Below are 67,573 nucleotides of genomic sequence, written 5' to 3' on the forward strand. Positions count from 1 at the left end.
CTTACGCAAAAGTTCAGGAGGTTCTTTAAAACTTCTCTCTAAAAAAATACAAAAAGAAAGAGTTATCTATCTAATTTTTACAAGAAATATTTTAGAACTTTCAATTAAACAACTCAAACTTCATATTAATAATTAATGTTTAGCAATAACATCCAAATTAATATATTGCAAATAATTGACCAACATCTTATTTAACTCGAATGACTCTTTATTAATAATCATACTATATATGAAGTTAAAGGTCATATGTCTTTTAAAAATATTACAACAAAAATAATCAATATACAACAATAAAAAAATAACTATAAATTATTATAATGTTATTTTGTGTGTATATTTATATATTTAAAGCTTCTTGTTTAAGTTTCGCTTTAGACCATTAATTTTATTGAGACGACCCTGATTATCGTATAATAGGAAGCAAAAAAAGGGTTCATCACTTAGTGTGACAAGACGATTCCTGTTAGTTTATCGTTGATCAAGACGAAGAAGAAGACGATGATGAATAGTGCGGAAGAAAATTGTTGTGGAATTTGTTTGAGGGATCTTTTTTTTTTTGTGAAATTTGTTGACTGATTAAACTGCAAGTAACTGACTGACTGTCTAACTGATTGTCTGATTTGTCTGAAATTGTTGTGGAATAGGGCGGAAGAAAATCAGTTGTGGAATTTGTTGTGGAATGAAACAAAGGGTATTTTATATACATCTCTTTGTCAAATACGTAGAATCAAATATGACGACATATCGACATCACCAAAGTTCTTATAAGCTATCGTAGACCTAGCATCAACTCAAAAACAATTAGCTAAGTGTACTTTTACATTCATCTGTATTGCATAAAAGAAGTTCGAACTTTCAGATTGAAGCTTTTGAAAGTACTTTAACATCAATTAAACATCCCCTTTCTCAAGGTTCTTTTGCCTTTTAGTACTCAGATAGTTTTAAATGTCTCGTCCAGTTAAATTGAGATTCTCTACACCTCAACTAATGCAACATCCCCTTTCTCAAGGTTCTTTTGTCTTTTAGTACTCAGATAATTTTAAATGTCTCGTCCAGTTAAATTGAGATTCTCTACACCTCAACTAATGCCGATGCAATTTTCCTAGGACGAACACCTGACTTATCTAATAGATCAATAAGATTCTTTTGAGCCTCCAACTTTTCCTTTTTGAATGCAAGAACTTTTGATTATGTGGAGAAGCAAGTCCATAATTATGGTTTGAGATCATTCTAGCAATGACCCACATTTCTTCTTCTTTTTTCAATAAATAAATCATCACTTTGCACCCTTCTCTAGTTCCATCTCACTGCATATTATTCTCTAGACTTCTTTTCGAGCGAAATCCTTCTTTTGAACAAACAAATTCTTGACCTATTATTGATTTATCTTTTCCTGATCTATTGATTCGATTTTTGATCACACTAAAGCCACTATGATGAGCATAATCAAGATAAAACTTAAATGCAATATCAAGTGATTGAAACTTCATACCAACGTATGACACTTGTATTACTTTCTATTTCCTCTAGTGAAGGTCCAACCCTTTTTGCATGAGTTCAAGAATCCTAATTTGTCCTGCAATGTATAATTAATGGACGCTATTACAAAAATAAATTTAGCATAATAAAATTCAAATTATATTATTCAAGAGGAGAAACTTTTTTATAAAAGAATTTGTATATCAAGTATATATAATGAAAGATAATGAACTATACCACCTGTATTCGTCTTTTTAAAAGCTGAAAGATAAAAAAGTGGTAAATTAAGATATTACAATCCTAAGCTAATTCGGTTAAGCAGATTTAGAGTTCTCATTGTCCTATATTACTACTATATTTAATATTTACATTTTATAAAATAAAATAACTGAAAATAATTTAAAAACTTATCTTTTGTGTGATTAGAGTTAAATGTCAGTGTAAAAAAATTTCCACCGGCTGCGGACACAAGTTAATCTTATGATATAAATCAAAGAATGTGTCAATTTTTCTAATTATCGAATATTCCTCATCAATTACATCTCAATTATAGTAAAAATTAATTTTGCTTCATGGATAACGATTTAAATTTGTTAAATTTAATTCTCACGAGTTATGTCCTCAGATTATTTTATATATCATAGTTTTTATAACATGGTCAACGCGATATTAAGGTTTACCACGTAATAAAGTCAACACGTATGACCCCACACCTACCAATACTTTTTTTTTGTTTCTCAATCCAGTGTCCGATATCTACAATAAAGCCCGACTAATCGGTAGGGCCCCATTCGGGGGGTAGCGCTCCCAGCAGAGTTTTCTTCATGCACAGGATCGAACCCTCGACCTCTGGTTAAGGGTGAAGCAGCCTCATCCGGTGCACCACACCAACCAATACCGTGCAAACAATCATTAAATTCTTTTTTCTATATTGCTTTTTGAGCTAAAAGAAACCTAGTATAAATAAATATATATAGTTCGTGCATGTATCTAGTTTATATTTTATCATTCTTCCAAGTTTGAGGGAGATGAATCTGTAGATATATGTTCTTCAGCCAAACACGACATTTAGGTGATATGTAAGTATTTTTTTAACTTGTACTTTATTCATAAATGAAACATGACCAACCCAATAATAATTATTGGCCAATCATATAGAAATTAAATCATATAGGGTCTCGTCCCATCACAATGTACGGACAGTATCTAGAACTCCATCTACACCATCAATATTCGCGTAACAAATCTCATCTGTTATCTATGCAAGGCTATACCAAGTCCCATATAATTAGAACAAGTACATGCAAAAATACAGGGCGTTACACTAGTCTTTAGTTTCGAGACAAGATTGTATTGACTATTTTAGAACTTGGGTTGTATTTACAGTACATCTTGTACCGACTCTACCAGGTTGTGGGATGATTTTCTATGTTATAGCTATCTTTCAAACTATCTTGCTATTTATGAATTATATTGCCAAATTCACCTTTATGAGACATTTTCCACCAAGCTATCCCATTGCTAATAGCTCCGAGCTACGGTTCCTACTGGTGGCAGGATTTAGTATGTTTCATCATGACTCGTAAATCGGATTAAAATTCTTCTCCAATTGTTGGTTCAGATTTTGATTTGAATTTAATTTTTATGAAATTTGGAATTCAAATATGGATTTCTTCGAATTAATTTGAGACTTGGAATTATAAATCCGAAAACGTGATATGTTTTTATAGCTTATGTCAGTTTATGTCTATTCATTAGACTCTAGCTCAATGCTAATCAAGTCAAATGTCAATACTGATGCTCACATTTTATTTTGATCAATTTTCTTTTTTATATGTGACATATAGAGAGTTGAAAATATAATACATAACAAAAAGAATCTTCTTAGTTCCCCAAATGTGAATGGTTTGAAAATATTTACTTACGAATATATGTGCTGATGTGTCTTGTAGCTCATCATGATGAGGTGATATACTTTCTAGTTTCTAGACAGCATACATTTTCTTGTTTTAACATATACTCCATAAAATAAATAGTGGCTCTCGACTTGAGCTCATTTTTTTACTATATCTGTTTCAAAATACAATATCAACAACTTGTTAGTGTTAGGGGTGTTGGATTCGCTTTTATATATTATCCGCTTTTGGTTTTTAAATTTGTTAAATCAATAATCAAATTAATAAAATATTTTTTATCGATTTTTAGTCCTTAACGGTTCGGTTTTCGGTTTAACCGATAAGAAAATACTCATAAAATAAAAATAGTAACTAACATGAATAAAAACGAATCTTAGTTGCAACCAAAAATCCTACATGATTTGTTTTAACTTACAAGAATCTTCAAGTTTGGACTAAATGTTGTTAGGAGAAATTAAGAGTTTTTATAATTGAAATGATAGGTTTAAATTGTAGAAATTAAAAAGAAATAGTAGATAATAAGTCATATATATATATATATATTCTTATTGGGTTATCGGTTTACCCAATAACCCAATAAGAAAAAATCGAACCGAACCAATAACCCACTAAATCTTTTTTATAAAACCATTAGAAAATCGTTAACCCAATAACAACAAATCAATAACATTTTAATTGGTTCGATTTATTGGTCAGTTTGATTTTTGCATACCCCTAATTAGTGTAGTCCCACAAAGTGCATCTCATCTGAGGAGGTAGAATTTATGCAGACTTTACCTCCACCTTTTCTGAGAGACCTCAGCTCAAGATTCTTAATAAAAATGTAGAAAAAGCTCAGTCCTAAATCAAACACTAGGCTTCTGAAAAGAACATTTTAACTAGAATAAATTAAAAATCAATGTCTGATCAAGACAATTAAATAATTAAACTCTAGGCTTGATCTCTATGGTTTTTGAAACTTGAAAATGACAAAAGTTGGTAGAAAATCCGACTTAAGTGAAGCATATTTGTACTTGGCCGTGTAACACGATTTAGAAAAAAATATAATAAAATAATGATTATGGGGACATTCCAATTGAAATTATTGATATACGTTGATGTGGAACTTCCAACTAAACAGTTGATTATATTGTGAAGATAAAACCAATATTAAGTGTGTAATAATTGGAACTATATATTATGTGTAAATATTAAGGGCCACGCATTCCAATATCACAGAATTAGATTGTATTACATGCATGCATGCAATTGCAGGCTTCATCTACACTTTGAAGTGATTCAAATCCTTCGAAGCTCATTTTCACCTTAATATACAGGGCAAAAAAACATAAATCCCGACAGTTTGAAGCTTAATGATCGATAGAAAAATCCGACATTTTGCATAATTATTAAATATTCTGATTTTGGGTAATCAATCTAGCTACATATATAATTAACTTCTGATACATCCAAGAAGATACATTTTTTCCTTTGTAAAGATACATAATTAGCTCCTGATACATTTTTTTCGATTTTGTGTCTGTTGAGATACATAATACATCCAACGAAGACACATTTTTTCCTTTATAAAAATACATAATTAGCTCCTGATGTTTTTTTTTTCCATTTGGGGGTCTGTCGAAATATATAATTAGCCCCCGATACATCCAACGAAGATACATAATTATTTAAAAATTTTGTAATTACTTTGTAATTATGGTGAGAATTTACGTAATATGATAAGTTAAGGTGTATGCTTATGTCATTTTCCTAATATACAGTAGGTGACTTTTTCTTATTTACCTAAGTCAGTTGAAAGATAAAATTACTCGATATTTATATCGATGGAAATTAGCTCCCAAATACTAGATAATTAATCGTGGTGTGAATCATTAAAGTATAGAGCTTAATTAATGGCTATTATATTTATATTCTAGTTAACAAATCAAAGGGTTCCTCATATATCATACATCATAAACACACTTGTCTATCTCTGGTAAATATGGTCAGTTTGCTCTTGCTGCCATCACAATAGTGACATACGATTTTTTTTGGTTTTTCATCCGATGTCTGATATCCGCATTGGAGCCCGACTAATTCAAATTCGTGCTAGGTAGGGCCCTATTCAAGGGGTGAATAGGATCCCTTTATTATTTTCAATCAAAAGTTTCAGTTTGAATTTTGTGTATGAAAAAAATTACACGTTACAAAATGCTTCCCCCTTAAAACGGGCCTTACATGGCACAAATTAGGACTAGTGCGTCGAAGTCTGAATGCGAGTATCAGACATCGATGAGGGAGAAAAAAAAAAGCAGCACAAACAGCTAGACAAAGCAACAACTGGGAGTAGAGACAAAATCTAAGATTTGAGTAAAAGTTACTTTAGCAATTAATGATTAAACAACACAATTATTGAATGAATTGGCCTGGTCCTAATATATATAATATAATGTCCATCGATTTTGTTGAAATTAAAATGAAAAGGAAAGATAACTACTTCGATGTGATTGTCCCTCAAATTTAATTTCTCTTCTTTATTTCCTTCTTCGATTTGAACATAAACATAGATTGATTGCTAGTGTAATAGCATATATTACCTTTTTTCATATATATATATGGACAGTACTGCCTACAAAAAAGTAAACATGACTATATAATTAATAAAGAACAGGATTGGAGGAAGTAGTAATTAAACAAATCATGAGTTTGTTGTATAGTTTAATAGCAAAAAACACCACAAATCCAACTTAATCATCGTAACAAGATTAATTTTCGCCTAAATATATGTTGCCAATAAGAAAATGAAGATGAGAATCTCTCTCTATATATATATTGAGTTAATGATGTTCCAAGTCCTCAATTAGTGTGTTTAAGTATAATTAGCAATTACATCAAAAGAAAAAAAGACTACTTAGTAAACTAACATATTTTTTCTTAGGGCTGCAACACTTGTTCATTCTTGTCAACTTCTTACGTGTTACAATTTGAACACTAACCAACATTTTTTTTTGTTTTTGTTTTTGATTATTGTCTAGTCCAAAAGAAACATAAAAATGTATTTTGATTACGTGTATGCATTCTTTTTCATTCTTTTGTAGGGAGAAAATTCAACAAAGGGGTCCCATCCCATGTAACATAATTTGGAAATACAAAAAGCCTATAGTCTATGATATACTATAGTAAACCTAGTCATATGTGAACATCACATTGTATATAATTAACTAATTTTGAACATTCACATATACACATATATATCTTTGGATGAAACTGTTAATTTCTTTTGACTTGATCAAAAGTTAATTAGTTCATTCACCTTTGATCCCATTAAAGAAAATACACGGAGAATGAAAGGACATTAGAATAAAATGTATGTTATAATTGGAAAAGAACTACTATTAGTATCAATTATTGCATTTGAAAATAGCAAAACAAGATTTTATGTTGAAAAAAAAATCTATAGTAACATAATATTTGGAAACTATATGGTAAAGATATTTATATTTTGATGGTCTTTGTGAAAGTACAAGGTCGGTACCTAAAAATTGATGAGCCAACAATATAATTATTGGCATGGATTTAAAAGCTTAGTAACAAACTATTGAACCTACGGCTATACCAAATGGCAACTATGTAACGAAAATCCATAGCATATGAAATATCAAAATAATTCTTAGTTCCTATTTCAGGATAAGTATAAAGTAAGTAAAATAAAAAAAAAATGCAAACAAAACCGATAGTACATATTCCGAAAATCCTTGATTTAATCGATCGACGCAAACCATGAAATTTTAGGTCACAACTCACACAAAATAATGTTGATACCACACTATCCTAGAGACTAGAGTTGAGTGGAAGACCACAATATTGGAATTTGGAAGCTAACATCCATGCTCAACAAAGGTTGGCCACAGTTGATAGGTTTCAAAAATTTGGCATTCAAGTGCTTATGGTGAAATTTCAAGTATTGTTTTTCTAATGATTATAACACTCATTTAGTGAGGACTAAATAAAATGAGGTTTTAATTAACAAGGTAGCTTTGATGAGAATCACATGATATGATATGTACATATATATTCGATCAGGCAATATTAATTGCTCTAGGATCATCTTATAGCAGGAGTTATGCTCTTCTTGCTGCAACTTAAACAGCATTGATTCTTGATTTTCTTAGTTGATATTCCTTTGTAGTGGAGTGGATAGCCAACGTCTCCCCTCTCTCTCTCTCTCACACACACATATAAAATTCATGTTTCATGACACATATGGAGTAAAACAAGTTGTGGGGGCCATAGGTTGATTTTCGACCCAAAACACGCCCGGACCCCGGACCCACCTCGAGAATCATGGGCCAAAACCCACCGATTTGGCCCGAAAATGATCTGTTCGCGCCTTTTTTTCCCGTTTGACCATCCAACCGGCTCCGCCGACCCCACTGGCCCACACTTGACAATTCCACAACCCACATTGGGGCCGTCGATCAATTTTCGGCCTACCATTAGCCTATCCACATCCCACCTAGGGGTTGCCGGTCGATTTTTAGCCCAAAACATACTCAAACACTGGGCCCAATCAGAGAGTCGTGGGTTAACACTCAACGATTTGGCCCGAAAATGGACCGTTCAGTCGTTTCACTCATTTGACCATCCAAATAGCCCTCTTGGACGCCGTCGATAGATTTTTGGCCCAAATACGCTCAGGCCCTAGCCCACTATAAGAACCGTGGGCCAACACCCACCGATTTGGCCCGAAAATGACCTGTTCGAGCCATTTTGCCCGTTTGACCACCCAAACAGCTCTATCGACCCCCCTGCCGCGACCCACCCTTGGTCGATCCACAGCTCGCCTTGGGCCGCCGGTCAATTTCCAACCCAAAACACTCTCGGGCCCCGAGCTCATCTTGAGAATCGCAAGTTAACACCTACCAATTTTGCTCGAAAATGGCCCGTTCACGCCTTTCACTTGTTTGACCACTCAAATGGCCCCGTCGACCAACCCTTAGTCAATCCACAGCCCAGTTGGGGTCCACCGGTCGATTTTCATCCCAAAACACGCTCGGGCCCTGGGCCCATCCCGAGAACCGTGGGCTAACACCCACCGATTTGGTTTGAAAATAGCATGTTCATGCCGTTTCCCCTGTTTTACCACCCAAACGGCCCCATCGACCTCGTCGACCCACCTTTGGCCGATCCACAGCCTGTTAGGGGGCCGCTGATTGATTTTTAACCTAAAACACGCTCCGACCTCGAGCCCACCTCAAGAACTGTGAGCTAACACCCATCAATTTGGCTCGAAAATGGCCCATTCAAGTTGTTTCACTCGTTTGACCACCCAAACAGCCCCGCCGACCCACCCTTAGCCGTCCACAACCCGCCTGGGGCCGCCGCTAATTTTTTTTAAAATACTTTTAGTGACAACCTCGTCGCCATAAAATGTCGTCGCTAATAGTATTTTAAATTATTTTTAGTGACAATCGCCACAAAAGATGGCTACTACAACTGTTAGTGACAACCTATTCGCCAAAATATTGTTTCTAAAAGTTTTACTTATTAATTTTAGCTATTTTCAATGACAACGTTCATGTGAATTTTTTTAAAATCAAATTACATTCTCAAAAATAAGCTCTGGGGGATTTATTTATTTTATACAATGATACAAAACATAAATTGTTGGTAAAATTTATTCGTTGATATATTGTTTATAGTGAGAAGACTTTTTAAAGTTCTTTCGTCATCTCCAAACAAACATTGGATATCTTTCCATTCCTAGTACAATGAACTTTGGACACTAAAGAAAAACTTAAGACTTCACTGAATGATGATTTTTTCTCAAAACAAGTTACAAATGATATTTGTTTTTTCTATATACACTACTATAAGCGTCTCAAATGTGGAAGCTTTCAATGTCCGAACCCTCAAAGCTTATTCGTCCGTCCAAAGTTAAAAAGAAAAGAGATGAAAAGATCGGTCACTTTCAATTGAACCCTCACAGTGCTTATACAATTAAAATACATAAAATGATTCAGCTCCTAAGACAAATCGACGACTTATGCAACGATAGTATACAAAACATCTGACTTTGAGGAAAATATATGTGGAGTCTTGTCAAGCATGCTCCGGTTGATCTGGTTTCATCCTTGGAAGTAAATGCCTGTTCATTTAATACAATGGTGGTTCTTAAGAACCAAGTGGAGCAAATTGGCGGTCTCTTTGAGAAAGAGAACGTAAAATGTTGCAATCAAAATACAGTAGTAGTAAAGAAGAAGGATAAACCATTGAAAAGAACACGTCAAGGACTACAAATTTGAGGACGTGGCAACTGACCTTACTGTCAGCAATCACACAATTTCAGATGCATCCTCCGGAGTCTTAAGTTGTCCGGTCTTCAGTATATTTTCCAGTGCATTCTGACATCTGAAGAAGTACATCTTAGTATGTCTATGGAAAATCTATTTTGGAAAACGAATGCTAATTTAAATACCTCCAAGGTAGATGGTCCAGGAACATGTGTGGTGATACTATTATCTCTTTGAATGCTTCTCTTTTCGCTACATAGGCCCTAAACCTGCTTCTTCTTTCCCAAGTTCTCCAGAGTCTCCACAATGGTTTATGAAGGCCACCATTCTGTGGCACAATATGGATAACAAGACCCGGTAAATACAACTCTGGGATACTCAAGGATGACTTATTTTCGGAAGATGGAACAGCCTCCAAAAATTCATTTAAAGGATCATCAAATGGACTTGAATCGGAAGTAGAGCAATCACAAAGACTGCTGAAATGGTTTGACGATTCAGGTGAACCAATTTTATCATCAGAGCTAACTATGTCATGCAAAACAGATGATCCTGGTTCACGCTTAGTCAATCCTGCAGAAATAGAAGCATTTTTGCATGAAAAAGTGAAATAGTTACAAATAGAAGAAACTGCAGACAAATACAGTTAACTAGACAGAATATGATTAAATGAGGCATGTCTTCACACGGGCAAATTCAGAAAGTCCAGTAGTACCATTTTCAAGCTGGCTATGGTTGATTTGGTTTGTACAACTTGACATTGCTGTAAAAGAATTCACTGACGATTCTCCCTCGCTCATACTTTTCTGACAGACAGACAGTGAAGTAAAGTGATGAGCAAGTTTAAGAATTGTTGTAATATCAATAGTGCCATCTTCCGATAATGCCTTAAGTGCAGCTGCTTGAAGTCTCATAATTGATGCTACTGAAAGGCGTGCTGAAAATTCATCATTGTTTACAATGCTGAAAAGATGTTAATAAAAAGAATTAACACACTACCACCAGACTGAGTTGTGGCAAAGATAATAACATGCTGGCAATACCTGGTAATGAATTCGGAACAAGCATCTGCCACCACCAGACCCACACATGGGAGAGCACCATATGTGTAGACGTGTAAATCTGGGTACTGTTTGCGTAGCTGATCAACAAAATGTATTAATTTGATTCATAAATCACTAGATGTACTTAACTCCAGAAATTTATATTATTTAGAAAAGAACTGATTGATAGTACATGGGTATATACATGCACCTTGAGAGATCAAAATGACCATTAGAAGATTCAATATATTCATTACGGTTTGAATCCAGATATAATAACAATAAAATTCCTTTTTCTGTGCTTGAACCTATCTGCCACTGCCCGCGGGGAGGGTGGGGGGCAACGGCAATGCATGTTCTGAACAAAGAGCATCATCAGAAAAATGAATACCTTCATTCCTAGTAATGCAGCAATTGCTCCTCCAAGGGAATGCCCCACTATTCGCACACCATATCCTTCACACTCACATCCTACTCCCAGCAATGAGGAGAGAAATCCACCTGAAACAGACGAAGCACACATATTTTTACAAAACATTATAGCAAAGCAGAGGTAATTCAAAGGGGAAATTATTAATTAACAATTGGAGAAAACCCTGTATACAAGTCATATACCAAAATAAGAGAACATAAACCAAAATATGGTTCTCAACAAATAAGATCAAATCCTCTATACAAATAGGAACCGCATAAGTTCATCAAAAAGAAACTAGAGATAGAACACTACTTTGCATTTTTACAAAATCTAGTTCAACCCCTTCAAATGCCGTCCTATTCCTCTTTACAATGACCCACATGATTGCTAAAAGGGTGACGCACTATGCCCTCGACCTTCTCTTCCCCCTTCAATGAGTCCAACTTTCCAAAGCCTCCTAATTGTACCCGACATCACCTATTGCATCCCAAACAAATTGAAGGCCACCTTCCATAACTGACTAGCCACCTTACAATGCAAAAGCAGATGATGATCTACATTTTCCCCTGCACTCGTGCACATAAAGCACCAGCTAACATAGTTAATCTTCCACTTTCTCAGATTCTCCGTTGTTAAGATCGCATCCCTAGCCGTTAACCATACAACAAAACAAACTTTCCTCGGAGCTCGAGGGATCGAAATGGAGTCATGGAGGAAAGTACATTCCTCTCCCATTAGTAACCTCTTTTTTTTTTTATAAGGTCTCACTAGTAGCCTCTTATAAAAAGAGCTAACAGTGAATAAAATTTCCTCGTGTTTGAGTTTATCTCATAACCAAATATAACAACAGCTACATGCAGGGACTCTCATGGATTTTAAATGGTATTTCTTTTCGGTGCAGAAAGGACGGAAATAAAAGGTAGGGATGCGTGAGTCTGGATCAGAGCTAGATAGTTATAAGCTTCTAAACATCTTCTTGAATTTATCAGCATATGAAGCAAGAAAATAAACTGATAATACGTGAAACAACTCAACAACAGCTGTCTTTTAAGGAGCAAAAGAAAAAAGCAACTTGAGACACTGCCACAGTCAATGGCACAGAAAGATTGTACGGCAGAACTAATTAATAGGAATAATCTTAAGATGCACTGACATGATTAATGACGTGGGGTGCCTGTCAAGCAAAACATAGTCCTATATACTACGTGGCTCATCGGTAATAGCACACCTTGAGCTTTATAAACTAAACTAGATTTGTGACAAAAGGTATAACACTTCATAGGTGGAAAACCTCAATAAGAGTGAGTAAGAACTGAAAAAACATACAGAGTGATGCAGAGAACAAAAATAGATGCCATTGCTGACAGCGTAAGAATATACAGAGTGATGCAGAGAACAAAAATAGATGCCATTGCTGACAGCGTAAGAATATATTCGTTACCTTTAAAGCTGGAGTTATAGGAAAGGAAAGGTTAAAACCAAATTTCCATCAGCCCTTTCTAAATGAATCTTCTGTATTGAAATACTGAAGCAAGTTGAAAGAGGATCACCAGCATCATTATAGAGGGTGTACTTTCGGGCATTAACTTTACTTTTACTCAGAAGAACAGATTTTTAGAGCCAAAATTACTCGCTGATATGATCCAAATTCAGAAAAACATTATAGAAAAGAACAAAAACACCATATTAATCTGGAATAAAATAGAATTTCCAACATCCTTGGGAAATTACTACAGGGCAAATTGTTTTCTCTGTACTCATCTTTCCACACAGTCTAGGCCAACCTAATAAAGATTCACCTTCTTGGGCTTAAGCAACTGATTGTAAGTGTTTCGACGTGGTCCCCGCTTCTATTGGCATTCCACCAGTCCCTGCAATGTTGCAGTCTGGCCCATTATGAGCCATTCCTCTATTTTGCAGACAAAAAAAATGCATGTGATTGCTCATTAATCCATTATAACATCTTTTTTCCAGCCCAATGGTTTTGGCCAAAGGAAAACCCAACTTGAACTTTGTTCCCGCTTTCATCTTTTCCAATCCTCCTACTGTCCTACATACTGTAAATCTCTGCAAAACCCAGAGATAGTCATCACTAATAGCCATCTACTCTGGAAGGACCCCTCGTCCTTTCTGGCGTTTTCTATGTACACTCGCTGACTAACTCATATCCAACACCTCAATCACACCCATCTCCTCACTGGTACCACTAGCGATCCTAGTGATTTTGGTGCTCAAATGAGCACATCCAAGTTCTACAGAAATTGTATCTGTCTTCAGTTAGTATAAAACAAGAATTTTACACACCTTTACTTAATATATTGACTCTGGATTTATGTTACATGAAATTGTCTACGAATACGAACTCAATACAGGTGTATGCAAATATCAAGTATGGGAACAGTGCAACTTGTTTTCTAATTTTCAATGCATTTAGAATCTGCACATGGTACCTACATCTGTGCACATTTGACACTGAGTACATCAAGACAGATAAAAGAATGCCAATATTAGCTCATGACGGAGGTTAATGTCCACTTCAAAGAAACCATTGCATAAATCTCCAACTCCCCAAAAGAAGTTCAGACGCAATAAGTGAATGGGTAATCAACTAAGCTTATCACCACAAGACACTTATTTTTCCAAGCCTAAACAAACAGTTTTAAAAGACCAACCTAATGAACAAATCAATCATCCACCTCTGCCCATTCCGTATCACTCTATTAGCTTTAGCTTCCAAAGGAATCAAAACAAAGACACCTTCAAGCCATAAGGTTCCATACAGGCATACACCAGAAAATCCAGTCCACAACAGCTTCTGGGGCCCTGTTCGACTAACAAACCGCCCAAAAAGGCATGACTATAGGAAATATTCCTGTGCAGAACTTCATTGATGGATGATCTCAATAGGCAAATACCATTGTGATAGTCTCCTTCAGGAGAAATTGCGGTCAGCCACGACATCCTAACACAATTTCATCCATCATATTCAGAAGTTTAGGACTTTGAGGGAAGACCCGTCTGCTACAAGTGCCTCTAGCTCTTGGTCAGTTTGATTAAACATAATGATAGCCGAAGAGGTAAAGCCAAGCTAGGGAAAACTTATATAAATGCCTTTTTCCACATACACTCCTTCATATCAAACATATGAACCTGCATTTCTAGCATTAGTATTTAATCTCAGCATTTAACATGATGCCACGATTGATATCAGGTCACAAATAAATAAACATAAGCATTAGTCAGTTCTTCCACCAAAGCGCTGCAAGAGAGTGCTTGTATACAAAATTGGATCTTTTAAATTGTTCCAGAGAAAAACAGGAAATCAATAAATTATCAGAAAACAATGGACAATACCATCTCCGCCATTTCCATCTACTTGCATGTAAAGATCACGTGCAGCCTCAACTACTCCGGAGTGTGCATAGTGTGGTGAGGATGAAACCACTCTTTGACGAATGCATGGGTCAAAATAGTCGCCACTGAAAGAGAATGTATGGAAAAAGAAAAAAACAAATGGAGAATAGTCAAATTAGTGGTGCGTATAAGTTATGCAGAAACCAAGTACAGCAAATTTAGGCAGCAAAGGAAGGAAAGATAATCACATAATATTTGCTACAACGAACGTTCAATCACTTCCCGATTCCTTAATCTAACCCTGTAAATCTCTTTTTTATATAAGGAAAATGTATTCATTCATAAACAAGGCCGAGTTGGCTGTGTACAAAGGATAGAACCAAAAGGTAAAATTTTTCCTTATTTTTCACGGTTACAAGTCTAAGTATCCATGATCTGCAAAAACCTAAAAACAGACATGAGAAAAAGGGCAACTGTTGAGAGGTGGTAATCCAAAAACATTTATGCAGGAGTCAAAGCAATTGGGAACTTGCAAGGTATTTTTAATGGCCACAAGTTCCTAATCAATAGTATTTACAAAACACAGCTGGAATTCCAAAGAGAAATGCAGAGATTTAACGTCAAAAAAGAAGGCAGTCAATGGATGTTGAGAGTGACGCAAGAAGCAGATTTATGTGCAAGTGCATATGTAACAAGGACAAAATGAGTGTAGAGGAGACAGAAAGATAAAATAGAAAGAGAGCGAGAGAGAGAGAGAGAGATTACCTTAGTAGGCTATCTAATTCTTCTTCAGTAAGGCAGCATTCCCTGCCTAAACCATCAGTTATGAGATCTTCGGGGGTCTCAGTTCCCCTCACAGCAATTACAACAGATTTCACATTATGCAAAACCACAATGAAGTATGCTGCTTTACACTTCCCCTGAAAAAGAGAGATGGAAGTAGTTATTTTTTAAACAAAAGACTATTTATTTTTTGGATCAGAAAAACTAAAGACAATAAGTACAAGGGTTTGATACAAATCCAAAATAAGACATATAAAGTACTCATGTTTCACTTGATTCAAAATATAACTTTATTTTTATTTTTTTGTAAGAAAAAAGACATTGTAAGCTTTTGAGGAATGACGACTTGTTGCCTGGAATTCAGTAACATAAAAGAGCTAGGATGGAAACTAAAAGACAATAAGCACAAGCATTCAAACCTATTTCTTCCCAAAAAGAAAAACAAATCCAAAATAAGACCTGTAAACCTATTTGAGCACCTAATCCCAGCAGAGACAACACACTAGGTGATTTCTTCCCATATTCTAGCCTTGGTGGATAGAGTTACAAGATACTTGTTGTTAGTGGGAAGTGATAGGTATCACCGTGGAATTAGTCAAGATGCGCGCAAGATGGCCTAGACACCACAGTTACTAAAAGAAATGTACTCATGGTTTCACATGCTTCGAAATATATATACTCCCTCTGTTCAGTTTGATTGTCTGGTTTTGACATGGCACGAAGTTTTCAAGAAAATAAAGAAGACTTGAATCTTGTGGTATTAAAATAAAGATATGTAGAATGTATTAAAATGCCTTTTAATTTTGTGGTCTTAAACATGGCATGAAGAACGTTAGAATTAAAGAGTTGCCAAAAAAGAAAAGAGGCATTTTATAAACTGACTAAAAAGGGAAGTGAGACAAATAAATTGAAATGGAGGGAGTATAAAAAAAGGACATAGCAAACTTTTGAGGGATGTAGAGAACTTGTTGCCTGGAATTCAATAACACAGAGGAGCTAAGATGGAAACTAAAAGAAAGAAATCTAGTCGGAGGGCAAGAAGAAGAAGAAAAGTATCAAAGACTGGAGAAAAGTTGCATAGGAGTATCTACAATAAACTGGAATGGAGCTGCAGTGTCACATGCCATTTCAAAGTCATAATTTCTCTAATTATCAGTATTTATAATCTGATGGTCTTGCTGCCAAAACGTCTCTCCCTGTTTTTTATTATGATAGGGCTTACTGAAGACAAAAAAAATGTTTTACCATCTTCAAGCTTTAAACTTCTCCTGTATAAGCATGCAATTCAGTGAAGTTGCACTGTTAACCCAGCACGATCACCCTCACCTTGCATCGCCTTAGGCGACAAAGAGGTTGCTTTTCAAAACTAGAATCGAAGTCTCAAACCAATTCAAACTTAAGAAATTACAAACCTTAATTGACAATCTGACAATTCAAACTTCACATCACTCATGAATAACTTAAGACATCAATAATGTAGTTCATAGGATAGGTAATTGCATGGTTCCAGTATGTCCTTGGAAACATAGAATCAAATAAATAACCTGATAGAAGGTCATGATTTACTGTTTCTTATCAGAAATTGGTGGTGATATTACATAGGTAACATGTACAATCAGAAAATAATATTACACTCAAGTCTATTAGCATCACAACTGGATGGTTAGGTGATCACTGATCAGAACTTAGGAATGTCATCACAAAACATCTGCAGCCTAAAATAGCTTACAGATCTAAAGCTAGACTTACTTGATTAACACGCCCTTTTCTGAGCATATGTGCTGACAAATGAACATGTTTCAAGAAGGCTGCTGCATGACCTCGCCACCAGTTGTCACCTTCTAGTAAAGGTCGCCTACGTCAATAGAAGAAGAATCAAGCCACTATGCGAACAATCAAACAACAGTTTGAAAATTACTAAGTGCCATAAAAACAAGGATTCGGGATTTCTCTAAGGAAGCAGATTTAAAGAAGTCAATAATCCTTAGTCGGGACCTTCTTTTGACAGTGTTGGGTCTTATATAATCAGGTATATGAATATAAATCATGAACGGAGGTAATTCCACTTCATCCTTTTATATGAATCAGTTGGTGCCCCCAGGACTAGGCTAGACATGCATTTGAAGTCACCAAGTGAAGCAGGCATTTATTATGCACCACAGGCTGTACCGAGTATGTATGTATGATACTCAAACCTGCCTTTAGGATACTTAAGAGTGATGAGCATCGTAATTTTTCTCAAGATCTTTCAGATTTAAGAAGGCTAAGTAGAGAGTTCCTTTAAGCCAAAGTTCTTAGAGGTGATCTGAAGAAGATTACTTCATTTACTAGCAAGAATTGGAGCCTGTATATGGTCTATTTAAGGGAATAACCATTTGTTTGTTTCATCCACATACTACAAAGCTCGACTCTCCTCCCATAAAAGGACAGCCCGGTGCACTAAGCTCCCGCTATGTGTGGGGTCGGAGAAGGGTCGGACCATGCGGGTCTATTGTACGCAGTTTTACCCTGCATTTCTGCAAGAAACTGTTTCCACAGATCGAACCAGTGGAAACAGTTCTGCAACTTGACTGATCTTTTTGCTCAAAAAGTTAGAGAATCTTCTATGCCATATTCCAGTTCTTACATCCTGTCAACTCACATGTATTTCATCCATATCCTAACTTATGACTTGCAGCGAGATACACTTCTATGTTTTTCCACTGAAACCATTTCTTTTCAACTTCAAAAAGAAACTGTAGTTACATGCTATAACAATCCAAGTAGCCGATCTACAACCAAGATATATCAGTGAGTGTCTGACCTGTTCCAAAGCCAGGGAGCAAGAATGCCTTGCCTATAGAGCCATGAACAAGAAAAAAGTACAGGATTTCTTCCTATATCAAGTAATAGACCCTGCAATCGAGCATTCCACATCAAAATAAGCAGAACAAAAATCAAATCAAATTGAAATGCCTTGTTCTCATACCGTGTAGGCTGCTTCAGCAAATGGATGATAGAAAGCAGCCTCGCGAATCCTTTCCATGGGAACAACCACCGACTCTTCATATGATTTAGAGAAGGAACAAGGATTCTGCAATAAAGCTAGTCCTGAATATCAAGAAGAGATCATTTTCTTTTACCGTACTGATAGAAAGAAGTAAGCTTGTTTTCAAAGTGAATTTACAATTCGAGGAAGTAGAAAACAAATCCAATACTTGAAGCATTTCTATCACTCATCACTATAATTATGACTATACTATTGGATGGGAACTATACCGAACAAAATGATATCAGAACAATACAGAAAACCTTGATCAAGTGAATTGGAGAAGAATTCTCCTCTTACTTCCCCTTGCGATAAAATCTCTAAGTTTTTCATTCCATTTTAGTTTCAACATGAAAATTTGTTACTTATTATATAATTATTTCTAAATAAATACCACTTTTTCCATGTAGAAATCACTCTGAATATCTGAATTGCTACTTCTAGAAAGAAGTGCATCATCCAAACATTCTAAACTTGTTGTGGTAAGTGTAAGATAATACTAAGTCCTTTCAGCTGTTTTGGGGTAACAAAATGTTTGGGGGCAAGGTAAAGCCCATGATTATTTTATTTCTTTTTCTATATCATCCTACTGACAGAGATGCTTGTGACCAGGAGTAACTGGTAAAGTTGTTGCCATGTGATCAGGAGGTCACGGGTTCAAGCCTTGGAAACAGCCTCTGGCAGAAATGCAAGGTAAGGTTGCGTACGATACACCCTTGTGGTGGGGCCCTTCCCCGGACACCGCGCATAGCGGTAGCTTTAGTGCACCGGGTTGCCCTACTGACAGAGATGCTTGCACAAGAATGCACCAAACAAATTAAGGAGGTATCCTCATGAGTTTAGAAATTGGGGATCTTCTCCAGATACATGTCCAACTAGCATGATTTCAGTAGAGATGTTAGACTACATAATACAATACTAAAACAATTTAGTTTCTTAAGAACCTTTCATGTCCCGCATCAAGTATCAAAAGGAATCCAAAAGAATTTTAAGGTCTTGCATCACTCTATTGTCTTAAGATTTTAGGTTGAACACTCAGATTCTTTAACACTTCCTAGAATGATGAATTGTATTACATGCATCAAATAAAGAACACGTAAAAGTACACAGACACCCACCCCCCCCCCCCCCCCCCCCCCCCCACATATCAGCACGAACCTGCCAAGAGCTCCAAATGACCTGTTCCAGATGCACGGTAAGTGACAAGGTCACCAAGTAACTGTGCCACAGAACAAACTTCATCTTCCTCTAGCACGGTCCTATGCAGCAAAGAGAGTATAACAATGAAAGAGGGTTAAACAATCTCAATGACAATTCAAATCCTGCGGTCAACATATGCAGAGAGGCCTACAAGTATTTGACCCGTCCCAGACAGCACAAAGCTTCACGAATGCCATGATCAAATACCTCCCTATAATGTGCCCTCCAAGCATTATCTTCTGTTGCATAGAAAGACCTCCATCTCAAAACATCGGCTCCAGCAAAACATTGTACTGGACCCACATAAGATATAATAACCATAAAAAGAATAAGCATGGTGCGTTGCCACTTTGAACCATTTGAGAGAATCCCTGCGTGATATAGTTCATCAGTACTTTCAGTTTGATGTCTGAAACAAAAAATATTGGTTAATTGTGTTATTTGTAAGCAGTGAGAAGGAAGAGGTGTCGGGGAAAAAGGGAAAAAGTAAGTTTTCAAATCAAGTATGCCACAAGTGTTATGATTATAAGAAATGGAGTTATCCATATGTTGTTTTAATATCTTCTAATAACTAGTGAGCCACAGAGCCAATCTACAAGTCACGCATATAAAAGGCAAGCTTTTTACTTCTGCCCATTATTAATAAAATATGACAGTACTTTTCCTTGAAAGTGATTTAAAAAAAGAAGGCTCAACACAACATACAACATACACCAAGGTGTGCAGCAAACCCCTAACAGAATACAGGTTCCTCATTTTTTGCTTCTTTTGATTAGTTATATAAATTGTTTAATCTTGCTTCCTAAAAACTATTTAAGACAGACAAAGACACGGTGTAGTAATAATGTAGAACCTTCTTAAATTCTCGCCAGCTGGGAAAAAGAGTATAATAGGAGCGGAGATATAAGAGGGGTAGTAATAATGTTTAAGTTGTTATACATAGGCAGTAGACTATTCTTAGTAAATATATTACAGTAAGCTGCTAGCGAGAGAGAAATCGGATTTCCCTGATCTTTTTTTTTATAACCGAAAAAGTTCCAGCAGCAGTCAAGCACTCTCACATTCAGAAATGTAAGTGGCGAAGATGAGGATGCTATGATGGATGTGTGGACATACTAGGAGAGATAAGATTAGAAATGAGGTCATCCGAGACAAGGTGGGAGTGGCTTCGGTGGAGAAAAAGATGCGAGAAGTAAGGTTGAGATGGTTCGTGCATGTGATGAGGAGATGCACAGATTCCCAATGCGGAAGTGTGAGATGTTGGCTATGGGTGGATTCAAGAGAGGTTGAGGTAGACCATACTCCGTAGAAGTATTGAGGTAAGGTGATTAGGCAGGACATGGCGCAGTTGCATTGGCCTTAGATAGAAAGGTGTGAAGGACATAGATTAGGGTAGAAGGGTAGTAGATAGGATTGTGTCCATACTAGTGGATAGGAGTGTATTGTCTTGTTGTGCGTTATGGCAGTCGTAGTATTTAGTAGGGGCTTTAAAGTACGTAAGAGAAGACACCAATCGTAGGATATTGCTCCATTAGCACTAATGTGGACAGTGAGTAGGCAGAGCAATAGGACAACTTCTGGCAAGAAAATAGCTTGTTTTGTACATCTGAAGAACGGCCTCGTGTTTTAATGTCTTTTTTGTGCACCCATGATGTTCCTATTTGTATAAAGGATTAAGTGCATTTTGTAGAGAAACAAACTTTATGTAGATTCTCTAGCTTTTGCCATCTATGCCAGTCCACTAATTACAAGCTTTGACAATTGAAGAAAATTTGAATCCACAAAATGATGGCCGTGTTCATAGCACAAAAAAAAAGGAGAGCAGAGGATACATATTATAGAAACATCATAAGAAAGGATATCATCCATCAGGTGCTCATTAGAGACAATAAAGCATGTAAAAGCTTGAACAATATGCCCGTGAAAGATGAATTTTCACGGAGGCATGCATACAATTTCATATTACCTCTCAGACAGTTGCTTGATGTTGTATCGCTATGAAAAAGATTGGTGACACTGACCAAAAGAAAAACAGCCCCAAGAAGTTGCAGCATTGTAATTACTGAGGCAATTCGAGTCCACAATAACAGTTTCCTATATTTCTTCTGTAATTACGGCATAAAACTCAAAAGTTATGTTACAAGAGATGTCGTTCAGATAGTTCTACAATTTTAATTGTACGAAATCCTTGGTAAAGGAGAACATTTTTTATCACACGCCCATGACAGCAAATGAACATATCTTGCCAAAATAAAGTAATAATATATCTAAGGCAGCACGCTGGCATCATATTCTTTTCAAATCATAAATATGAACAATACCCAAAATTTGCATATGCAAACATAATATAAATACACATGTGAATGCTAAAAAACGGAGGAGATAAACAGCATCACATCTGTCTAAAAGGCTAATTATGATGTCTGGAAAATAAAAACTAGGACATGCTTAATCCAGCTGTGTGTACAAAATAAGAGTTTATTCAAGTCAAATATTAGGCAGATCCTACCTTGTGTAAGAGAAAAATATATAAAGGTCTGTAGAAGGCAATAAATCGAATTGTGTAAAGACGGCCTCAACGAAATAGATTTACGGATCAACTAGCTACTCTAGGACATCTCCTATATAATAGTAAACCAACCCATTTAAATTCCCCAATTCCAAAAGGTACTACAAGCAACAACCATACAAAGGAACTATACATGCAGCAACAATGTAGATATCATAACTCTTTCCGTTTCTTTTCTCTCTTTTTGGTTTAGTTTTAACCATTGTTATCATATCTAATAAAATAAGAGTTATGATACAATTTCATTACAAGCGTGATACATCTAATGGTCAAATCACTTTCATTTCTTAAATCTTGATCCTATCCCGATTCAGATGCCATATGCACCATGCGACTGAGATTCTTAATTTTCATGGAATCACATCTGCATGGTATCTTGGTGGTGGTGATGCTCATACTGATGTTGGAGATAGATAATAACTTTATTCTAATATTTTTCTAAACAATTTTTAAGAACTCAAATTCATTAAACTATTCAATTTTTGAACTTCGATGTAATGTTCTCCATCAAATTCCCTTTTCAACAACTACTTTAATATTGTCTTCCACTGTCGCCACACCCTACCCTCCCCAAATCCCACTTGTGGGATAACACTGAGCTTGTTGTTATTGTTGTAGTACCTTTATTTCCTAATCCTTGCTAACTAGAAATGAAACATCACAAGTTGAATGAAAGCACCTAGACCGAGTATATTTCCTATCCTTAGTCAAGCTAAGGATTTTCTTCTCATCATATTTAGTTACAACCCACCCAAGACTAGGTCCAGGCCAAATTGATGAAAAGGTGAACTCTCGTTTATCATAGTTCTCCCTCCGTTCCAATTCGTTTGTCCTACTTCCGTTTTAAGTCCATTTCAAATAGAATGTCTCTTTCCCTTTTTATCAATTCCTTAGTTCCAACTTTCCACATAAAATGTTTACGACCACAAAATTAAAGGAATTTTGATACATTTGGCATATCTTTAATTTAAGACTACAATTGCACAGATAGTAAGCACACTCCACTTTCAACCCAGAGATTGTGAGTTCCAATCATCACGGAAGCAAAAAGTTGCGAGCTTGTAGCAAGGGGGGTAAGAAAAGGTCTTTTACTTTCTTAAACTCTATGCTAAGTCAAATACTCCGTGCCAAAGTTAAAATAGGACAAACAAATTGAAACAGAGAGTGCAGCATAATATAAAAGGTTCAATTGCACATAATCAAAGTTGCTGATTAATAAAAAAAAAAAGCAAAAGGGGTTTACAAAAAAGAGTCTTCTTTTACTTTCTTAAACTTCATGCTAAGTCAAAAACTCCAATGCAAGTCAAAATGAGACAAACAACTTGAAACGCAGAGAGCATAATACAAAAAGATTCCATTAAACATAATCAAAACTGTAAACAAAACCAAAAAGAGGTTAACCCGTCATTGATAATCAAAACTGTAAATAAAACCATGCTAAGTCAAAAACTATGTGCCAAATCAAAATAGGACAAACAAATTGAAAGGAAGCAGCAGCATATTATAAAAAGGTTCAATTGCACATAATCAAAGCCGCTGATAAGGAAAAAAAAAAAAAAGCAAAAGGGGTTTATAGAAAAGTCTGCTTTTACTTTCTTAAACTCCATGCAAAATCAAAAACAAGTCAAAATAAGACAAACAAATTGATACGATAGGCATAGAGCATAATACAAAAAGATTACATTACACATAATCAAAACTGCAAATAAAACCGAAAAGGAGTTTACTTTCTTAAACTCTATACCAAGTCAAATACTCTGTTCCAAGTTCAAAATTGGACAAACAAATTCAAACGCAGAGAGAGCATAATACGAAAAGATCCCATTGCACCTAACCAAAGCTGCAAACAAAATCAAGTCGGGGTTAACAAGAATTACCCGTCTTTGCTGTCGAATAGCAGCCTGAGAATCAGGCAAATCAGTGTAAGTCGTCAAAATACTAGAAGCAGCATGTTGCTGCGCTATGCCAGTAGCAATCATAGCACTAATCCGTATAACCGAAACCATCATAGCAACAATAACCGGAGCAACACCTTTATCCTTACACGAATCACCACCCGCAACAACAACAACAACAAAAACAATAACAATTCCCATAATAATAATAAGCGCGTTCGAAACGCCCAATAACAACGCCGACCTCCTTAGTCTCTTGAATTGGGGTGCGTGTAAGGGCACCATTTTGCGGAACGATTTGGGGAATTTGAAGTTTAATTCAAATCCCTTACAACGGTTCCGCAAGTAATTCGAATTGGGGAAAAGAGGAAGAAGAGGAGACATTCAGATATTCAACAATTTAATTTAATTAATGTATTTTTGATATTTTTAGTTGTTGCGATTTCTCCGATCGTCGTTTACATCAGGAGACACAGGCAAATATGCCTCCTGCAAAGACAAAAAAAAAAAAAAAAAAAAAGAAAATTTCATATGTTATCTTCTTCTCCTTCCTAATTAGTTGGACCCACCAAAAAAAAAAAATAATCTATTACTCATCCGTTTCTTACTCATCACGTGCCCGTATCTCATCACATTTATTACCAAGAGTAAAAGTGAAAAACGGAAAACAAATAACTGATTATACCTTGATTTAGTGAAATGACAAGTATTAGGAAACATCTATACTAATTAGGATAAGGGGTATTGCCAAATGTTAAAACACAAGTATAAAAAGATGTAACCATTTTGAAAAAGATAATACTATAACTACTCATAGAATTTAATGTCTTTCTAACATAATTAGTTTTAGCAATTGAATATAGTGATAGCAACCTTTCATTGACCATGGAAGGCACCATCCTACACCTAAGCCAATGACATCTCATATCGAATCAGATTACGCACACCTCAAATCAAAGTATCCGTTACCTCCTACTAACACACATACAACAACAACAACAACATACCCAGTGTATTCCCACATAGTGGGATCCGGTCTGGGGAGAATAGAGTGCACGCAGACCATACCACTACCTCAGATGAAGTAGACTAACAGTAACAGATGCAGATGGGACAATGATTTTATTTCAAAAGCAGATAGTAACAGCTACTACCAGTTACATCATCCACCGTTATTTTCACCATTAGTCCAAATCTTGGAGAAAGATCCCCACATGGATTTAGAACTGGCAAACATATTATGAATCTACAAAATGAATCAAAATAGTTAATCTAAGTATACAACAGTATCTTCAGCTACTACATGTCTCGAAATACTTCTCCCTCTAATCGATCCTCCATGAATACTGAAGAGCGGCTGAGTTCCATGAGTATCTCATTCTCCTTCACTCAAGATTGGTACAATGAGCGGTTTCAACTGTGCAAGGTACACAATCGCCCACCTATCCATAAAAACATAAAAGAATGAAATATTTAGTTAAAATTCCATCGCTGTGTCACTCATGTTGGTTGAGTTTGTTTACTCAAAGCTCTCCCTTGTTAGATCCAAACATCAGCACAAATGGGCAAACTAAAATAACTTATCGTTCAACGGTGGTCCAACCAGACAGAGTAGCAAAAGCAATATTCAAATAACATAAGAGTTTCTATTGGAAACGGAACTATTTCCAAGGATAACAAAGCATAAGAAAGGCAACGTATATAGTAGCATTCTCTCCAGGACAGCCAGAACTGGTAACATAGCCTCCCAGCAGGAGGAGAATTTCGGTGGCTTATGCAGAAACCGACTAAATGTACACGAGTTTTTTCACTAGTTAATATTGCAGAACAGAAAAAACAGCTATTATGAACCTATAGAAACTGAGGTAATGAACTCCACAGCATCTCTCTCTAAAATGAAGAAATTCAAAGTGAATCTCAATCATAGGAAACACCCAAAGGAAAAAGAGTTTGACATAGAAGTAACCAACTTTATCTAGATTTTGATCAGAGAATTTGCATAGTTCAACTATGAGAAGAACCTCGATAATTTCAAAGACAAACAACTAAAGCACTTGTGAAGCAAGGTAAAACTCAAAAAAGCAAGGTAGTCCGACAATACAAATTAAGATTTTGTAGTAAAAGTAATCTAAAACCTCCTCAATCTTCTTTTTATTACATTAAACAGTCAGGAAATAACTTAGGTCTTATGAATTCAAGAAAGAAAGAATAGCCTTGATACAATAATAACCTACCCTCAATCTGAAACTATTTAGAGCCTGCTATGTGAATCCACTATATCCATTAAGTTTCGTCATTCTAAAACTGAATAAGTTGCCTCTTAAGGCAAACTAAGGACACTCAAAACTAGAAATTATCTATTTCACGCTTACTCTTGCACTGGTGGACAAGTCTTTAACTTGGCAAACACATGTACGTGCAACAACAACAATTAAGCTTTGATTCAATTAGTTGCTGTTACACATATGGATCCTTTACTTCAATTTTGCTATATTCTTAGTTAAGTCGGCATTGATTTAAGTGATTGGGTATCTAAGACGACTTCCTTATTCATTCTCCAAAAAAGAAGGACATTTTCCTTACATGTGACTTTAGGTTTACACCTTCCTCTTCTAGCACATTCAATCATCAGAGTTTCGCACGATCATTACATTTATATACCTACATGGAGCACTGCTAAAACATCTCATTTTGTCCTCTATGTGCTAAATACACCTTTTGTTTCATGTGATAATTTTTAATCGTGTCCAATGTTTGTATAACATCAACGGGTCTTAATATTTGCATTTCTACGACATTCATTTTGTAGTTAAACTACTAAGCATATATAAAACCTTTCTCCTAAAAATTATTGGAAGACATAATTAAATAAATAAAAATCTGCTTTCTAACAGCTTAAAGTTTTAGACAAAATAACCACACAACTCAAGATGGTATTAGAGGGGGAAGAGAGATCCTCGGTCCAAGTCTCACACCCACCTATTATCAAGAAAAAATTTCAAGTGCTTGGTCCACCAAAACGAATTAGGTAACCTTGTAAAGAGACATGTCGAAGTCATAATTAAATAAATAAAAAGTGTCCTCTCTAACAATTTAAATATTTAGACGAGCCAGTCACGTAATCCAATAAAACCAACATTAGAAGTCGTCCTAGAAAGAAAATCATCATGAAGATCCTCTCACTGCGCAGCGGTCAGCAGTCATCTATCCTAGCACTACGAGCACATGGCTCAACTACTTATCCAGCCAACTTCTTAAATGACTATCCCAAAATCCAAAAACAGATGAATCAAACAACCCTCAGCGTAGTTTATGCATACTCAGGCAATTTGGAGAGCACAGACAATAAATTAAGCAACTAGTTAACCAAAATATGTACTAAGCAGAAAGGTAGTCTTCATAATACATACTATGAATGACTGATTAACCATGCAACCCCTTTTATCGGAAGTGTTAAGCAACAGAATCCAATGCAGAAAATACAGATTAAGACTTAACTAGTTTAACGTTTCAGGTCAAACAAGTGAACTCATACATCGACATTCAAGGAATATGGCAGTATGTAACATGTCTTGTTCTTTTATTAACCCTGTGCATGCTAAGAGTGTATTTTTCTTTTTTTCTTTTTATCTTTTTTTGTGAGTGGGGCTGTGTCTCTGTGAGAGAGTGAGAGAGTGAGAGAGTGAGGGAGAGAGAGAGAGAGAGAAACTCACATCATCCAGCAGCATACTGTAGCGGTGATAATCAATGTCAGGTGTAACCTGCATCACCAAAGTTTAGTCAGAGATGTAGCAACAGCGCTCAAAGCTTCTGTTCCCAGAAAGTTTGGAAGATGTTAGTAAATGTGTAATAGTATAAGACAATTCATGGAAGAAGAAAAACTAAGGAAAAATTCATAATTTGCCAGTTCAGTTTGCTAAAACGTGTTTGATTCTTTGAGTTATCTAAATTGGCCAAATCATGAAATCAGGCGTAAGTCAATTCAAACTTTAATACTACAAGGACTATACAGATATGCATAACGCAAAGTAAGGGCAGTTGAATTTGAAACCCCTTTGGTTTTACAATTTGTTCTCAAATGAATTCAAATATTTAGCTCTACCAAGACTAAGTTTTACTGCTTTTAGTGTTATTTTTTTGTTTAAATTGCAACAACAACAACAACATACCCAGTGTATTCCCACATAGTGGGGTCTGGGGAGGGTAGAGTGTACGCAGACCATACCACTACTAATAGTCAAGCACATTGAAAGTAAACCAAAAGCTAATGAAGCAAATCATATAGCATTTTGTATTCAACTAAGTGAACATTGCAGACTTGCAGTGTAGAAACTAGAAACCCTGCTATCTCATGAAAGTTCAGTCTTGAAGGTTTATTCAATGTCACGATATTCAGAAAAGGGTATGTGCAATCGATACTCTGATGCTTTTCTCGTAAATACATCCCGAGTGCTTCTCAAGCCCTACTCAAAAATTCCAGACTGCTCCGAATCAGAGGATTAAAAAGATTGCAGCACAGATCGTCCAACAATCTTGTGCTCAAATCATGAACACCGATGGATATAGACTAAAAAGGTGATCTTTTCCAATCTACCAAAGCCTTTGTTGGTAGAGTTATCTAATTCCAACATTAGTGAAAGGATGCAAGTACTTGGTGAAATAATCAAGCTGGACAGACACCACCATTATCAAAGGAAAAAAGAAACAATTTTTTATAGAATACTCCAATCGATCTAAACAAGACATAACAAAATCTAAGCACCAACAAACAAACATACAAATTATGCAATATCAAGAAGCATGGAAATGAACTACAATACAGGTGAAACTCTAATTCTTTTTTTTTTTTTTTTGATAACCGTGGTGTCTGGGCCAGCTTACGCATACCTCAACTAATTCCACACGATACCTAACCGTGGTGTCCGGACCAGCTTACGGGCACCTCAACTAATTCCACGCAATACCTATTACCTCCCACCAGCTTCAGGTACCAGGTAACTCTGTCCACCAAGAGTAGAACAGATGGGAAGAAATCACCTAATGTTTGTCTCTGTTGAGTATTGAACCTGAGACCTCACGATGCCCACTAGGTCACACCCTTGGGCGCAGGGATGAAACTCTAATTCTATTTCTAATCAATAGATAAGTGATTATCATGTAAACCACTATTTAATTCAATTGAAACAAAAAAGTTACCAACTTTAGCAAATATACGATTTCCTAATACGCTAACCAAACATTAGTTTTGATCCCCGCGAAACAAGGATTGTGGTGGGATGATTGTGATACCTCCACCCTTAACCAAAGGTCTCGGGCCCTGGGTATGGCAAAAACTCTTGCCCCAAGAATTATGCCTGGTAGTGCGCAAATCCAAATTAGTCGAGCTCATTAGTCGAGCTCCAATGTAGGCACCGGATACCCAAAAAAGTGACTATCATGTAAGTAATTCATTAACCACTAATTACTTCAATTGAAACAAAAGAAGTTACAAACTTTAGCAAATTTATGATATTCTAATACACTAATCAAACACTAATAATTCTTACTATAAAGCTGATTAAATAATCAAATCAACAACAATATTCAAGGAAATATTGGAGCATACAGATTAGCAGAAGGTCCTCTGTTACAGCAGATTCCAGCACCAAAGGATGCAATAACTCCCACCACAACAAATATTAAACTTGTCACAATGAACCCCATTTTCCTTCAAACCTCACAACTTTGATTTATTCTGCAACAAAATATATACATAATTAAATTATATAATCTCACAAAAAGAAAAAGCCCAAAATATATAATTACCACAAAACAACTAAATTATTATTACCAATTATTGGGTAAATCGCGATTGACAAGTATGTTTACTTTCACACCTTCAAAAATGCCCCTATATTTGATTTTTTAACAAAAAAAATCCTCTATTTAACGATTATATCTGATTTTTTAAAATTTGATGATGTCATGTAACATGCCACCTCATCATTATTTATTATTTTTTATTTTTTATTTTTTATTTTTGAAAATTTAAGTTATGTTACTTTATAATTGAGCAAGGACGGTCTTTATTTGTCAAATGAGTTTCAGAATAAGTGAATTGTTGGAGTATTTATTGGTGTTTCAAAATAAGTGAACCATTAAATTTTTTTTCAAATTTGCCCTTATAATTTGATGAACAATTAATTTTGAAAAGATATTATAAGGTCAACTTTTCTTTTTTGGGGATAAAAATAGAAAGTTGTGTTAAATTTATGTCTTTAATATTTTTTCCTTAATATGTGTGTCAAAATCCAACAATTCATTTATTATAAAACAAAGAGAGTATTTTTTATGAGCAGCTCAATGAGATTTGTGGCCTAAAGCAAACTTTAAGAAATGGCTCTTATATTTAATTAATAAGAAAGAAGTGTAATATAAATTGAAGCAGACAAATTACTTAAATTTCGTAATAAACAAATGATATGAGAATTTTTTATTATTATTAATGACTAAATTTGTAATAGAAAGACAAATAAATTCCCATCTAATAATCTTTGAGTTGATTGCTTCTTATAAAGAGTGAATCGAGTCATTAATTCAATTCAAAATAAACTTAGAACATATATTCCCAATGTATAAAAAAAATGTTTAACATCTACTTAGTACTATAAAATTGAGATAATTAAATAATGAGAATTAATTGACATCGAGAGCCGAACTATATAAATTTTGACTCATATTTTGAATATTTTTTTTCTTTATGTTCACATGGAAAAAAAATTGAATATATAATACATTTTATATAACTTTTGAACATCTAAATTTTGAAATATTGTATTAATCTTATCTTATTTATCTTCAAAAATTAGTCACATTGATTGCTGGAAAAAGTAAAAAATGGCACATAAATAAAATGGAGGAAGTTTTTAACTAAATAACATATATTTGTTTGTAGATAAACTTTATAAAATTTCCAACAAACAAGTATAAATCTAATTTTTTTAAAATAATAATGATGTTGATTCTATAATATATATACTATATAATAATAAGAAACAGAAATTATAGGGCTTAAATTTGAGGGGCCTAAATCAAAGGTTTTAGGCTTTTAGCTGCCTCCCCCTTGAGCTGACACTGATACTTTTGCAACTGACAATAAAACGTGTATCTTCAAACAATCTCATGTATCTTACAAGCATTTGTTATGTTAAGCATTATTTTGTAATTTCTTAAAGTTAAATATGGTTATGCAAATTAAGCACTAATATTATCTAATTATGTAGTTTTTCCTTCTCATTTCTCAATCTTTATTATTGGGGACACAATTTTTCAAGAAAAAAACATGGAGAATTTCGGGTGACGGAAAATGAATTTTTATATTTTACTTGTCATTTTTATATATCAAGAAAAAAGTAATTGTCCCTGCCATTTTAATTTGTTTATTTTTTTAAATAATTTTTAACTTTAATTTTTTATGTGTCATATTTAAGATTATAAAATTAAAGCGCATTTCATAATATGTATTTTCATAAAAAGAATTGCATTATTAGAAAAAGAAAAAAGAAACAAATAAGGGGAAAAAGGAAAGAAACTACATTACATACATTCAATTTCACACACTAATACAAATGTTTTCCCCATAGACATATGAAAACAACAACAATAATAAAACCAAAATTGACAATGGAGATACAAACAAAAGATTATAGTAAAGCGATAAGTACCCATTCAGATATATAGAACTGTTTTTGTTAGAATCAAAACACTTTATCTTCAACGTAAAATTTTTCGTCACGAATTTAAATTTAGTCGATCGATAAAAAAACACATTAGAAAGTCAAGAAAATTTGTTGGTAACAAACTAAAACCTAGAGGATCCACTAGCTTGAGTAGCCATAGCAAGTTCAAATTGTTGAATAGAAATTGAAGGAAAAGAAAGTGATTTAGAATTATCCCAACTCTTAATCATAGGATTATTATTAATTTTATTAGATCCATCAAATCCTATATGTGTTACATGTTTCACATCTGTTGGATATCCTATTTCCATTTCTTCAATCTCTTCTTCTTTGTACACTGCAAAACAAAAAAAAATAGTTGTAATTGAGAAATAGTGCACTAAAGCTTCCGTTATAAAGTTCAAATGTGTTACAACAAAACAAATTTCATCGAAGTTTTGATATATTTGAGACTATTTTCCCATCTTTATATGTATTCTTATGCAAGAGACTTTTCATTTATTTTTTTTCATTATTGTTCCCTCCGTTTAAAAAAGAATGACCTACTTTGACTTGACACAAAATTTAAGAAAATATGAAAGATTTTTTAATCTCGTGACTTTAAATTAAAGTTGTGTTAAATGTATCAAAATGTACTTTAATCTTGTTGTGGAAAGTTAAAATTAAAATATTACAAAAAAAAAAGATCATTTTTTTTAAACGAATTAAAAAGTAGGCCATTTTTTATTTTTTTATACAGGGGGAGTATTTTTTACTAAAGGACAATTTTCAAGAAATTACTGAAGGACAATTTTACACTATCGGTGCATAAAACTTTAATGAAAAACTTACCAAATAATTGATAGAAACCTTTGAAATTCCTTTTCAATGTGTGCACTCCATGAGAAATTCGTCGTCTGATCAAAAAACCATTTATTTTCACTTTTGATGAACTCTCTTCTCCTACTTGTCTTTCTTCAGAAAATCAAATCCAAATAAAAAATCTTAATATATAATAATTAATAACTAAAATAAAATTAAAGCAGAAAAACAAACAGGAAAATAGAACTGTCAATACAGGTCGATCCAGCTCATCCGAACTAGCCAATATGGGCTTTGAGTTTGATGGGCCAAAAAACATAAACCCACTCTATTACTCTGTGGGCTACGGGCCTCACGGGTCAGTCAACATTTTTAAAAAATAATATTTTATAATTTAATTTTAGAATGTTAATAAACATAAATATTATCAGAAAATATTACTAGTCTCCAACACCCAAAAAAATACTCATAATAGCGAAATTAAATAACTTTTGACATGATATTCTTCGAACCAAACAATACTAATAGTAATCTAAATAGTTGTATGTATTTGACCTACGGACCAGCCCAACCCACATTGCTCTAAGTCCCACGAGCCACGAGTTTATTCGAGCCGGACTAAAAAGTCATGTTCTTAAATGGACTGCAAAAACTAAAGCCCAACTTCATTAAATTACAGACTGAATCGGGCCGATCAACGGGTTTGACCCATATTGACGGCTCTCCAGGAAACCGGATAACAAAGATTTAAGTTAGAAGTGGAAGTTTTTTTTCTGTTTATTTGGATTTTCTTTTTTACAAACAAAGGGAATTCAATTGATTCAATATGTGTGCGTGTGTACTAATAACACACTTAGAAATATATGACCATAATAAAATCATATTAATTTCTTAACTCACTAATCAATCAAAACGAAGAAATTAAATCTATCCACTAAATATGAAAAAATAAAACTTAACTAAAACCATACTTGTTGGAACTTGATTTATTACTGAATTCTTTGTGTTATATGGAGGTTGGCTTCTGTTGGTATTGGCCACTGGAACACTTGATTCAGAACTACAACCTAAGGAGAATGGAAAAACAACAAACAACTTGTCCATGGATCTGTCCTTCATGTTTTTTTATTTTGTTCCACTAATATAAAAATGATAGAAATGGGAAGAATGGAAGAGATAAATGGAGTTAATATTAGGAGATAGCAAATGGCTTAATGAAGAAGATATTATGATTTTAGATGTGTATAGAAGAAGATGTGAAACACACACACAATAAAGAAGGTTGGTGTAATATATAGTATGAGAGATCACAAGAAAAAGAATAGATTAATGAGGCATATACTAAGTTTGAAAGATAATTAGAGATATTCGGTGAGCTAAAGCTTCCGCTAGTGCAGGGCAGAGCTATATATAAGGTAGAGTGTTCTCCTTCGATAGAAAGTTATACTATATATATATGGTTAATATTATTTTTATGGTATATATAGCAGATGTCGAATCCCCTTCGGTTAGTTCGTATATTCACTTATGAACCCTTTGGTGTCAATCCTGCAGAGTTCGAAGAAGAGTCGAACCACAAGAGTCTATTGTATATACCGTCATCTTACACTTCTGCAGAAGATTGTTTCCATCACTTGAACTGCTGGTTGGTCACATAACAACTAAAATATAATACTAATTGATAGATTAGAATAAACTAAAATAAATTGAAGAGAATAATATGTAGGTTAGATTAGTGGTTAGGTTGTTAAAAGTGTTGGCAAGGACTGGTGCCTAATTTTGTCAGATTAGTTGTCTACATTTCTAAGAAAAAAAAACAAGTTGAGCCCACAAACCAACTTTCCCATGTGGTCCAAAGTGCAACTCTTTTTATATTTTGAACCCATTTAGTAATAGTTTTATCTTCGATCATCAATGAGATGAATCGTGGGTCACGGAGAATTTAATTTTATCGGGTTTATGTCGGAGACAACGGGGCAGTCGTTACATCATTCGTGCAGGCCGCCTTAGGACAGTTAGAGTTACTGCCGCCGTTTACCGGGGCTTCCATTCAAAGCTTATAACACTTCTCTTTCCGACCTTCCAGTACTGGGCAGATGTCAGACTCTATACGTTGTCTCATAACTAGTAACTAGCGCAATACTTCTTCGTGAATCTTCGTTATTTGAATATGGAACATCATAAGAACGAATCGTGATTTTGTCTAAGGTCTTCTTTAATCTCCTATAAGGGATTAATTAACTATAGCTTTGCTTTTAATTATTTTTTTTGTTCTAATTTAATATATATGTTTTTTTTAATTTAAGTGGACCTCGTGATTCAATTTATGTCCTGTTGGGGTATTAGTTTGGATTTGAAAATTCCTTTTTCTGTTTGTTTGGATATCAATATTAGTCACAGGCTAGTTGAAAAAGATGCTTCACTAAATTCTACTATGTTTAATTAATTAAGTATTAATGAATCTACTTAATTAATATTCCCAATTCCTCAGTGGATGGAGTGGATCTCAAGGCAAGTTAGGTGACTAATTTTAGCACATTATTTGTCCATTTCAAGAAATAATTAAGCAAATCCCACAAATTAAGCAAATTCTAATCTCGTGAACATGGTCAATTTTGTTGTTCATGAAGATCAAGAGACATAACCATTTTTATAATTTTATGCCCTGGATCAACTGTTCGATTCATCGTGAACGTAAGTTGGTTTGAGAGTAAGGAATAACAATTCCAAGATAAAATTAGAGCCGTCAATACGAGTCAGGCCCGTTGGGCTGACCCGACTCAACTTGTAATTTGATGGAGTTGGACTTCAGTTTTTGCAGCCCATTTAATAACAGGGCTTTTTAGCTCGGCCCAAATAAGTCCGTGGCCCGTGGGACTTGAGCAATGTGGGTTGGGCTAGCCCGTGGACCGCCCCGTAAGTCAAATACATGCAACTTTTAGATTGATTATTAGTATTTTTATTTGGTTCGAAGGATATCATATCAAAAGTTATTTAATTTTGCTATTAAGAATATTTTTTGGGGTGTTGGAGACTTGATTAACAAGTATTAACGCTATGTAATGGTGTGGGTTTGGTGTTTTTTGGCCCATCAAAGGCCTGACCTGTCAAACTCAAAGCTCGTGTGGGCTAGCCCGGATGGCCTGGGCCGACCCGTATGGACAGTTCTAGATAAAATGTGAGATAATGTCTTTCCTAGTGAAAGCATATGATTTACAAATCACATAGCATAAACTTTTATAACTCAAGGGAACAACATAGTTATTTCCAACTTACATATGACTTACACAAACTCATAATACAGATAGCTGCATAACACAAGAGAACTATAATACTATAAGAACATTCATTAACCTTTTGTTGGACTTGAAAGCTAGTCATGTTTATGTGTTTGTTGTGTTTTTTGCCTCCTTCAACAGTTTCACCACATCGACCATTGTTGGTCGCTTCCATGGCTCATCGTTGGTGCATAACCTTGCAATGGCTAGAACGCGCAGCATTTGATCGTTCCATAATCCTGAACCAGAAAAAAAGGGATCCAGCGTTTCAATCTCCCTGCCGTTTGCAACCATCCATCTTGCCCAGCCGACAAGATTGCCACCTTCGACATCAGCCTGTCCGGTTGGTGCCCTTCCCGTCACCAGTTCCAACATCACCACTCCAAAGCTGTAGATGTCGCCCTTGGTTGTAGCTATCATGGTCTGTCCATACTCAGGTGGTATGTACCCAAATGTACCGGCAAGGATTGTGCTAACATGGCTCTCACATGCACTAATTATTCGAGCCAGGCCAAAGTCAGAGACTCGTGGTTCAAAGTTCCTGTCTAGGAGTATATTGCTCGACTTGATGTCTCTGTGGATGATGTGTGGAACAAAACCATGGTGCAGAAAGGAAAGTCCACGGGCTGACCCTAGACAAATCTTGAAACGAGTTGGCCAGTCAAGCACTTGTACTGCATCTACTTGGTTTCTCAACCAGAAATCAAGGCTTCCATTCTCCATGTATTCATATATCAAGAACCTCTCATCGGCAAAGACACAATAACCAAGCAATGGCACCAGATTTTCATGCTTTACTTTCCCAATTGTTTCCATTTCAGCAAAGAACTCGCGATCACCATGCATGTGGCCTCCGTTCAGCCTCTTGACAGCGATGGTCCGACCTTCAGGCAGTTTGGCTTTGTACACGGTACCAAAGCCACCATCACCAATGATGTAACTCTTGCTGAAGTTTTCAGTGGCTGAAAAAATAGCTGTAGGGTTGATCCTTAACAAAGACTGCTCAAAAGTTGCAAGGTTGATACTCAGTGGTTCCTTTGGCTTCTTAATCAAAAGCTCATCAGTAGATGTAGGGTCAGCTTTCTTTCCTTGCTTACCTTTACCTCTGTCAAGAAGTACAGCTTCTTGTCTCAGCATTCTCCATCGGAGAACTCCGATTAGCATCACAAGAGAAAGGAGCGATGCACAAAAGGCAATGCCGAAGACAAACGCATGGCTTAGAACTGGAACAGATGCATAGTTTTCCCTGGGAGGTAAAACAGTTTCACTTGGTAAGCATTTCACAGATTTAGTGCACACATCAGGGGCCAGGCCAGTGAATTTGTTGCCAGAGAAATTAGAAAAAACAAGGCCTTCTATGTCACAAATACCACAAGGAAAGGACTTCTGAAAACTGTTGCTGGATAAGTCAAGATATGTCAGGGAAGCAAGAGCTGAAAGTGATGGTGGCAAGTTGTCTGTAATTGAGTTGTTATGGAGATCTAGTATGGACAAGGATGTCAGATTAGAGAGAGAGTCATCAAGAGCACCAGAGAGTTGGTTGTTGCTAGCATTTAGGACCAACAAAGAGCTGGAGGTTCTAACGTTAAAAGACAGCGAGCCTGAGAAAGAATTCATGCTGATGTCCAGGTAAGTCAAACTTTTGACACTAAATGCAGAAGGCGGCAATGAGCCGCTCAACCGGTTATTTGAAAGGTCTAGCTTGACTAAGCTTGGCATCATAGAGTCAAGGTTATCAGGAATAGATCCACTTATCTGGTTATGAGAAAGTATGAGACCTTGGAGGTTTGTCATTGAGAACAACTGAGGAAACAATGGACCTGTCAAGGAATTGAAAGATAGATCAAGCGATGTTAAATTACCGAGCAGAGAAATTTCAGGAGGAATGCTCCCTGTGAGTTTATTTCCCTGTAGAAGAAGTTCGGTTACGACTATGCAATCCTTAATTGAGTGCGGGATGGATCCTGCTAGTTCATTGTTGGACAAATCAAGCATGCCATAATGCTGGGTGAACTCAGAGTCTGGTAAAGGCATATTCTGGAACCCAGAACAAATTTCCTCAGGTATAGGACCAGAAAACTGATTGTTAGACAGAACCAAATTATCTAGCAATTTCAGCTTAGATATTTCTCTGAGAATTTCACCTGAAAGACTGTTTGCACCAAGGTCAAGAGATACCAACTTTGTACATTCAAAAAGCTCCAAGGGAATACCTCCAGTTAACTTGTTAGCATGAAGAGAGAGATTGGTCAGGTTCTTCAAGTTACCAATGGTACGAGGTATGCTTCCTTCAAACTGATTATTATCAAGTTGTATTCTCTGAAGGGTTGGAAGTTTTTCAATAGTAGCTGAAATTGGACCTTCAAGCATATTGTTGCTGAGTGAGATCCCCATTAATGATTTTGACTCCCATAGTTGATCTGGCACCTTCCCAGAAAATTGGTTTTTAGATAGCTCAAGAGTGATGAGCTGAAGCTCCCCTAGATAAGCTGGCAGGTTGCCCGAGAGATTGTTTCCAGACAAGACCAAGTCTGTGAGGCTTGAACAATTCCGGAAAGTGTTTTGGATGTCACCAGCGAAGTTGTTGTCCGACAACAGCAAAATACTCAATGATTTGGCGCCACATATCCCTGAAGACAACTCGCCAGATAGCCTGTTGGCACTCACATCAAGAATGGATAGCAAAGGGAGATAAAGTGGTGGGAGAGGTCCACTCAGGAAATTCTTTGACACCATTATTGACTCTACTTGAGTCCAGTTGGAAATCCATATAGGCAGGGGGCCTGACAAGCGGTTTGAATCAAGCACAAGGGATTGAAGTGAATCCAAACCAGAAAGTTCATCAGGTAATGCACCAGAAAATGAGTTAAAGGACAAATTTATTATCTTGAGCCTTTTACAGTTCCCTAGATCTGAAGGGATTGTTCCAGACAATCCGGCATTTGAAGCAATAAGGTAAACCAGACTTTCTAGCTTTCCAAAGCTTGAGGGAAGCTCTCCATCAAATTCATTCTGTGCTAGATTCAGGTAAGTTAAGCTTATCAATTCTGAAATCTCTTCAGGAATTCCAGTGAATTTACAGTTTTGGAGATCAAGTACCTCCAACTGCTTCAGATGGCTAATTGTTGGAGGAATAGGTCCAGTCAACATGTTGGATGAGAGAGCAAGAATTCTAAGCTTACTAAGCTTTCCAATTTCTGGAAATATCGATCCAGTCAAGTTGTTCTGCTGAGCATCAAAATATAGAAGCTCTGTCAAATTACCTAGGCTGGAAGGAAGACTACCAGAGAAGAAATTTGAGCTGAAATCAAGAGACTGCAACTTCTCCATGTTTCCAATCTCATCAGGAAGATTGCCAGAAAAAGAGTTTGCATGAACTGATAGTTCCCTTAGATCCTTTAGCTCACAAATTGTTGATGGTAAACTGCCTGAAAACCCATTTTCGTCGAGTACAAGATGTCTCAGGTTTCTCAGATTGGATATAGTTAGAGGCAGCTCGCCAGTTAACCTGTTGTCAGTCAAGTCTAGAGTCTCCAAATTCTCCAGACTCCAAATATCTGTAGGTATATTCCCAGTGAGGGCACAACGACTGAGGTTCAGGTTCTTGAGGGATCTAAATTTTCCAATGTTTCCCGGAAATGGTACATTTAGCGGTGTCATTGTACATGGAGAATCAATCCGGATAACATGTTCACCTTCACACTTTATGCCAGTCCAGTTGCATGGAGCAGTGTTTGTATCAAACCAACTGGGAATAAAATCCCTTTTCTCGACAAGAGAATCTCGGAGAGCCTGCAGTAACTCCATGTCACGGACCAAATAGCCAGTTGTGACTGGTTGTTGTGTACAGCAGAGAAGCATGATTATTAGTACACAAGCCTTCCATGTTGAAACTTTATTCGTCATTCTGAGCTACTTCAGGACAATAGCTGATGATCAATCCCACTTCAATTTCAAAGAATAACTCTGCAAGGTATTCCACGAATAAGATGAGACAAAGCTACATAAAGAAATCAATTATGCATCATGCCAAGATGAAAAAAAGCTACGCGCAAGCATAAACCTCAATTCATTTGTTCAGCAAAGCCATCGATAGGACAAATATAGCTTCTTCCTTCAACAACAATCAGCCAAAAGACCTTCAATTCAATTTGAAGTTACGCAGATTTGGCTGATTGAAGTTCATGAAGAAGCTGGAACAAAATACATTCTTCAAACAATTTTTCGCATTAATGATCCAGAAGATAAAGTTAAAGATGACAAATGGCAAGACAGAAGTTAAAACTTATACATATATTTGGCAGTTGAAACATGAATGCAGTGTGCACCTTCAAGTTAAATGTACCCACTCAATCACCCAAGAAACCTGCTAAGCTCAAAGACACCCGCTCGAAACTCACCTATAACAAAGCAAAAAACTCTGTAAATTCCATATCTGTTTTTGTCATAATAGAACAAATTATTGGATGTTCTGTTAGATTATGAAATGGTATCAAGAACTGATTTAAAGAAACAGAGATCCAACACCAGTGTACTCACAGTAACTACAAAGATATTTTTTTTAAAAGAACAGGCTTGAAGACATCATTATATTGTGTTAACCATAAAAATAGCAGTGTTTGATGTTCTGTTATACATAAATTTAACATTATTAAGAGCATTAGTACCAATCACTTAATATATCCTTGTTAAACCTTCATTTAAAGCCAGCAACATAATTATAATTAATGCTTTCTACAAAGTACACACAACTATACTGTAAAAAATTGTCATTTTCATCAAAACTAAAGCTAACAAAAATACCCAAAACAAGGTTATCAGTAATTACTCAAAAATCAACAAGTCACAAAAAGACAACAGTGAAAATAGGAATCTCTGCTTAGCAAAACTGTGGAGCAAACAAAAAAAAAAAAGACCCTTAAAAAAAGCTGATAACTTTATAGTATTAGACAACAAGGCATTGGGCTCAAGAAAGATTTAAAGAACATATGATATGGCACGTTATATTCCCAATCAAATAAAGTCATAACAAATCTTTAAACATTTCTCACACGCATAAACTTACTAAAAATAGCAAAAACTGGAGAACAACCAGACAGGTTCCACACAAAAGGAGAGCAAAAAAAGGAAAACATTTATAGATCTACACGTTATGTCTGAGTAAAATGATTACAAATTAGACTCTCCCATAACACTTCTTTAAGTCTGTTTTTTTCCAAATTCAAGTAAAGTAGTTGTAATTAATTCAAAACTACCAAGAACATCACATTTTTTCAAACAACATACACTGAGATAAGAATTTATTCATAAAAAATCTTTTCTTTCAACCTACAAGCTAAAACAAAAAAGGAAAGAAACCACATAAATGGAAAAAAAGGGCAGCTCGGTGCACTAAAGCTCTCTATGCGCAGAGTTCGGAGAAGGCCCCACCACAAGGGTGTAATGTCTGCAGCCTTGACTTGCGCTGTTGAACTCGGCAGTAACTTTACCAGTTACTCCAAAGTTGCCCTTCGAAAACCACATAAATAGAAAAGGAGAAAATAGACTTACTTAACAAAAAATGAGCTAAGAACCAATAAAGATGGCAGTCCAAATCAGAAAGATTTTGAAAAAAAGCAGCATTAAATCAAACAAGGAAGGAAAAAAGACACACCCCATGAAAAAAAAATGAGCTAAAAATACAGGGAAGGTAGTAAAAATTGAGTACTTGAAACAAAAAAAGGTACCTTTCTTCATCAGAAAATGTTGTTAATGGCAACTTCAGAGTGATATTAAAAGGCATCAAAAACAAAACATGGAGCTCTTGAAATTCATTATTTTTTTAAAAAACAAAGAGCTACCTTTACAGAAGCACCTGATGTTCCGTACAATTAATGGTGCCTCTTTTTGAAAACCAAAAGACTCAATCAAAACTCTGAAACTGACAATGGATTCTTTAACCTGAAAAAATTGGATTCTTTATTGTGTTTACCAATACAACTACTACTCAACAATGGTGTGATATTTTTTCCTATACACTTTGTGGGTGTTCTTGAAAACTCACACACTCATCATTTCTACTCACAAAACACACACAAAGCACACAAACAAACTAAAACATGGAGTTCTTGGAAATAAAAAAGCTACAGTACCTTTTTCAGTAGAATAAGCAGCTGTTTTTTTCAGAATTTCCGTACAATTTCTGAAAAGAAAAGAAGAAGCAAGACTGAAGATATAGCAGAGAAAACAAGAGCTGTGCAACTGAAAATGAAATGTGTATGCAGATCAAAAAATTTGATTCTCTTTAATAGTACTGAGAAGTGAGAAGAAGGGGGTGGTGGTGTGAAAGGTGTGATACTGAGCAGATTATTTGGGTATCACATGCATCCAAAATCGGTACTCTGATTAGGACGGTTACATTTTCTTTGCTCATCCTTTATACACAAAATAATAATACACTACTTTTCTCTCATATTTTGTCACTCATTATTATCATGTGTTTGGGTTGTGTTTTGTATGAAGAAAATATTTTGTTGAAATATAAGTGGTTAGAACGGGAGCTTTGGAGTAAACTAATAAAGTTATTGTCATGTGGTCAGAAATTTACGGGTTCAAGTCTTGGAAACAGCCTCCGGATAAAATGAAAGGTAAGACTGCATACAATACACTTTTATGGTGGGGCCCTTTTCGAAACACCGCGCATAGCGATAGCCAGAGGCGAACCCAGGATTTGAAGTTGTGGGTGCATCAGTGTTGTAAAAGACGCGTATAAGCCCTGAAGCAAGACTCAAAATGTTTTAAGCGCTCGCCTCGTTTAATGTGCAGTTTAGGTTCTAATTTCTAAGACATACTTTCCCTTGTGAATGAGGTTTTTTGAAGAGACGAATGTTAAATAATTAATATTTCATTTTAGAAGGGGAGGCTTGGAGTAAACTGGTAAAGTTGTTGTCATGTGACCAGGAGGTCACGGGTTCAAACCTTGGAAACAGAGGTCACGGGTTTAAGCCTGGGTTCAAGCCTTGGAAACAGAGGTCACGGGTTGATCAAGCCTTGGAAACAACCTCTGGCTGAAATGCAAGGTAAAACTGCGTACAATACACTCTTGTGATGGGGCCCTTCTTCGGACACCGTGTATAGCGATAGCTTTAATGCACCGAATTGCTTATGAGTAGTTAGTGTCTTGTCCTTAAGAGCATCTAGGTATAATTTGGATACATAATAATGAATTTGAACTCTTGCTTTGACTGAATTTATGTACTTTGATAAAAAAAAAATCGTATTTAAAATTGAACTTGAACATGTATTTTATGTAAACAAAACTTATTTTCAACATTTGAGTGTGAACTTAATTATTTTAACAAAAAAAAAAGTGAACTTAATTATTATTGTAATATCAACATTAGATTATTGTAGAGACAAAAATCATGATGTTTGTGTCATTTAATAGGTGTTTGGTCATAGATTTTTTTAAAAGATTATTTAATTTAAAATTTTTAAGGATAGTGCTAAATGACCATAAAAATTAGGCCATAGTTTGGCCATAATTATAACAAGACTTCAATGATCTTCCTCTTTCAAAACAAAATTTCTTTTCCTTTTTTAAATTAAAGAAAATTAAAGTCTTTATGATTTTCTAAACTTAAAAGTCAATTACCACATTGAAAAACGATAATCAATAAATAACTATTCAATAAAATAAGAAAATGTATTTGTTTATTTTAAATAAGTTTAATAAGATGTATTTATTGTACGGGATCAAAATGTAGTGAAAATTAAATTCACTATATCAACCATGGGACGGGACAGAGGGAATAAGTTGTAATAAAATGTATTTATTTATTTTAAATAAGTTGAAATTTAGGACGGATAATTTTGTTATTAAAATATTTTCAAATTATATTTAAAAAATTATTTAAATTATGTAATTTAAATTTTTAAAAAACATAATAATTTTTAAATAATATCTGTTATACCCTTTGCCTCAATTTATGTGGTTTTGATACAATTTTGAGAGTGTACTAAATTTTTTTATATATTTTTAAAATATTTTAATTTATTAATTATTGTGATTTATAGTACTTGTTTTTTTGTCTCAATTTATGTGTCAATAATAAAATTTAGAGAGTCAATTAAATTTTTTACGTCTTTTTAATTATTTTAAGTTGTTAATTATTATGATTTATAATACTTTTGCATAATTCTCAAATATATAATATATTAAAAAGTAAAGTTAAATAAACAAATATAAAATAAAATATCTAAGCAGGCAACACAAGCAAACATATCGATCTGTTGTCTGTTTATCATTCTTTATAAGTGAGATAAATAAATCACAAATGCCCATTTAAGTGGTACAATGCTTAATTATTTTTAATTATTATGTTAAAATTAAATTAAATTATATATTTGAATAATTTATAAAAATAATTTTTGAAATATTTCAATAACTACAAATCATCACACTTTAGAAGTGGTAAATGTTGACACATTATAAAAATCATTCATATAGTCATATGTGCCAAACCAAAGAGAGCGAGACATAAATGTTGATGGTACAAGTCTTTTGCCCCTATGTTACGCCGGTTTGATAAATTGTGAATCATTACTTATATTTGTTACTAAATTGACCTCTAATTCTTTATTTTTTAAGTATGTGGTTAAATAAAATTAAAATATATATAATTTAATAATTCTCAGGCATAATTTGTAAGATATCACAATAACGACAATTCAACATACCTTAAACTTGATAAACGTTGACACTTATAAAAATTATGCATATAATTCGCATCAGTCGAACAAAAGAGAATGAGATATAAGTGTTAATCATATAAGTCTTTCACTCCTATATTACGTCGATTTGATAAATTATGAATTATTATTTATTACTAAAATGATATATAATTTTCAGATATAATTTATAAAATATTATGATAACAACAAATCAACACGCTTTACCTTGATCAAGTTTTACGACAACGGTTATTTTATTCGAGGATTCAAACCTCATCTATCTGAACAATGTTTTTATAGACTAATACTAAATTATTAATTAATAATTATTATAAATATAGTTATAAGTAGTTGAACCAAGGATTAATAATTGAACATAGCTATCACAAAAGTGTATTTGTACAATAATTTATATCTAAATAAATAAGTGATTAAATTTTGCTATTTTTTAATCAACTTATTATAACAAATCTAAACAAATTAACTTTACTAAATTTTACTTTAGACTTGTTTCATCGAAATAATATTTTTATCAGTCCAGTTTAATTAATTTTGTCAATGATGTGATTCAATTTTATAACTTGTAAGTTTCAAATATAATTTATTTAGAAAATAAATATCTATATTAACGATTCTATTAACTTCAATTAACCAATTATAAAGAATTTTAACAAAAAATTAATATGTTTCACTCAAGCTTCATCATGATCAAGTTTTTAAAGAATTTTAAAGGTGTTTATTATTCGGATTAATTCAAATTTACAGGATCTTATTTATAAGTTTCAAATATAATTTGAATAAATAATTATTATATATAATTATTTTATTAATTAATATACTTTATCTAATATTTTTTTTATAAATTCTCGCTAATTATATGAAGATAGATACAAATTGTTTGTCGAGGATAAAATCACTTACGATATATATATATATATATATTGTAAAGTAAAATTTTCTTTATAACTATAGTCTGCAACATAATAGATTTCATAGTAATAAGTATAAATTCTTAGTCATGGACCATATAAAATGTGTATATAAATTCCAGCCACATTTATTACTACAAATGTTACGAAAAAAAAAATATTGTGGTTAAATTATTTAGCAAAATAATTTTTTATATTTAACCACAACGTATTTTGTTAGTATATCTATCTATATACAAATATAAAATAAACAAAAAATAAACATGCCAAAACATGCTATTATTAAAATTCTGAGTGAATTTGAGAATTTCTTTCAATATCACTTATATTTCATTTAGGACCACAATATTACTCAACTATTAATTTTTTCCTAAAAAAATACTAAACACCTCAAAAATATTCTTTCTCTTAGTTGACATATCATGTCATTAAAATCACATTTTTAAATAATAAATTATTTAATTCATCAAACTCATTTACTCAAAATTATAGTTTTATTCCTTTTTTTAAAAAAATGCATTAGTTTAATTTTACTGTTTAGAAATTCTTTACCATACTTAATCTTTATCATATTATTTTAAATGTAAATTAAAATCTCTAGATAACTTATGTAATTTAGTGATATTATTTTATTTAGAAAATAACTGATCTTTGTAGGTAATTATATATAAAAATCAGAATAATTATCTAGGAAATTAACTCTAGAAAAAAAGTATAAATACCCAAGTATGAGAATTTCTTCTTAATAAAATAATATATATTTTTAAAAAGATAAATCTATTATTTTTGCTAAATGAGTTTGCGGAGTTAATATGCTTATTATTTTTTTTAAAAATGATGGTTTACTGACATGACATGCTAATTAGAAGAGGAGGAAACTTTCGAGGTACTCAGTATTTTTTGAAAAAATATTAATAACTGAGTGATATTATTTTCTTAGCAAAAACAAAATGGAATTTTTATAAGCGACTCCAATAATATTTATAATAATTCAAAAAAATAACTTTAGAAAAAAATTGAAAGTTTAAGTAATGATAAAAGATTTCTAAGCATGAAAATTTTTTCTTAATAAATTAATATATTTTAAAGAAAAGAATAAGAATATAATTTTGACTAAATAAGTTTGATGATTTAAATAAGTCTCTTATTAAAAAAAATAATTTAATAACATGGTCCGCCAATTAGAAGAGAAAGAGACATATACGATACTTGTTTTTTTTTTTTAGAATAATAGTGAAAGTTGAGTCATATTATTATCTCTAAAAAGATAAAAATAATTTTTGTAGGAAATTAAAAAATTATGAGTGGCCAATGGCGAAAATAACCCTTGAAAAAATATATGTCAAGTTTTAGTACCGATAAAGTTTTTCTAAATATAATTTTTTTTAAGAAACTAATGCATTCTTTCAAAGAAAAAAAGAACTATAGTTTGATTGAATGAGTTTGATGAGTTAAATAGGTCTAGTCTTTTTTTAAAAATAAAAATAAAAATTAGTGACATTCATGTCAACCAAGAGAGAAGAAGACTTTTGAGATGTTTACTATTTTTTGAGGAAAAAAGTGATAGTTGAGTGATATTGTGATCCTAAATAAAACATACGTGATATTTGAAGAAAAATTTTAAAACTTAGCTGACTATTTCAGAAATTCACCGTTAAAATTCTATTTCCATACAATAATTTTCATATTCGTTAATAAAATCATAAAATCAAACAAGATAAAAAATAAGTAAAACAATTTAATTAAATTTTTTAAAATATGTACAAAGTATAAACTATACTACATAATTAAAAGTTGAACAAAAATTAAACAACTACAAATGTGAAAAAGAAAAAATATAACTAACAATTAATAAATAAATTTGTACTAATTAATTTTTATTTTATTAATAACATATTATTACATTGCCAAAAAATTGTGGCCAAAAAGATTTTTCCATTTTTTAATTGTGTAATTGCAAATTAATAAAATTAAATAATTATAATTAAATACATAAATTATTCATTCTCGTGTATTGGGATAGTTTTCAATGTATTGAAAAATTGTATAATAAATAAAGTAATGTTAGAAATTTAAATTTAGGATGAAAAGGGTAAAAATATCTTAAAATAAATTAGTTTATAATGTGAATAACATTTATTACTATTATGGCCAAATTTTATGGCCAAAAAGTTTTATAAAGTCAAAGTTGAAGTTGTATTTAATTATATAATTTTTTGCAACGAATAGAAAAGAATATTTTATTTAAAATTTATGAAAATGGAGACATTGCTCTAAATTAAATTTACAAATTTTATGACCAACATTAATTTTAAAATAAATGAGAATGTATTTGTGATAAAGTAGAAGTTGTTTGTATTTATTTTATGGGTAGTACTAGTACCTCCTTGATTGCACTATTTGTAATTATTACCTATCATCTTCTATAGTCAAACAGGAGTTCAATTATGATAATCTGACATAAGACTATGATATCATAAAACTGTAACAGAATCATATCATTAAAAAAAAAAAAAAATTCACAAAATAACATAAGTAATAATTTCAACATATAAAGAGTTTTGGGATGTCCGTCGCGGCCAAGATCCCGGCTCAGGTCATGACAAAATGGTATCAAAGCTGCTTCTGTGTCAGCCTTGTCGATGTCATGACAGAATGGTATATAAGGATGCTGGGTATATAAGCCGTGCGGATGCCCGTCGCGGCCAGGGCCCTGGCTCGGGTCGTGACAGAATGGTGTCAAAGCCGCTCCTGTGTCAGCCCTGTCAATGTCGTGACAGAATGGTATATAAGGATGTTGGGTATATAAGTCGTGCAGATGTCCGTCGCGGTCAGGGCCCTGGCTCGGTCGTGACATTCGTCCAACCCAACTTTTGATGAACTGAGTTGGACGGATCAAAATGGATTGAGCGGGTTAGATGAAGCTAAGTTGCTCCGACTCTCCAAAAATGCTGCCACACCCGTGTCAGATCCTTCAAAAATACATTATTTTGGAGGATCCGACAAGCACCCATTGATATTTTTGAAGAGCAACATAGAGATGAAGCATGTTGTATGGACTAATTTTGCCAACTTTAACTATATGTCATAAAACTCTCAAAAAAAAAAAGGCACTCCGGTGCACCAAAGCTATCGCTATGCGCGGTGTTCGGAGAAGAGCCCCACCACAAGGGTGTATCGTACGCAGCCTTACCTTACATTTCTGCCAGAGGCAGTTTCCAAGGCTTGAACCCGTGACCTCATGGTCACATTACAGCAACTTTACCAGTTACTATAAGGCTCCCCTTCTATGTCATAACAAAAAGGAAGTGATATTACATTGATATTAATCACATAATTGAAGTTTGTATGTGAACAAATCATATAATTTCATTTTCTCTGATTCTTTGAAAAGAATCTAAGAGCAATATAAAATAAAACTCTATAGAAAACAGCCCATCCTAACATTACACATACATTTTCCCATTTCTTGTTTGAATCTTGTGAAATGTTAAGTGATTTCAGTATTCCAAAACCAGTAACATCTCTTCCAAGAGGGTCTTTTCCAAAAGATTCATCAGTTTGATACTGATTCATAAGTAGTCCTTCATATGGATAAGTCATTGTTGAGACATAATTCATCCATTTCCAGTAACTTGGCATGTCGTTCGTGTCCAAGAAATAGCCACAGAACAAGAAAAATAGCGCGGTGAAAGCAATCACAGCTGCGTATCCTAGTATGTAATTTGGTACCACTGAGCTCACGAATATAACGAATGAATTAGTGGAGAGCAGTGACATGAATAGAACTACCAAGAAATAGATGAATGGCCCTCGAAGCGATAGTGCAAACCAAACAATCACCGCGTAAACTGCAGCCTGGAGAGCTAGGAAGGGAAGGTAAGTAACCAGACCTGCAACATCATGTACAAGACTTATTAGAACAACGTTTGAAGTACGTACTTTTAGTTACTAACATGGACTAATACCTGCAATTGTGTAAGAAGAGGCCCTATACTTATTGTGAGAGGTCTCGCGGATGAAGACAAATCGTTCTTGAATGAAAGCAGGAACAGCATCATTGGACGAAAAGAAAAGGAGGGTGCAAGTGAAGATGAAGAAACTGAGGCGATTTGTAATCCCTTGAAGGTTCTCTTTAGGACGCAAGAACATAGTAGCCATCATAATTCCCATGGCTGTTAGTACTACGAGCCTAGAGAGGAAGAGTTCAGGGGTGCGCATGATGTTTATGAAGTTTCGTCTCATCAAAATCCATGTCTCTGTGAAGAAGGAATTCGCAAACTTTGGCCCGAGATCATGAGCAGAATGATTAGTATCATCAGCAAAATCATAGGGCGTCAAATAGTCATTTTCATTAACGGTGTAGTCACTACTATGCGGAGTTGGAGTATTTTGAACGATCTCTGAAGAGTAGACGTAGCATCCTGGAGAAGAACTTCACAAACATCCCATTTATGGTTAGTCATATTTAACTTATATATACTGATAACGTAAATTTGTTTTACAATAGCATAGCATTTCAACATGTAGTTGTAAGTTACAATATCTAATAGAAGTGAAATTGATGTTTTTACCCCATAACACTAGAACTTCTATGATCATTGCGTCTAGCTGGCGAAAAGCCTATAGACTGTAGGACACCACTCCGGCTGGCACTCCTAACACTGTGATCAAAATCTGTGTCATCTTGTGCACCAGTTTGCAAACGCAGACGTTTGCTTGACTTGTCACGACCATGTGCCTCCACGGCCTGATATTTAGCACGGTGTGCTGTCCGGGCGGGTGATGGGGGCACAGTGGAAGATGACATCTCGTGTTCTGCTGCACCGATTGGTGGAGGCTTCATACCAGTAAGTGCAAATGCAGCTATTGCTTCAACTCCAAACTCAGATTGATCATATTCCTGAATCACATCAATTAGGTGTTCTATTGGGCTTTCGTTCTTGGGCACTTTTCGTCCCATCCTGACAAGATGATGAGATACATCATTCGGTGCTCCTTGGTACATGAGTTGTCCGCGAGCCAGGATGATTAGATGATCAAGAAGCAATTGAATGCGGTGTGAAGGCTGATGAATCGTTAGAATCACAGTGCTTCCAGCTCGGGCTATATCGTGCACCTTCTCAATTACACTATGCGCACTGGTTGAATCAAGACCTGAAGTAGGCTCATCCAAGAACAGCAATGAAGGTCCATGTATAATGTCCACTCCAATTGACACCCTACGACGTTCACCTCCAGATACTCCTCGAGTCCCTTCATCACCTATGTAAGTGTTCCTGGTCGACTGCATTCAAATAAACGATCACAACAACACAACTAACAAGATATGTTAAAAGTTACTACAGCATCGATCAGGGAATGAGTTGTAGTCCACTTACAGACAGTCCAAGCTGCTCGATCAGCCTCTCAACACGCTCCTGTTTTTCGGTATTAGAGAGTGATCCTAATCTAAAATCAGCAGCAAACATGAATGTCTCATATACAGTAAGCATTGGGAAAAGTCTATCATCTTGCATTATATAAGCTGCACTTCTTTTGATAAAACTTGGGCTCAAATCCAACCCACCCATAGACACTTTACCCCTAAGGCTTCCACTTGCAATTCTTCCAGCCAATCCATCTAAAAGTGTAGACTTTCCAGCACCACTTGGACCCATAACTGCAGTAATGCAACCTTTTGGTGCATAGCCTGTTATCTGGTGCAACAAGTCCACTTCTTGACTTAACCATTTCCCATTTTCATCTTTGAGCCTTTTTGTCACTGTGTACGTTAGGCTCGAGAACTCGAGCCCCCCGGTGTAGTTTACTGGCTTACCTATGTCCACAACATGCCCCATCGTCAAGTAATATACACCGTCAGTGCACAAAACTTAAGCTCGCCTGTGTGATTTATTGTGGGGACTAGTTGTATGTCTCCCAAGGAAATTGGATGATTTGCAAGAGAATTATAAGGTTGAGGCTTAGAAAATGACTTGCCACAGCCTAGTGAATGAAGGAACTTCCAAAGCTAAGTTAATTATATTAATTAGCATTGATTAATCCGGTTTTGAATTTGTTTTGTTCATTAAGGAGAAAATATTTTCTTGTTTGCTTCATCCTTTATGTTCTACTTCTTCTCGTCTTTTCTTTGATCCATTGTTTAATATCCTCCTTAATATTATTACCATTTTAACTTTCATATAGAAGTCTAGTTTGTCTTCTTGATAAGTGGCGGAGCCCGGATTTTCAACAAGGGTTCACATTACATACGAACGAATCGAAGGGGTTGACATCTACTATATATGCATAAAAAAAAAAAATTAACCATGTATATACAGTATAATTTTCTGTCGAAAGAGGTTCGGATGAACCCCCTATCCCAAGTGTAGCTCCGCCCCTGTTCTAGATGATTAATTGCAATCTAGACTTTGTGACTTGTATATAGTATCGTCAGTCAGGTAAATTAAGTTGGGAAAGGTCGAAATACAAAGGTTTATCATATGCAACCTTATCCTGCATTTTTGCAAGAGACTGCTTCCGCAACTTGAACCTGTGACTTCCACAAGCCGCATGACAACAACTTTACCGGTTACACCGGCTACCTAGTGCTTCTCAGTTTTGGGCTTATGGGCTGAACTCCTCCTGTTGGTCCATCAGGCCATAGTCATGTTACTAGCAAAATGCCCAAGCCTACCTCTTAGCCCAATGTGAGAACCAAAGTCTGGCTTTTAACAACAAAGGGAAAAGGACACTCTATAGCACTTTTTAAAATAAATAGCCTAAGTTTGAAAACTTTCCCAAAAGTGGCTAATCAGATGTACTATTTCCACTTTATAGTCATTTCCTAATTTGGGTCATTTTAGCCTACATAGTCCATATACAATACTGATACATTCTATATACAATACTGATACAATATTCAACTTAGTTAATTCGGCCCTTTTAAAAATATTTCAATTTTTTTTTGCTATAAATTTTTTAACTGATCAAATATTCTGCTTTTTTTATTGTTTAAAAATAATAATAAAATTAAATAAAAATGGTATAATTGTTAAATAGAATATGTATCTATATAAGATATATGTATAGAAATTATATAATTCTATAAATATGTATATGTATAAAATATACATAAAAAATATATAGAAAGCGTATGAAAATTATATAATTGTTGTATAAAACATGTAAAAAAAAAAAGTTCAGTTACTGTATAAATTGTGTATCAAAACTGAATAATTTTTGTATAGAATATTTATATCTATAAGATTTGTATAGAAACTGTACAGAAGATGTGTAGAAACGGTATAGAACAAGCCAGTAAATTGAAATGGCTAGAAAGTGGTATTTAAATTCCATGGCCATTTTCATGGAAATAATTTGATTTGAAGTGTCGTTTCTGTCCTTTCCCCTTTAACAAAAGCAATTTTCTTTTGGGGAAACAATGTAAATTCCGATAGTTTGGAGCTTAATTATAGAAAATCCTGATGTTTTTGCATAACTATTGAAAATCCCGATTTTGGGTCTGCGGATATACATAATTAGCTTCCGATACATCCAACAAAGATATATTTTTTCCTTTATAAAGATACATAATTAGTTTCCGGTACATTTTTTTTCAATTTGGGACCTGTCGAGATACATAACTAGCTCCCGATACATCCAACGAAGATATATAATTAGTTGTGATTTGTGTAATTATTTTGTAGCGATGAAAATTTGTGTAAATATAATAAGTTAAGTGGTATATGTTTATGTTATTTCTCCTCCTCCTTTTGGATAATAAGCACTTGATGAAAACTTTGAGAAAATATTACTCCTCCCAAAAATATGACTAGGCACAAATTAACATATGGGTTTCTTAATTCCCTTAGAAGTACTATTTCATATTCAAAATCTTCATTTTATATAGCATAAATCTTTTTCAAAATAAAAAATTCTAAATTTCATAGGAAAATGTTTGATTTTCCATTTTTGGGACAGATATCTTTATCTTTTTTTCTTTTTTTCTTTTTTATTTTTAACATATTACAATTCTGTAGAAGCATATTCTTGTTTTGGTCAACCAAAATTTGATAATATGCATTACCTCATTGGTTGGACTTATATAGTGAAATAATCTATATATGACTTGTCATTTTTGACTTTTGTACTAGTGATGCATGCCCTTAATTTGGGTATCAAATAATTGAAACAAAATAATGTCAATTTTCTGGAAGTAGCTTTGCTATACATACGGATTACCTTTATTGATCTTATCACTTTTAACCACTTCAACACATTGTGTTTCTAGTTTTTTACTTCTCGTAATCAAGTTATATATAGTATATCATCAGTCAGTAAAGTTGAAAAAAATAAATGATATGCTATATAAATTTGTCTATAATTATATAACTTAAAGACTAAGTTTTAATATAATTTGAATGATATGATAATATAAAAAATGTTTTATACTAACGTTACATTGAATTTAGAAACTTCGAATACGCAATTTTAACTTTATGCGCGGTTAGAGTTGTGACCCGAATTTTATTGGTCCGAACCTGAAAGTTTCATGGTGCGATCATGTTTGTGATTTTTCAATGGGGTATGTGGCGTGATAGTGTAGGGCCCGATTCCTTTCATAGTGAAATTCCTCTGTCTCTGCCTCTGCCCGTAGTTTTTCCCACAAAGATTTTCACATAAATCTTTGTGTTGTTCTTGTTTTTCTTTACTTGTGGTTTGCTTATTCTGTCCGAATCGCAACATGCGCGTTTGTACTTATAAATTTACAAGGTAAGTAACATTATCTCTCATCATTAATATAAATATCGAATAACTCTATACATCAAGGCTTTGAAGGACGAAGAGAAATGATCACCTAGTGATTTTGCATATGCTAAGATTTGAATTTACAACCTCACAATTCTTAGTCCACTTCATTGATCGCTAGGTCATACCTTTACGTGTCACTAATTAATTTCATTGAACTGCCTTGGTTGTGATAGCCCAGATCAAGTCAGACCAGGGGCGGAGCTACTCTTAGGTCGGGGGGTCATCCGAACCCCCTTCAATGGAAAAATATACTATTTATATATAGTTAACATTATTTTTTTTTACGTATATATAGTAGATGTCGAACATCCTTTGATTAGTTAGTATGTTTACTTCTGAACCTCCTTAGTGAAAATCTTAGAGTCCGCCATCAGACCAAATAGCTGCTATGCATGCACGTATTGCAACTAAATTGATAAGGATTGAACAAGATGAAGATAGTAAAATTTAATTTGATTTGATAAGATTTTGAAATAAATAAAATAAAATAGAAAGGATACAAAATCCTCAACAGCCAATAACATTTGCATATGTTGGCATCTAAGAGAACATTATTGAAAACATTTATTGCATTATTTGGTCCTTTCTCCATTATAGTAACCTTACTAGTTACTACTACTCTTTTGCTATAAAAAGTGATTAATATAGCAAATGTTACTCACAATTCCAATTTTCACAATACTTTGGTTTGTTTAAACCCAAATAAAAATGAAACTTAAAACTTATATTCTCCCTGTGCTTTTAGTTCTTCTCATATCCTATTATGTAATTGCTGCTGAAACATCCCAAGATGATAAAAAAGGTAATAATTTTATATTTTCATATACCATCATGTCATTTCACCTGTTGTAGCAGATTACTTATCATAATTACTTACAAGACACAAATTTCACATATTTTAAGAACACTTATTGTATATACTCTTTGGTGATTTTTTCTGTCAACGATGTATATAACTTAAACTCATAACTTATGATACTCTTGAGTTAACTAGATGGCTAGGTAAAAGTTAATTCCTTATTGGATGTTTACTATGTGATACTTCTTTCGTTTTTATTTGTTTGTCTGATTTTGACTTACAAGAAGTTTAAAAAGTAAAGAACGTTATTTTAAATCTTGTGATCTCAAAGTAAATGTACGTAAAATTTGTGGCATGCAGCGGAGGAGCCAAAGGAACCGAACCACCACGGCGGAAGAGGCAGATGGGGAGGGCGTTGTTATTATGGCTGCTGCGGCCGTTATACCAAACGTGGTTGCCAGCGTTGTTGCAAATCTCGTAATTATATCTATCTTGTCATACTTTTCACTTTTTGAGATTTAAAGCTTCTTAATATAATTTTGACTGTGTTTGACCATAAAATCTTTAAAGTTTTTAAAATGAAATTTACATATTAAAAAACTAAAAGTAAAAAAGTTAAGTGTTCCCTACATTTCAAAATGATTGTCTAAGTTTCGTTTTTCGAAATGACTAGCTGTTTGACTATAGAATATTATCTAGTTTGCTAATATTATTGGTCTTCAATAAATATCTCTTCTAGGTGTCTTTTTTTTTTTTTTTTTTTTTGAAATTTAGAATGCTAATATTTATCAAAACACAATCTCTTAACATGTAATAAATAATTTATTCAGAACACAGTCGATCAATTGTCTTTTTTTTTGAAAATTGAGAATGCTAATATTATTGGTCTTCAATAAAATATGTCTTCTAGGAAAAATATATTCTTCACCATATCTCTACATATTCATACGTGAAGAGAAAAACACTCTTTTTCATCATATTTATCAAAAAAAGAATCTGTTAACATGTATAAATAATTTATTTGAAATTCCAACTTGTGACGACTGTGTGTATATATACAACAGAAGAAAGCGATGAACACGTAGTGACTGGTGATGATGACTGGGAAGTTGGTGGTAGCTGGAGAGGTGGAGTTGGAGGCGGTAGCTGGGGAGGACGTGGTGACTATTGGGGAGGCGGCTGGGGCGGTAGCTACTGTCGATATGGATGCTGTCATCGTGGTAGATTTGGTGGATGCTGTTACTCACTTGCTGATGCAAAAGCTTATAATAATGAACATCATCAAATCCAACCTTGAAAAGTTTTATGAGATCCATGCACATGTACGTAGTTATAATGAGAGAGTTTTTATGTAGTTATAGGAACAATAAGGATGCTTAATTAGCTTATAATTTATATATGTGTATGGTTTTTTGTTTTTGTTTGTTTCATTATTACTTTTGCCTTTAATTAAGGTTAGATGATTTCTATGATGGCTAGTTTTGAGTAGTCAAGTTTGCATGTAATCTAACGCCTTTACCCAAACTATTTTCTCAAATACCCACTTAATTCCACCTCATCATCAACTTTTCCAACTTAACAATTTCAGTCCCAACCTTTATAATAATTCACTTTAACCCAATACTTCCAACTTAATAAATTCACCCACAAGTTTCTAATAATACACTTCAACCCACTCCATCATCCACCATTATATATATATATATATATATATATATATAATTATATATATATATATATATATATATATATATATATATATATATATATATATATATATATATATATATATAAAAATATTATCTAGGTTTCCAAAAATATTAAAAAAAATAATTTCAAAATCACTCACATTACTCAAAACCACTTTAGAAAGTGCATTACAGCAGCTCAGGCGACTCCAAGTTCATTTCTTTATTCCATAAACCCAACAATCATTGATTACAAACAATATTTCCAATTTCAAGTATTTGTACGAAAATCTGCGCAGTCATCGACCTGTCCTTGCCAGTCATCGACCGTGCATACAACACGACATACACTATAAGCATAATCTACCATCGACCGAAGCTTAATTCTAGGATGTCTATTGTAGAATTTGTTCTGGTTTCTGGTGATTTCATGGGAGAATGGGTGGAGACTTCGAAATGTTGGAAATGGAGATCATTTACCAAGGTGACAATTACCATTCTTGTTCGCTGCAACAGTTCGAACAACGAATTTGTTGCAAGCGTAATGCAGAGCGGTGATCTAGATTGCGCGTTGAGCGTCGTGGTGATTAGTTATGTAATGCATTAGAGGGAAAAGGTGAATCCTACGATCATAAATAGCGATGTACGTGTGCTGACGTACATAATGGATGCTGATGCAGATGGCTTTAGGCCAATTTTGAGGATAAATATGGTTGAGAGGTCCTTTGAAGGACCGCTGAATTAATCAGCACCAACACTGCAGTGCCCGGCAGTCGACGATGATTTGAATGATTACGAGAACGGTGTCGATGATACAATTAATATGGAAGATTATTCTATGCATATGAAAGACTTTTGTCACGCCTCAAATCCTATTGGGGCGGACTGGCACCCGTAACCGAAGAGGCCCGGGAGAACCAACTCATAACCTTATACTTCCCATGCATACCTCTATGACAACCCCAAAATTCGGACAGCATCATGTCGCATATAAAAGGAAATAATCACCTGTATAAGCTCGAGCACACATATATATGTATATACAATACTTGGCCGTTGGAACCATCACGTCTATTAACAAAACACCACCTTGACTGTACATTAGGTCTACAAAACCTCTAGACAATACACAGAGTTTAACTAAGGTCGGAACACACCCCGCCATATAACTAACTTCTATACAATACCAAAAGTGACTGGATATGACATGGAAAGCCCCGAAGCAAACTAGAGCTCACCAAAAACAGCTGGATATCCTGGCTCCTACTTGTGCGGTGTATGAGCTGAGGTACCTGTGCCTGCAGCATGAAATGCAGGTCCCCCGTGGGGGACGTCAGTACGAAATATGTACTGAGTATGTAAAGCTGTAGATAATCACATATGATATAGGAGCTCAATAGAAATCAGAAACAAGTGAATAAATCGTAATAGGAGTGGACCACACTTACTAGAACTTGTGACAACCTGTACATTGTATTTATTCAATTACTTTACCTTCGTTCTTATCATCTTTGTAATCATTATTGTACTGTACTGTGACCATTAGGCTGCCTCCAGTACATATCAACTGGGATCGACCCATGATAGGCTTATGCCCCTGGGATACCACCCATAAACACATAACTAGGGATCGACCCATGATAGGTTTATGCCCCTGGGATACCACCCATAAACACATAACTAGGGATCGACCCATGATAGGCTTATGCCCTGGGATACCACCCGATAAGAGAGAACTTCCATCACTTAGTTCAATTAATCTTTGAGATTGTTATTTCGGTTGCCACCACATTTTTGATACTTTGAAACAATGATACATCAATAAGAGATATATAAATAGACCATCAATGCAATAACAATGAAGTAAGAACTCATTGGCACATCAATGAAGTGTTTTGGAGTCATCAATGCCATAACAATGAAGTAGGAACTTATTGTATATCAATGAAACATTTTGGAGTCATTAATAGCACATGGATCTTGTTTGAGTAACCGGATACCTTCTGACATTCATTAGTGCAATAAACATGTAAGATTTGGAAAACAAGTAAGTATTGGAATGTCTTGACATCTTGTAGGGTGGTAATAAGTTCATTGGTAACGTAGGACATCATACAAAACCATTTTGGATCACATGTTACTGAATAACTTTGGAAACTTTCTTAATAGAACAATTGTTCACTTTCATGCCAAAGATATGGTATGGAGTATGCTTTACATACCTGACTATCAACCTTCAATACTAGTCCCAAATGGACTTCCCGTCTTTTTGGATTACTTATCTACAATGAACATATATAACAATCTAGTATTAGCGACCAAACGTTACAATTCAATTATTTGAATTTACCAAACTAGTGGTTAAGTATTAAGCCTTAATTACACCATAAAGGGTGTCACTTTAACCCTCTTATACTCCAATTACATTCACATGCCATACATATTCATACAACATCCTCCAATATCAAGTTTGGATTCATTTATCCTTCCAACCAATCCATTAAATCAAATTGAGCCATAGACATAAATAATCATCAATTCAATAGTATATCACCATATCCACCTTCCATAACTCAATTACCATATCCACATTCCACAATTCAATACAATCAAGCCATGCAAAATAGTCCATAACCCTATTTTCATCACTTTTCAATAACAACCAATACGTATAATCCTTTATCACACATATACATATGGAAGAGAACAAAGGCAAACAATATTCATACCTTAGAATTCACCTCTTGATTATGCAATCCTGTTTGCACAAATAATAGGTGCCGTTGTAAGCTCTCGAGATGACAAACACAGTTATCAGATTACTTTGGAATTTCTACGGTTGAATCAAAAGTAATTTAAAGGTCAAATTTGGCTAGGGTTTGTTCTTTCTCAATGATTGATGATGAAAATGAGTTTTTGAACTCATATACATGTATATATACACATATTCCCGTCCATAATATCATAAGAAATGACCAAAATGCCTTTAAAATTTAAAGAATGTCAAATCTGTCCTTTGGTGGACTGTTTTGGTAAGCTAAAGTAGATCGACCATAACTCTTTGCTCCGATATTGGATTTGGGTGAAATTGGTATAGTTGGAAAGATAATTCAAAGGGCTTTCATTTCATATAAAGTAGGCCATCCAGTTCGTCCTGCACAAGGAGTTATGATCGTTCGAAGTTGACCCCAAAAATTTATTTTGAGAGGCTGAAGTAAAACGAGTATAACTCCTTACTCAAATGTTGGATTTGGATGAAACCAATTGCATTGGAAAGAAGACTCAAAGATATTTCTTTTCATAGGTCGCAACTATCCCAGTTCATTATATTAAGGGGGTTATGATCGTTCGAAGTTGACCCAAAAAATTGACTGGCCTCAGTAGTTTGTGTGCAGGAAATTTTCCTGCACATTTACTATTCTCAAATATCCCGGCCACCGTTTTATAGTTTCAAACGTGCTCGATTATATCTGAAACCTATCCGTTTTTGGAAATATTTATATCGTTGGAAAGCTCATTCAATAACCTTCGCATGGAACCATCGACGGGCAAATTCTGATATAAACAAAATAAAAAAAATTAATTCCATATAAATAAGACCAATACGCGTACTTGAATACGCCAATACACGTACTTGACTACGGGGTGTTACAACTTTTCATCAGACTCGCAAGATGATGAAGAAGACCGTAAAATGGAATCACAAGCAAGACACTCTTTCACCGACGGAACCAATTTTTGTTGTGGTCAAACATTCGCTGATAAAAAAGAGCTGAAAATGCAACTAGATGCAGCAGCGGCGAGGCAGTCTTTTAATTATTATATGGAGTAAAGCTGCACAAAATTGATGAAGGCACAATGCTTATCTCGTGGTTGTGGCTGGCTGTTGCGAGCAAAAAAGTATGACACCTCGGACAGATTTAGCATATACAAGTATGTCGAGATGCATACGTGCGGCGTTAAAAACGTCACCCGCAGGCACAAAAAAGTCTCATTCAAATTGATTGTTTCAGTATGCGTAAATCATTTTCGGGATGGTAAGGGTCCAAGCATAAGAGGAGTTGCATTGCAATGCAAGCTATTGGATGTGTTGGAGAGAAAGTGTAATTGCGAAGAACATCATTCGTGGGACATCGGAGCATGGATATGCTTGCTTGCCGACTTTTTATCACATGGTGGAGTTATTGAATCCCGGGTCTTCTTATTCTATCATGGTAAACTGGATGGATGGATCGTTCGTTTACTACTTCTTAGCATTCGGAGCTTGCATACGAGGATATGTCCACATGAGAAAGGTAATTGCCGTCGATGGCACACATTTGTATGGCAAGTACGGGGATGTTCTGTTGAGCGCTGTTGCACAGGACACTGAAAATCATATATTTTCGATTGTCTTTTGTGTCGTCGATAAAGAGAACGATGCTTCTTGGACCTTCTTCTTCCAGAAGCTGAAGTCTATCATAGAAGATGAACCAGATCTATGCGTCATCTCTGACAGGCACATTAGCATCGCCAATGCCTTCTCCCGTGTATACAGTCATGCACATCACGAACTTTGCATGAGACACCTCGCTGAAAATCTTTGCGTAAATCAACACTGCGAAGAATATCTTTATCTATTTTACACCGCGGCAAAGGCTTATTCCTTTGATAAGTTTAGCGATAATTTTGTGGAATTGAAGAGTAAATGCCCCGAGGCAGCTCATGTCCTTGAAAATGTGCTTGGTTTTGAAAAATGGAGTAGAGCACACTTTTTGGGCAATAGGTACAACGTGATGACCACAAACATCGCCGAGTCGCTCAACTCAATTTTGATGGATGAACGGGAGTACCCCGTATCGTATATATTCAATTCAATTGTTAAAAAATTTGGTGAAAAGTTTAGGGAGCGACATACATTGGTCGGTGGTAATGAGAACATATTTGTACCTTCTGCGGAAAGGATCCTAAGGGATAATAAGAGTGCGAGCGATTCCTTGTATGTGGGTAATCTAAACGAGGTTCTCGACGAGTATATGGTTTTCGACAACGGCGTTACTACCAAGGTCAATCTCTTGGAGAGGGGTTGTTCTTGTTGGAAATTTGACTTGCTAAAAATGTCGTGCGAACATGCGATGGCAGCTTTGCGAGCAAAGTACAACTATGGCAAAGATTATGGTAACTCCATCTACGACTACTCTTCGCCAATTTATAAAGCTGAAAGTTACCTCCTCACATACTCGGAAGCAATTAATGTGGTCCCTCCGGAGGCTGAATGGATTGTGCCACAGGAATTGGTAGACACCAAAATTTCTCCATCCCCGTACGATCCCAAACTCGGAAGGAAGAAAGTCAAATGCACTAAGGGCGTCGGTGAGACATTCAAGTCCAAAAGGAGGAATAGGTGTTCAATATGCAAGAAATCCGAACACAAAAGAACCACGTGTAGAATGGGCATCAAATCATAAATAGGCTTTTTTTAACTTCAGTTGTAAAGCTACTGTTTTGGGGGATGAATGTGCATTTCTGTAGATTTTAACGTTCAGTTATTATCGACCTAAAGCTTTGTCTGCGATAGACTATCTATAGTCTATGGTATATATAATATATGGTCTGTAAAATATTATGTATTGATTATATTATTATTGATCTAACACCTTATGTTGATCATTTTCTCGGCTTATCTCTCCAATCGATGCAATGAATCATTATTTCCCTTGTTTCCCGTTCTCATTTATTAAAAAGCTGCACAAAACGTCTCTTCACGAGGAAAAACAGTTGGTATACACATACAAAACACTTTCTCTTGTCAGACACGTCGACCTACCATTGGTTAGATATATGAACGGGCGCAATTTACAGGTCTATAAGTACAGGCCCTCTTTCTACGCAACCCTTCAGTTTTCCCTAAACCAAAAATATCAAAAATCATCTCTTCTTCTTTTTCATCCAAATAAAAAATATGCCTCCAAGAAGGATACCCCTGCGCCTCATCAGACGTGTTCCTCCGAGGCACTACGACCTCCTCCTTCTAAGGAATGATTTGGACCAACTTTTCTACGGGATGGGTCAAGACCGCATCTACCTGGAGCGGAAGCTCCGTCAAATTGCTCGTTTCTTGAGGGCAATTCTGGAAAGACTCGGAATGGAAGACCCTGACTACATCACCCCCACCATCCCCATAATTTAGTTTAAATGTTTTATTTTAGTATATGTTTTTAAGTTTTTTTGATTTGTTCATTGCTGAAGAAGCTTTCTTTGTAGGATTTTGTTAGAAGAAACCTTCTTCCATTTTCTCCTTTTTGATGTAAATTTTATTATGTAATGTAATGAACAATTTTAATACTACTATGTTTCAGTTTCTTTTAACATTGTGTGTTTGCCATCTTTGTTCTGATCCCTTGTTTGAAAACTCGAATAAAATATGTCTGCCTTTTCAAGTTATAGTATTGTGGCTTGACTAATTTCCTGAAGAGTAAAATATAATGTTTAGATTTTATACAAAGTATTTCGTCGACTGTACATATTAGTCGATCGTAGACTACATGAATCGATGGATCATCGGGTAAATTAAAATAAATAATAACAGATTTTCAAAAAATAATTTAATTTTAAAAGATTTAAACAGATTATCACATGTTATGTGGCTAGTGGAAGAAAATAATTAAATTAAAAAGGATTTAAATAGATGATGTTGGAATGGTGGTGACACTTAATAGACCGTCGTATATCATGCCGTATGTCCTCCATCGATCAGTCTGGTATATCATAGACTTTCATGTTTATTATCGCATCGACTGATATCATTATTATGCGTAGACCATGGTAATCTATGTACACAGTTATAGACCATCACTTGGATGTAGTTAAAAAATGATTAAATAAATTATAAATAAATACGGTGTGGATTTCTACACATGTTAAAGAGTGTAATTAAGTCACATAATCATATTGGAGCTTAGACAAATTAGGGAGGGTGAATTAAGAAGTGTGTGGATGGGTAGTGGTTGAATGCTCAATATCGTAAGAGTAATGTTTCTCAAAGCACAAGTATGTATTGAGGATGATTAATGTTTTACCACTATCAATTGCACACACTCTTTTGATTTAGGGGTGGTGATGAAAGAAATATGTGGAATGTGTAGGCATCAAATACAATACATATCCTATATACATACTTATGTTTTGTTTAAACATTACTCTTACGATATTGAGCATTCAACCCCTACCCATCCACACACTTCTTAATTCACCCTTCCTAATTTGTCTAAACTCTAATATGATTATGTGACTTATTTATACTCCTTCACATGTGTAGAAATCCACCCCACATTTATTTATAATTTATTTAATTATTTTTTAACTACATCTAAGTGATGGTCTATAACCTTGTACATAGATCATCGTGGTCTACGCCTAATCATGATATCAGTCGATGCGATAATAAATGTGTAAGTCTACGATAGACTATACTGATCGATGGATGACATAGTTCATGATCTACGACGGTCTATTAAGTGTCATCACCAGTCTAAGATCATCTATTTAAATCATTTTTAATGTAATTGTTTTCTTACACTGGCTCCAAAACATGTGATTATCCATTTAAATCATATTATATTTAATTATTTTCTTCCACCAGCCCCAAAACATGTTACTATTATCTATTTATTTATTTTTTTAAATTTAATTATTCATTTTTTAACTACCTCCACGTGATGGTCTATAGATGTGTACATAGATCACGGTAGTCTACGCATAATCAGGATATCAGTCGATGCACTAATAAAGGTGTAATTCTATGGTAAACCATACAAATCGATGGCTGACATAGGTCATGATCTACGACAGTCTATTTAGTGTTACCACCAGTTCAAAAGAGAAAAATTACTTTTCCAACGGTAAAAAACGGCTACTTTTGTAAGCCATCAGTGTGAACACTTTGTTTTTACTTCATATATAAGGTGTACATCCCTCCTTATTTTATTTCATCAACTTTATTTTGTTTTTAAAAATTCTACAATGTCGCAAGCATCTCTATCATCTAATTCTAAAAATACTCTAATTTTTCATTGTGGGAATGCGACTGTCTTGAGGACGTCACGCACGGATTTAAATTCAAGTCGCAAATTTTATAATTGTGAAATTGCAAAGGTGAGGTTTGCGTGTTTTTTTTTTTTTAAAGTTAAGTTAATGGTTATGTAATTATTATTTTTCCTAGGATAATGGCGCATGCTCGTTTTTCAAATGGGTTGATGAGCTATCACCTCCATCCAGTCCATCAACGTTTATTCCGGGACTCGAGACATCAAATTTTTAAGGCTTGACAAAATTTAATCTACTAAAAAGGCTCCAACAATGCGAAGAAAATAAAGATTTTCTCATGACTTTGGTCAAAGAAGCCGAAGAACAGAGGGATCACTTTAAACTATTGCTACATGACACCCAAATAGAGAGGGATCAACTATAACAAAAATTGATTTTGGCCGAAGAAAGAGAGAATATCCTAAAAATGATGTTATGTGCTATAATTCTAGTATTTGTTCTTTGGAAAAGTGTAACATGGATGTAGTGATATTGAATAAATAATAATAGTTCTACTTTTGTATAATGTTAAATACTATTTTTGATAGAATCATAGTCGATTAAACAACACGTCAACTTAAATTCGACCAGCAGGGTAATGATAGACTATGCATACGGTATATGGAATATTAAGTATGCATTCTATGATATCAAGCATACAATGTACCAACTATGACCACACCCTGCATATTCAAATTCCATGCCATAAATCAGTTTAATAGAAACAGATTCAGCTCAGAATCATAACAAGTTTCATATAATAAAAGAATAATTGTCATATCCTACCACTAGATCCTTCAAACTTCATATTTGTGAAATAAAAAAAAATTATCATATCCTAACAACTCATCATTTAACAACAAATTAAACATCTTAGCATTTAAATGTCTCTTTCCTTAAGTTCCTCATCAACACAAGTGTTATTGTTGATTTCATCAACAATGTCCATGACCACATCTATTTGGACAGCTTCAACTTCTTTTTTCTCAACAATTGCAGTTGTTTCTTCATTCTCACCTTCTTCTCCTTCTTTTTCAGCATATGCATCAGCTGCTGCTTCTTCAGTTTCCTTTTCTTCCATACTTTCTTTTCTTACTTCACCTGCAGCAGTTGTTTCTTCCTCAGCTTCTTCTTTTCGTTCACCTACTGCTTCTTGCTCAACTTCTTCTTTGTCAGCTTTGTCAGCTTCTTCTTCAACAGTTTTTTCTTTTTCCACGCCTCCGTGTTCATCTACTGCTTCTTCTTCTTCTTCTTCTTCTTCTTCTTCTTCTTCTTCTACTGTTGCTACTGTTCCACCTTCTTCTTGGCTCTTATATTCTTCACCATCTTTCTTTTCTTCTTCTTTTTCCTCTTCTGCCACAACAACGGCCAACTCATCCATTTTGCTCTTTTTTTCTCCTTCTTCATTCCTCTCTGATTCATGCACATGCACTATTTCATAATATTACAAAGTGTTACTGATATTTAAAGCTGAATATTCATTAACAACATCAATTAATGAATGAAGTTACCTCGCTCATGTTGTCGCTCATCATTTTCCTTTCTTTTCATTCTTTTCTCTCTGATATAGGCAACAATATCCAACACCGCTTTCTCGAGCGCAACCACACGCTTATAAAGATCCCTGAGGAATGAGGTTCCCGCTGCATCTTTGGAGGTGCTTGGAGAATCATCATCACCAATGCGTACTCCAACGGGGTTACCACCTAAATCCCCGTCATCATCACCGTCCTCATTTGAAGTGAGGACAATCACCCCTTCTAACTCTTTCTTCAAGCGTCGATGATGTTATTCTTCACCTCGTCCGTATATGGCTCAAACGTAATTATGTAATCCATCTTCGTCTCACGAACAGTAGAGATGATGTGCGGGTGCATATTCTACCAAATATCAATTAACAATTACATAACATTCGATAAAACAGTACTATTATTGCATTATAGAAAATAAGTTCATACCTCGGTAACTTTTCCTTTATACTTGAATGGGTTGCCTTCGATTATCTTGTCGCTTTTTGAAGTGTGCCATCTGAGGATGCGGGGGATGGGTAAGGGCTCATTCATTGATTTTCCAGCAAATTCTCCAAGATGAGGAAAGGCCTCATAGATCCAAATCTGTAAGCAGTACAATAGTGAAAAAAATAACTATGAGTCTATGAAATAGTATAAATAAAATGATAATCTACGATTAACTCACTAAAGGGTTTATGGTAGATACCATGAATGCACAGGAAAATCCGAATAGAGCATAGGATGCCTTCTGCTTCTCATCAAATACTTCCTTCTGCTTCTTCAGGTCATTTTTGTTCTTCAGATAGTCCATGGTCAGTTGAAATGTCTCTTTCCCCCATGGATACTTCTCGAAGAAGCTCAAAGAATCGACCATTCGAATTAATTTTGTGTTGATAACCTTCGTCGAATCTTTCGCAAGCAACATGGTGTGCAAGAACCACAGTAGACAACACTTGTACTTCTGGTCCTCGTTCAATTTATTCCTTCTGATCAGGTGTAATAAGTTGGCCGCCGTGATTTTTTTATTTTTTGTCACCTTAAAACAAAAATTGTCCCCCTTTGCTAACACCTGCTTCATTTTTGATTCACTTTGGTGCGGTATGTCGGGGCATATGATGAGGGAATGCCCACGAAGGGACATAGGGGGTATGGCACGACCTACGGGGTCATTTGTTGCATCATCATCATCGATGCCATATTCAGGAAGGGGTGCACAGCCAATGGGTCGTGTTAGAGGTGATAGAGGAGCCACGAGTTCTAGCGGGGCTCAAAATCGTATGTATGCTCTAGCAGATCGACAGAATTTAGAGGCTTCTCCAGATGTGG

General features: G+C 34.7%; 6 protein-coding genes across 12 annotated transcripts; 1 reads left to right on the forward strand and 5 right to left on the reverse strand.

Moving 5' to 3' along the window:
* Positions 1-9,165: 9,165 nt before the first annotated feature.
* On the reverse strand, positions 9,166-24,660 carry LOC107864414 (diacylglycerol lipase-beta). 5 transcript variants are annotated; one of them, XM_016710767.2, is made up of 15 exons: positions 23,937-24,660; positions 21,457-21,595; positions 19,642-19,861; positions 19,449-19,549; positions 18,231-18,352; positions 18,066-18,157; positions 17,012-17,117; positions 15,245-15,399; positions 14,480-14,604; positions 11,102-11,211; positions 10,711-10,808; positions 10,383-10,630; positions 9,853-10,240; positions 9,696-9,785; positions 9,166-9,579 (listed from the first exon to the last, which is right to left on the reverse strand). In XM_016710767.2, exons 1-14 carry the CDS (start codon positions 24,336-24,338, stop codon positions 9,710-9,712), a joined length of 2,382 nt encoding a protein of 793 aa, XP_016566253.1. In that variant the 5' UTR covers positions 24,339-24,660; the 3' UTR covers positions 9,166-9,579; positions 9,696-9,709. The 5 variants fall into 5 exon arrangements, with proteins under 5 accessions (XP_016566253.1, XP_016566252.1, XP_047264780.1 ...); XM_016710766.2 differs by having other exon boundaries at positions 9,166-9,522; positions 23,937-24,657; XM_047408824.1 differs by lacking the exon at positions 21,457-21,595 and having other exon boundaries at positions 9,166-9,522; positions 23,937-24,659.
* Positions 24,661-25,057: 397 nt separating this feature from the next.
* LOC107864415 (V-type proton ATPase subunit e1) lies at positions 25,058-29,932 on the reverse strand. The gene is made up of 4 exons (XM_016710768.2): positions 29,785-29,932; positions 29,560-29,688; positions 27,668-27,715; positions 25,058-25,396 (listed from the first exon to the last, which is right to left on the reverse strand). The coding sequence occupies exons 2-4, from the start codon at positions 29,655-29,657 to the stop codon at positions 25,330-25,332; spliced, it is 213 nt and encodes a 70-aa protein (XP_016566254.1). The 5' UTR covers positions 29,658-29,688; positions 29,785-29,932; the 3' UTR covers positions 25,058-25,329.
* Positions 29,933-31,506: 1,574 nt separating this feature from the next.
* Positions 31,507-33,755, reverse strand: LOC107864416 (CRIB domain-containing protein RIC4). Its single transcript, XM_016710770.2, has 3 exons — positions 33,445-33,755; positions 32,504-32,626; positions 31,507-32,009 (listed from the first exon to the last, which is right to left on the reverse strand). The coding sequence occupies exons 1-3, from the start codon at positions 33,590-33,592 to the stop codon at positions 31,795-31,797; spliced, it is 486 nt and encodes a 161-aa protein (XP_016566256.2). The 5' UTR covers positions 33,593-33,755; the 3' UTR covers positions 31,507-31,794.
* A 1,927-nt stretch (positions 33,756-35,682) lies between these two features.
* LOC107864417 (leucine-rich repeat receptor protein kinase MSP1) lies at positions 35,683-42,276 on the reverse strand. 3 transcript variants are annotated; one of them, XM_016710771.2, is made up of 3 exons: positions 41,883-42,276; positions 40,080-40,151; positions 35,683-39,717 (listed from the first exon to the last, which is right to left on the reverse strand). In XM_016710771.2, the coding sequence occupies exon 3, from the start codon at positions 39,655-39,657 to the stop codon at positions 35,857-35,859; it is 3,801 nt and encodes a 1,266-aa protein (XP_016566257.1). In that variant the 5' UTR covers positions 39,658-39,717; positions 40,080-40,151; positions 41,883-42,276; the 3' UTR covers positions 35,683-35,856. The 3 variants fall into 3 exon arrangements, with proteins under 3 accessions (XP_016566257.1, XP_016566258.1, XP_016566259.1); XM_016710772.2 differs by having other exon boundaries at positions 40,043-40,151; positions 41,883-42,192; XM_016710773.2 differs by lacking the exon at positions 40,080-40,151 and having other exon boundaries at positions 41,883-42,192.
* Positions 42,277-48,682: 6,406 nt separating this feature from the next.
* Positions 48,683-51,315, reverse strand: LOC107866541 (ABC transporter G family member STR2). The gene is made up of 4 exons (XM_016712578.2): positions 50,774-51,315; positions 49,967-50,679; positions 49,361-49,827; positions 48,683-49,285 (listed from the first exon to the last, which is right to left on the reverse strand). The coding sequence occupies exons 1-4, from the start codon at positions 51,230-51,232 to the stop codon at positions 48,762-48,764; spliced, it is 2,163 nt and encodes a 720-aa protein (XP_016568064.1). The 5' UTR covers positions 51,233-51,315; the 3' UTR covers positions 48,683-48,761.
* Positions 51,316-54,806: 3,491 nt separating this feature from the next.
* Positions 54,807-56,378, forward strand: LOC107866543 (late embryogenesis abundant protein M17). Its single transcript, XM_016712579.2, has 3 exons — positions 54,807-54,987; positions 55,345-55,461; positions 56,049-56,378. Exons 1-3 carry the CDS (start codon positions 54,894-54,896, stop codon positions 56,279-56,281), a joined length of 444 nt encoding a protein of 147 aa, XP_016568065.2. The 5' UTR covers positions 54,807-54,893; the 3' UTR covers positions 56,282-56,378.
* Positions 56,379-67,573: the final 11,195 nt, after the last annotated feature.

The sequence above is a fragment of the Capsicum annuum genome, chromosome 3, assembly GCF_002878395.1.
Source record: "Capsicum annuum cultivar UCD-10X-F1 chromosome 3, UCD10Xv1.1, whole genome shotgun sequence".
NCBI classification, from domain to species: domain Eukaryota; kingdom Viridiplantae; phylum Streptophyta; class Magnoliopsida; order Solanales; family Solanaceae; genus Capsicum; species Capsicum annuum.

Coding starts and splice junctions, on each gene's coding strand:
- LOC107864414 (XM_016710767.2), bottom strand. CDS start 24,338: ATGTCTCCTCTTCTTCCTCTTTTCCCCAATTCGAATTACTTGCGGAAC. Junction 10,241..10,382: donor CCATAGCCAGCTTGAAAATG/GTACTACTGGAC, acceptor CTATTTCTGCAG/GATTGACTAAGCGTGAACCA. Junction 9,786..9,852: donor CTGGACCATCTACCTTGGAG/GTATTTAAATTA, acceptor GTACTTCTTCAG/ATGTCAGAATGCACTGGAAA.
- LOC107864415 (XM_016710768.2), bottom strand. CDS start 29,657: ATGGGGTTCATTGTGACAAGTTTAATATTTGTTGTGGTGGGAGTTATT. Junction 27,716..29,559: donor AGAGGACCTTCTGCTAATCT/GTATGCTCCAAT, acceptor TTGGTGATGCAG/GTTACACCTGACATTGATTA. Junction 25,397..27,667: donor ACAGTATGCTGCTGGATGAT/GTGAGTTTCTCT, acceptor TTTTATGGATAG/GTGGGCGATTGTGTACCTTG.
- LOC107864416 (XM_016710770.2), bottom strand. CDS start 33,592: ATGAAGGACAGATCCATGGACAAGTTGTTTGTTGTTTTTCCATTCTCC. Junction 32,627..33,444: donor AATAAATCAAGTTCCAACAA/GTATGGTTTTAG, acceptor GATTTTCTGAAG/AAAGACAAGTAGGAGAAGAG. Junction 32,010..32,503: donor AGGTTTCTATCAATTATTTG/GTAAGTTTTTCA, acceptor TTTGTTTTGCAG/TGTACAAAGAAGAAGAGATT.
- LOC107864417 (XM_016710771.2), bottom strand. CDS start 39,657: ATGACGAATAAAGTTTCAACATGGAAGGCTTGTGTACTAATAATCATG.
- LOC107866541 (XM_016712578.2), bottom strand. CDS start 51,232: ATGGGGCATGTTGTGGACATAGGTAAGCCAGTAAACTACACCGGGGGG. Junction 50,680..50,773: donor TCGAGCAGCTTGGACTGTCT/GTAAGTGGACTA, acceptor ATTTGAATGCAG/TCGACCAGGAACACTTACAT. Junction 49,828..49,966: donor AGAAGTTCTAGTGTTATGGG/GTAAAAACATCA, acceptor ATGTTTGTGAAG/TTCTTCTCCAGGATGCTACG.
- LOC107866543 (XM_016712579.2), top strand. CDS start 54,894: ATGAAACTTAAAACTTATATTCTCCCTGTGCTTTTAGTTCTTCTCATA. Junction 54,988..55,344: donor ATCCCAAGATGATAAAAAAG/GTAATAATTTTA, acceptor TGTGGCATGCAG/CGGAGGAGCCAAAGGAACCG. Junction 55,462..56,048: donor CCAGCGTTGTTGCAAATCTC/GTAATTATATCT, acceptor TATATACAACAG/AAGAAAGCGATGAACACGTA.